The sequence below is a fragment of the Amblyomma maculatum genome, chromosome 10 (genome assembly GCF_055883805.1).
Source record: "Amblyomma maculatum isolate TAMU_Amacu chromosome 10, ASM5588380v1, whole genome shotgun sequence".
Taxonomy (NCBI): domain Eukaryota; kingdom Metazoa; phylum Arthropoda; class Arachnida; order Ixodida; family Ixodidae; genus Amblyomma; species Amblyomma maculatum.
In genome coordinates, this window is record NC_139353.1 from 28,863,244 (window position 1) to 28,924,263 (window position 61,020).

Sequence of the window (61,020 nt, forward strand, 5' to 3'; positions counted from 1 at the left end):
GTATGTAGGTTTACACGCGGAAAGCTGAAGGCCAATCGAAGAAGCGTAATCAGAGGTAATCAACTGCGTTACCAGTGAGGCGTATTGCAAATGTTCTTCCGTCCAACAATGATGCCGCAAAACTGCGTACTCTCAAATGGAGGTGGAGCATGTCAATGGCGTTCAGGACTTCAGCATGACTGTTGTATGCTTTTTCAACATCCATTGGCAATATGATACGCACATTGCGGCTGCGGGTAGATGACAGAACTGCTGATGCCACTATCGCCTACCTGTCCTCTGTACCCATGCATGAACGAAATTGAATTTGAGTGGGGTGATAAAAACCGCGCTGTTACAGCCACAAAGAAAGTCGTGTAGCCAGAATTTTCTCTGCAAGCTTGCACAGCGTTGATGTTAAGGATATTGGTCGCAAGTTGGCGAGGTCTGTTGGGGGATTTCCTGGTTTGGGAATAGGAATCACGACAGCGAATGTCTAGCTCTATGACACGACATCATGCAGCCATACATTGGTTATTGTGTTTAGTAGTTGAGGGCATGCAACGGCACTCATGTTCTTGTAAACCGAATACTGAATTTTGTCCGGATCGGGCGCTGTTTTTCGTTTCGCCTCATCAATTGCATCCAGTAGCTCAGGCATAGAAAAGGGACTCGCAATTCCGTCGGTGTCAGCAGCATATGGTACTGTGTATGCATCTGCATGGATATCTGCCATATTAAGAGAACCAGCTAAAGGAGGCAATGCATCACACTTTGGGAAAACTTTTCGGGCTCCTTCTTTGGCGAAGTCATCCGGCGACAAATTAGCTACAAAGAATGCAGTTTCTGCTGCGTCAGTAGAACGGCGACCTTGTACATTGCATGAAACGTTCGCCAGAGTGAGACATTCGACGATTTAGCAAAACATTGTTCACATCATGCATGCCACTGGCGTCGCGAGAGATCGCGTTCATATCTTCGATCTTTAGCAGTAAAACAATGCAGTCGTGTACGTGTTTGCGCCAAAGTAGGGTCTTGCCTTGCAGCCAGTTTGGCTTGACGGCGGGCAGCCCACAAGTTAAGCAGGCCGAGATCTGGTGCCGGTCGACCAACATCAATCTAGGTAGTAGTCGTAGCGCTGTTTATTGTACTTTGTATGCACTCAACAAGGAGTGAAGATGATTCTGAAGACAGATTATCAAGAAGTGAGCGATAGTTGTCCCAGTTGATCACAGAACATTTGCGGCGTAAAAGGTGGAGACGTGAGGGATGGAGACTGATGATGATAGGGTAGTGATCACTTCCCCAGCAGTCTGGCTCCATGCGTCACGAAGGAATTCCCGCGCCCGACCACCAAGTCAAGTCCGGAGCATAGGCAGCATACGTATCTGGCGCACAGGCCACGTTGCTGTCCCAGGGTGATAAAGCAGTACAAACAGGGCATCAGTGAAGGCGTCCCACACACGCCTACCACGAGGGCTTGTAGTGCGATACCCTCAATCCGGGTGAGGGGCGTTGAAGTCGCCTCCGACTAAAATCAGACACCCAGGGTATTGCCGACGAACACTTAATAACCAGCCAAGATTAATACGAAAAGGGGCGCCTCCAGCTGTTTTAACGTAATATGAAACAATCACAATGGTTTTTTTTTTCGGAAATTTCACAGCAACTGCTACAACCTCTTCGTATGAAGTGCACCAGGTTTCGAGAGAAAGGCGTACATGAGGGAACTGCAAATCAACATATACCGCCGCTTTTCCCGGAGGAGCACGAGTCTGAATGCGACGGTCGGTCATCGAAGGAGACACGTAGCCACAGAAGCCCGGAATTCTTGGTAAGGCGTTTGTTTCCTGTAGTAACATAGCCCATACCCGCACCTTGTTAATTCGTAGTTGTGTCTTGAGCTCGCCCACCTTCGTGTAAATGCCTCTACGGTTCCACAGTAGCACACCAGGACGACGGGTATTCGCCATTTTCGGGTACTAGTCCAAGTGTTGCAGTATTACGGATGTCAGGTTGAACAACTGGTCGACCATATAGCGGAGCAACGATGTTGCAGAGTTATCCGTGGGCATTGTGGTACACTGGGAAGAGGCAGAAAATGACACAGTTGCGCGGGAAGAAGACGACGATTCTGCGCCATTGATAGTATTGGGGGTTAATTCCGCAGCTCATCGACGTCATGCTTGGAGACCTCTGCTAAGAGATGAGTGATTTGCTGATCCACTGCAGCCACATTGTTCTCCGGTATTTCAGTGCGCTTCTGTATTGACTGTTGTCGACGGCGTTCCTTGAGCACCGCATCGCTAGACTTCGTCTTACTTGGGGTGCATTCAAAGCGGGAGGTCAGGAAGCTCTTGTCACTCTTCGTCAACCCACTGGAGTGCAGCGAAGCGATTGGATGTCTGTAATGGTGTCGTGTCTTGTATTGGCCAACGCTTAGTGTTCCGAAGACGAGCCCTCTGTGTTGCCTTTTGCTTTGTCGGACAACGTGGAAATGTTATCTCGTGTTCGTTCGATTTGCATGGGCCGCATCGGTACGTAACCTTTCCTTCAGACGCACCTTCATCGCATTAGCGAAAGGGCAAGATTTGCGCATATGCCCAGCCCGTAAACAGTTGTAACGATAAACCACACTCGGTTTATATGGCCGAGGTCTTAAAATGCAGCCGTAGTAGTACAGACAGGCTAGAATTGTCGGAGAGCCTTGCAAGGTGATCACGCAGGAATGCCCTCTTCCCATATATTAAGCCTGGATGACGTGGTGCGTGGGACAGTACAGCTCAAGTTGAAGTGTGGCGTCATCCTCGTTTATGTCCACGTTGTAAACGACGCAACGCTGCAAGTAGAAGGCTTCAACTGGATACACCTGGACAGGCACCAAGATCTCACTTGTGATGGAAATACACCTAAGATTTTGCATACGTTCCTCCGCAGTGAGTGTCGGAAGCCACACAGCTATAGTGTTTGGCTTCTTCCTGGCCGTGAAGCCCCGAAAACCTCTGGTTCCGAGACACGCGTCCAAGTTAGCCTGGAGATTCCTGTTCGGCATATCCGCCAGGCTTTTGTTGGCTAGAGATTTAATCCACTTTATAAGATGTCGGTCCGGGTGTTGGCGCAAGCTGGTTCTCGATCGTCAAACAAGAGCGCTTTCCTTAACAGGCACCACTTGCCGAATGCGAATTCGGTTGATGGTCTACCGAAGGACGTTTGTGAGAGGCACGGGGCTTCTTGACACGGATGATTGTGCCGATAAGTCCATTGAAGAACACGTCTCCTCCTGTCGCACTGTTGGATGCCCATCTCGGCGTGTTGACTGGGTGGTCATTATCGTGCTCCGCCCACAGGACAGATCACTTACTTGCTGTTGGGTATTTTGTGAAGGCGGGATCGGCGTTGTTGCTGATAAACCGGGAGCACCAAGTTGGACTTGTGGCCGAGGTTCAGGTTGAGATGTCGATTGCGGGGCAGATGTTGCCACGTGCGACGCCGGTGAAGCTGCCTCTTCCAGCGTGGCAGCGGAGGCGCTAGGCCTAGCCTCAGTGCCCAGCTCAGCTGCAATTATGCATGGATGCCATGCTCTGGAGGCCTCAAAACCTGACGGCGAGAGGATGTTTGAAGCTTCATCGGAAGGCGAGGATCCACGTCTCTGGAGAGAGTGCACGTATTTACGTAGATGGCGAGGTTTTTTTGAGGAACGATGCGAAGCCACCTTAGCAGGAACATACTTCTTCCTTCCAAAACTGTATTTATTATCGTATTCATTAACTACATTTTTTTTCTCGCTCCCATTTTATATGAAGCTGGTAGTAGGATTTGTGCTCATGTGGTAATGACTGAGCTTTGCAATGAGTGCTTTTATTGGGTGAGAAGGGCATGCCACAGACAAACTTGAAAAATTTGTAGGGTTCAAACGCAGACTCGGTCATGAGCACACTGGCGTTGGTTGACGAAAGAAGAGGGGAAAGAGGACAAACACTTTGTGTGAATAGCAGCCGTTCGTGTCTTCTCTTTGCTCTTTATATAAAGAAATTAAAACGTGTACGCTGTAACTTTGCCAGCGAAAGTTGGAATGCGAACATTAATTTTTTGCATCACTGAGGAGGATAACGCGGCTCGAACAACGATGGTGACTGCCTTTTCCTTTTCCGTGCCGGCCTTTTCTTCTTCACACATCGAAAGATGCTGGCTCTGTAACTTGGGCTGATGGATTCTTCCGATTTCCAATTGCCAATAAAATAACGACTAAAGACGTTTGAGTGCGGCTTGCGCTCCGAGTCTTTCGTACCGTCTCTCCAGAAGAACAGAAGGCACAAAGCTTTCGGCTGCAACAAGATTTTAAAATGTTCCTCCCTTCCCCAATCACGCAGTAACCAAATCAGTAGATACGGGCCACTGTCTGTAAACGAACCGTGTTCAGGTCACCCGACTCTCATGCTTGTGTGGAAACCGGTAGAAATGAATCGACTTAGAAGTGAACGATGTTGCATAGCTGCTAGTGCAGGCAAACGAAGTGACACGTTTGCCCATTTTTCATTTCACTGGACATATTCACGTACAACAGCACCTAAAAATTAGGATCATCGAGTGAATCTCACACAAAAAAAAAAACGGCAGACAGCGCACTCCAGTGCATGCATGGGCTGGCGTCAGTGCATCCCAGCTGCGAGCGGAGCGACGAATGGTGGCGCCACCTGTCCAGCTGTCCTGTCCATATAGACAGCCATTACAGAAAGCGAAATGCGCATTTGAAGGAACAGAAACTTTTACAGCAATGCTAGCGTGCTGGCTGGGATGCGAACGAGCCATCTGTAAAAATATTGGAAAATATGTCCAGAAGCTTCATAGTTACACTCCTTATAAAAACGAATAATGCTTTCATTAAATCTCTGTTATGCTTACATCAACACAAAGCTGGAATGTAGGCGCATTGCAAGGCAATGATGAAATCTGCTTGCTGGAGAGAGTAAAAAACCGGCTATTAGTAGCGATATATTTGTGGGCTCTTTTCGCTATGCCATTTGTAAGCGCCTACGTCGCAGCAGCGATTACGCAGCGTTTGCGACATTGAAGCCTTATTCTCTCTAAGACCAATATATATATATATATATATATATATATATATATATATATATATATATATATATATATATATATATATATTATTATCAGCCTGACTATACCCACTGCAAGGCGAAGGCCTCTCCCATATTTATCCAATTATATTTTACTTACTATCAAATATGCGTCATATGGTTCCGGTGTCGAAGGCCTGGAAAGCAAAGAGGACGCTGTACCTTTGGCAGAGACATAAGTATAAAAATAATATGCACGCTGAGAGCGAACCAGATGCAAGAAAGAATCACATGTCGAGGGAAAAGATTTGCAGGCAATGAGAACCTCCTACACTTATGTGTACTTGCAGATGTCTGCCAATCAGGCAGAAAAAGGTTGCGTCAGAATTTGAGTACAAAAGTGGACATATCTGACCTCAATGGTGGCACGGTAGTAAAGCCGTAACGTTAATGGCATCCCAGAGGCGATAACTGGGATGATCACTGGCACAGGAGTATATCCTGTGTGCGCCCGATTCGGTCCCTCGACAACAGGTGGCGTCATGGTTACTATAAAGATGATTGCATCGTGATAGGTCGATACAACTAGATATGACGGGCATTGATGGATGAGGATGGATTGTTTTGACAGCTTTTAGCCCAGGTGATCCTTCAGAAGCTTGCTGAAAAATAATTTCAAATGAAAATGAATTGAGATGATGTGGACGATATAGCGTTTTGCAATAAAAACGGCCCAGAAAGTCCTGGATGAATGAAACTACCCCGTTTAAGCCTGTCTATAAGTTGATTTATCACACGATTTCAAACGGCAGCCCGGTCCTTATCGCCACATTTAACATATTGGCTAATATGCCAAGAACGTAAAGTAATTTGTGGGATTTAGGTACTTAATGAAATTTGGGGCTTACGCACATTATTGATGTCCTGTACATTGCGTACCTGCACAGCATAGCTTTGTCTTCGGCATGGAAGTTTGGTCAGTAAAACTTAATTGAAGTGTTAGAGGAAATCTAATATCGGCACAAAAAGTGTAGGTTTTGTTTTTATTTGACAGAGAATACTGAAACTTCTTGAAACCATAATATTGGTGGGGTTGTAGTAGGGGAATAGATGCGTTTTCCCGCTTATCCGCGGCTGGCGGTCCAAACCGCCAACACACCGTGATCGCGTGCGCTACCGAGCACATGTCGACCATGGTGGGCCGTGCTCTTGGTTACAAAGGAACAACACGTGCTCATAGCAGGCATATATTTCTGTACTAGTATCAGACTATAATACAGCAAGCTAATGAATATAGGCCGTCCGAATTTCCAGCAATATTAAAGCAAATGTTAGCCCACACTTGAGTAGGGGTTATTTCCGAGGCCACATAGGACGAGCAAGCGATACAAGTTCTCTTGAGAATGCGTTCCTGCGAACCGAGTACCCCATTCCGAATACCTTTCACCTCTCGTGTGCGCCGTGATAAAGCCGCAGGTGGCGCTCATGCTGCCGTGACTGAGGTGCCATCTCTCGATAGTTAACGTTAACTACCGAAGCTGGCGGCATCTCGTGGTAGCTAAAGTAACCACCGTGGGGAGAAATCCCACTTTACAAGGTACGATGGGAAAACCGTTCCCCACATATAATGGCACGCTTTTTTTCCACCTAAGAGCAGTTCATCAGAAGGCGAAGACCCAATAGAATGATGCACGTCCCTTTGAATCTGTCTGGGAAATTTTATGTTGCACTTGACATAAAAAGCCGACTTGACTGGTCTGAACTTGAAACTTGCTCGTTTCGTAGGACAGTCCAAGAAACTACCTGTGCTTACGGTTAAAAGGTGGCATGCATTCACCGAGGCAGCTTTTAATAATAATCACGTTTATGTGATAACAGTATTAGACCCTCACGAGAATGCAGAAACATATGGCAGTGCGAGAGACATCAGAGTGTAACGAAGGGCAAGTCAGTCAAATGTGGTCGCTAAAAATACAATATTTTGTGATTCCTGGAGTCAATCGGAATGGCGCCGAGATGTGATGAAAAGTAGAGAGAGAGAGAGAGACAACTTTATTTGCCCCAGATGTTGTGAATCGTTTTACGCGGCTTCAAGTGGTGCCCATTATCTAAACTTGCTTTTTTGCGGCCTGCGAGAGCACGAAATGCAGGGGTGGAAATCTGTTATGTTAAACGTCAAGCAATATCAAGAGTGCGTGCTCTGCACTAGCTGAAGAGAATGGGTAAAAACGAGTTATTTTGCCAACAAACGAACCATAAAAAGTAATTTGCGAAACAGTTTACCCTCCTTGTGGCATGCACGAGTTGCTCGGTCGTAATTTATTCTTTGGGTGCGCCAGGAGGCTGACGTACTTCTTCCATCCAAAATATTGGCCTGCAGTATTTTGAAATAAATAAATAGATAAATACCATACATGCCTTCGAATTTATGCCTAATATAAGTTTGTCTAAAACTGCTGTCAAACTTTCGTTAACAGTTTAAAATGCATTTTTGCTTGCTAGCTATATTTTATGAATATATATTTTGCCCTATATCTAATTCTTGACTTATGTCTAAATGCGTATACAAAAGTACCTGCTCCGCTTTACAGTGTATATATTTTATTTGCCTTCTCCAACTTCTGAGCAAGACATCAAACATTACTCACTGGTCTCTTGAATAGAACCGCTAGACAATGCTTATATACCTGCCCGACGTTCTAGTGCTAAACTTTCGAAAGTTCAGTTACCAGTTGAAGCATGGGCAGCTACAAAGATTCTATGTCCGAAAACACTCCTTATTTAGTGGTGAATAAAAAAAAATCACGACTGCATCTAAAACTGCAACCTTTTATATTTGATAATGCCCCTGACAGGTGCTATGGCCGAGCTCTGATCATTGATAGTTTTCGTAACGTTCACCAGCGATATTTCGTGGCCAAATAGCCAGCCGCTCAAACTCTGGCTTCGTCACTTAAATCGAAGGATGAGGAGAGGATCCAACCTTCCGGGACAATTGGAACATTATTTTGATGCGCTGCACCTTGGCTTCGCAGGCGCGATCGTAAGGCCTGGTTGAAGAAGGGATTTATATCTATGTCTAGTTGTCTGTCACATAATATGGTGTCTGTCGACTGTATGCTAATGAGTATGAGTGGGATAACAGATGCACAAAAAAACAGTGATTATGCGGGTATCAAAATCGCTTCTATTTGAATATGGGTCTCTAAACGGAGCAAGCTAACGCCCACCGTTAACTCTGTCGCGCCGTACCCTTAAAGGTGGAGCTTAACTAGCTCTTCTTCTTGAAATATTTGCATCATCCGCTTGCACAGCGTTGTTGCCTTAGTTAGGTTCACCATCGCCGTTTGAACTCGGTGCTGATAATGTTATATGCGTTGATAGAAGAGTTTGGAGCTAAATATAATCTAAAAGATATCAAATCTGGTTTCATGATGTTCTGACTGCGTAGCCTGCACGTGGAAATGTGCCTTCCATAACATCTGGTGAAAGGGGTTTGCGAGCCGAAGTACGCTAACCAATGTTTAATCATATGTACTTTTCTGTGTCCAAGACGAAGAGAGCTGTACATGTTGAAAGTTCCCTAGCATATTGCGTATCCTTCTTCAATAATGTTCGGTATATCTTGATTCATTGTACCTGCCTTCTACTTCTCGTTCTACCTGGACATTTGCAGAAATGTTGAGATTTTTGTACCAAATGTCGTCACTGAAAATCTTCACTGAAAGATATACTTATAAACAATTGAAACATATTCCAAATAAATCCTTGGTGTAGGCTCTTACTGTTGTGTGTTTAGGTTGAGAAGTTTGGATAGGTCAGCTCATTTCCACTGGCAGAGGCTTTGCGCCATGTAGTGCAAGTTCTAGAGGAGGCTCTGCTGGTTTTCTGATTGCTACCACTTTGAGTGGAGCAAAAAAGAGCATTCGCTTCTTTTTGATAAACATCCGGCACAATAACAGCCTAATTCCCTGCGTTTTCTACTCTTTTATGCATGAGCCATAGCTTCTCATTTGTAACAAAATTTTGGATAGCGATGCTCATCTCTTATCTAGTGGACATAATTTCAGCGTCGGGAATGCAGTATTAGTTTTTCGCTCTTTGTCGCGCATTATGCCTAACTCGGAGGTAGCGTATGTAATAGTTGGTCGTGCCTTAAAGGTTCAGTTGGCGGTTTTGAAGAAAAAGATTATGTAAAAGCCGATTCAGATATGAAACATATAGAAGTTTATATCTCAGTGTTAGTCATTACTTATTAATGGTTTTATGTTTCTTGCAGAAAACTGCCAGAGGCTGTTTCTTGTAATATTTCTTATAATACGTACCTGATTTGAAGAGGATGACCGTAAATATGGCGCACTTGTATGCCTTGCTTTTATACTCTACTGCTTCTATCCCCACTACTTTACCATCTGTTCGAAAAAGAAGGATCCATTTATTGTCAGACTAAGTAGACCAACCCGTCAGCAGACATTTCATTTGCTGGACGAAACAATTGAAAACTCTTTTCTGTTACACTACTTTGGCATGCCCACAACTGTTCCGAGTTCGGCACACCAGCCACTTGTTTCAAAAGCCTCAACCCACTGCGCATCCTATCCAGATAACCGTGATGCCAAAATCATTTTTGATATTCTCACGTTCAATAAAAGAATACCAATTGCAAATGAACCGCGATCAAAACGTACATACTTTGTGACAGTGCATGAAGAGTAACACTGAGCTACGGGTAAATAACGGAAACCTAAGTCGTCAAACTGATAAGCCTGGCGCTGTTACATATTGAAAAGAAAAGGGAATGCCGAAATGCAGATTTCTTGTCAACCAACAATTCGGTCACATATTTCTGATGATGTGTTATGCCTACAGCCCCCCCCCCCCCCCCCCCCCCCCCCCACATCACTGTAGATCCCAGACACCCCATAATTGTTTACAAACATGACGCGTGCACATAGTTCGAACGACTTATATTCAAGGATATGCAGAAGGATGCCCTAGTGTCATGATCCTCGCCAGTGGCTCTACGCTCGTTGCATAAGACGACTGTCATGTACAATTTAGGGCGTCCAAATTAACTGATGTCCTCGATAAAAATTTCAGCAGATTGTGTTTATAATCTTTTTTGTGAAATAGGGATGAATAGAAAGCGTTCTTTATTTGATTAAATATTACATCTTTTGAGACGTTCACTGTTATGGGACCATAGTTGGTATGAGGCACAGTCTCGTATGGGTAAGGAGGGACCTCAACGGTTGCCAACCGCGAGCTGTGTGCTGCTGGCTGTTCGGGTTCTTCGAGAAGGATAACTAGTTCGTTGGATTGAGGTACTTGGCGTAGGCCCTTTTTGGATTTTTCATGCAGGCAGAAATGAATGGAGTGACTTATTTGTTTGTTTTTATGTGTGGAATGATAAGGGATGTCTCGTGCGGTATCGAGTAGCGTTGGAGTGATGGAGCTAGTTTAAAAGAGAAATGTCAATATTGTCATTGAGTGATATGAGCTTTTTGCTGTGTGGTGTCTCGCAGTGTCAGCCCAAGTACGAACGGAGGCCGGTAATGTCACCGAGGACGAGATTAGGTTCATTTTCGTTGGAACGTGTGAGGGAGTTTGGATGTTTCGGTGCTAAATATGTGCTAAGAAAGTTTGGGTTTGCAGTTTCCAGTAGTTGTATGAATGAGGACGTTCTGCAATGTTGGTGAATCTGGTGGGATAGAATAATTTTGTGCACAGGGTACATCTTTCCTGGTGTCAGAAGCAGTGGCTGTTTTATTTAGTATCAAAGTGCTTTTGGCGAATTAATAATGAAGCCTACCGACTGTAACCGCTGAAGGAAAATTTTTTGTTTCCTGCAGAAAAATAATGGTGGGCTGCGTTTCAAATGATAACAGCAGCTGATGAATCCTGCTAAGCATTTAAAAGCAGTGCATAAATATCTTTCTAACTTTAGTGCGTAGAACTACTAGCCGTAATCATGAATTTTGCCTATATGTGTACGAAGCCACGCTCTCTCTCCGCCACTCTATCTGTAAATTTGAAGCTCGAATGAGAAGATTATGAGGTGTGTATCAGACACGTAGTATGTTATGAGGAGGCGGAGTGCCCGCACAGCTGCATCCAATAAAACGAGCGCGTATGACATTTGCAGCCGTCGCGGCCGTCACGAGGCAGTGTTGCAAAAGCGCGTGTTACTCCGTAGTAGGCATTTGCGTGTCGCTCGTGCGTTCTCAACTTCGGCCTCTCTCCCCTCGCGTCACTCACCCCTTAGCCCTCAAGGACACTGAGGTATACGCGCGAGGCTCCCTGGATATTGGCTCCGCGTCGCTCGCCGCATAGTGAAGCTGCTTGTGCTCATTTCAGCGCCATAACTGACGTTGGCCTTCAAGCGCACTTTGTCGTTAATTGATTTTATTCGCTTGTGTTTCGCTCTAGTAGATGGGATAACAAGAACACGGGTAGGCAGTGCTAGCACTTATACATCGCCTTTGATTAAATGTGTCACAAGGCAGTAATGGTTAATGGCAAATCCTGCTGTTAGGCCGGTATGTATATTTTAAATAATTTTGCACATGGCTGTTTTACACTCCTTTCTCGCACTGACTTGATGGCTGTGTAGAAGTTATGAATCAGCCGAACACTTCTTCATAGGCTATAAATGCTGTAATGGAAATGTGGGCTAAACGCCAGTATGGGACGCTTGAGATTTACGCATTGCCCTGTGACTTTAATGATGGGTGTTACTCAGTTCCCTCCAGAGTAACATTTAGGCCAGCGTACCTGGTCGTCTATTCGAACTAATATTCAAACTCTTGAAATTTTTTTAAAGTCAACATAGCGAAGAGCCTTGCAGATATAAATATTAAGCTAACAAATGGTTAATTGGGTGTTATTTCAACTTTATTCAGCACTCAGTATTTCCTGGTCATTGCGGCTTTGCGTTTGATGGTTGGCGCGTTTTTCAATCTAGGCGTCAATATCAACGTTATTGGCCATTTTGTTGGTAGCATAATAAGCTAATGCATAATACTACTGCCTGCGTCATTATTATTGTAATATAGTTAAATTCCCGCTTTTCAGGAAACTCTGATAGCGACGTTTTGAGAGAGAAATCATGGACATTGCTCTGGCAGCTGGTAGTTGGCAGGTGACATGATCGGACATTAACTGGCTGTCAGGTTATGTGGCGTCACGAAATCACGTGATATGAAACATCTGGCAGGTGCTGCTTACACGAACTTCGCCTTAGGAACGGGAGCATGAGATTGGAATGCGGCCTTCTGAAACTGTTTGTATCTTAAACGGACGTACACATGCAACCGGTAGGCCAATTAATGACCACACAGGTTCATTAGTACAGCAGGGTTTGAGAGACGTTTCATGACACCATCTGATGATTGTGATGCAATGTGGCAATATATGACTGTACATTACTGTGCTGGAGCGCGTCTATAGCGGAATAAAACTTAAGGTTAGGAATTTAGTGAGTAGCGATTTCGTTGTAAGCGAGCGAAGACTTGCAAGGCAGGGCAGTAGGGATCCAAGGACGAGAGCCATAACTGCTGTCACGGCATGCTCTAAAAGCGGATATTAGGTGGTCTCCATCTCAATTTTTGCGTGATTTTTGTATCTGGTTTTTTATTTCTGGTAGCGTGGAACTATATTTCATCGACATTTCGCAATTAGATCCCATTTTTATGCATATATATATATATATATATATATATATATATATATATATATATATATATATATATATATATATATATATATATATATATATATATATATATAATGAAGCAAACAGTCGGCGAGCCCAAGGAAAGCATTGGGGATTGAAATTTGTCTTTTTTTTAATTTTTACTTCTATAATTACATAAATCAGTACTGTAATCTGTTCAGGGAAAAGATAATAAAACGCAAAGTAGAAGAAAAACAACGTGCCGATGGTGGGAACCGAACCCACGACCTCCGAACAGCGCGTCCGGTGCTCTTCCAACTCAGCTACATCGGCCGCTGTCCCCCCTGCTACTTTTTTGGGTATTAATGTTGTTTGTACCTTCAGAATGTTCACCAGCGCCATCCTCAACCATAGCGGCGGACGTGGAACGTCCTGTGTTACCGCCAGCGTCACGTAGAACGTGATCACGAGCGAGGGCGAAAGCTGTGCTAGAACCCTCATACACTACCTATAGCTTCAAGACTGCCAGAACCGAGACCCCCGTAAGCTACAAGCAGATCAATTAAGGGGAAATGAGGGTGCTCGTTATAATACATGAAGGAAAGAAGCCAACAGTCGGCGAGGCCAAGGAAAGCATTGGGGATTTTACTTTGTCTTGTTTTTAATTTTTACTTCGATAATCACATAAATCAGTAATGTAATCTGTTCAGGGGAAAGATAACTAAACACAAAGTAGCAAAAAAAAAACAACTTGCCGATGGTGGGAACCAAACCCACGACCTCCGAATATCACGTCCGGTGGTCTTCCAACTGAGCTACATCGGCCGCTGTCTGCCCAGCTACTTTCTTCGGTATTAATGTTGTCTGAATACGAACCTTGAGAGTGTTCAGTACGTATAATTCGGCTAATGATGATGGTGATGACAAAAAAATGGGCATTGGTATCTTGCAATGCTCAGCCCATATATTAGATACAGTGTGCATTCATTGTGTAATTTATATATATATATATATATATATATATATGCTTAAGGTTTTACTGACGGAATTAGTCAGGACAATATAGAGATGGGCAGTATTGAAAAGCAGGCAGACGTTCCGCTAGTGACGAAAGACGAGGTTAAGAAATCTTTAGAAACTATGAAAAGGTGGAGAGCGGCAGAAAAGAGGGAAATCAGGGAAAGCTAGCACAGGACTGTGTTAGTTGGAGGAATATGGGAGACGCCTTCGCCCTGCAGTGCGTATAATCCGGCTAATGATGATGGTGATGATAAAAAAATGAGCATTGGTATCTTGCAATGTTTAGCACATAATAGATACACTGTGCATTCATTGTGTAATTTGCGCAACTCCTGTTTGAACATAGCAGCTCGGAAACCATGGTGCTTTTTCAGGCGTCCCGTTTTTCTCGATCTTTTACAAAAACGTATTTCAAAATTTAGTGTAGAAATAGGGATGTAAAAATATTGTTCCCATGGTATTAAAACCTTTGACTCGAGTAGCAGACCGACAGTGTAGAAGTGCCGCACAAGGGGCTGCATTAAACAAGGTTATATTTTGGGTTTTTAACGCGTGAGATTTAAGGGTCCTGGGTCACAGAAAAATTTGTGCCAGCGTTGCCGTGGTTGTAACAAAAAAGTTAGCACGAATCAAAGATACAGCATATATTTCACTTCTCTCACAGCTCATCAATACAGGACGAACGAAGAAAAATGAAAGACAAACAGCGTCTTTCATCCTGTATCGGTGCGCTGTGAGTGAAATCAATATGTACCAACTCGCCCTAATTCCCGCTTTATTCAACATGTATTTCCCACTCTCGCAAAAAACAAAGGAACTTGGGTCCTTATGCTTGCGAGGTAAGCAAGAAACTACTCGGCCAAAGAACAGCGTCGTCTCTAGAAATAAAGGTCGGTGAATCCAGTCTATGCATGTCTCACTACTGTCAGCTAATTATTACGTGCATCATCCACAGAAAATTTTATAGTGTATAAATGGGGATTTTTTATAGGTACCGGAGCTGTAAAAATAGCGTCGGGAACCGTGCGTATACAGGCAGGTCAAGAATCCACAGCGATAGCTATCTCACGGAAGGTAGCACTTAGAATCTTCTTCATCCCCTTAACCTCTTCATCTTTACAATACAAAATAAAACAGTTCCGAATGTAGCGAAGTGCATTTCCGTTGGTATTCTGCTGTGCTTAACTGCGACTTGAGTGCCAGCAGTTTGAGACTGGCAACCAAATCATCATCGCTGTATATAAGGAAGCGAAATAGACGCGCTTGTGGGATTCTGGTACGCGTGTGCAATGGTTGCGGTGCCGTCTTCCAGTGCGCAGCGCTCGTATGAGTCGTTCTTTTCTGCGAATGCTGATGCTGTACCAGCATCTTCTGCTGCTTTAGGATGTAAGACTGAAATCGAGATAGCAGTGGTTAATATTGTTACGCTACTGACGACGATGAAGGATTGTGATGGTGTGGCAGAAGAGGAGGACGAAGCGTTGGTTTCTGGGCGCTAGTAGGCTTCATCTTGTGCCGCTACATCAGCACTGTAAATAAACACCCCTTCTTATTACACCGTAACAACTTGGTGGAAGATGCTCCGTACGATCCCTACCTACAGCGCTGCAAGACCAACTGGAGCTTCGACGTAGTCGCCGCATCGCTGGACTGCCACCGCTCACGACCATTATGGACCACACCGACTCCAACCATGCAAGCCGCGATGCTGCAAGCCAGGCTGGCGGCTTGACTGCCCACAGCAACTCTACTCCGTCCCAGATTTACCGCGAACCACGACCTTTTGCTGGAGAATAAGGCGATGACGTTGAGAAGTGGCTACTTGATTATCAACGAGTTAGTCGGTACAACCAGTGGGACTGTCTTACCATGCTAACAAATGTCGTTTTCTTTCTCACTCACACGGCTATGACCTGGTTTGAGAATAACGATGACAACTTGACGACTTGGGAACGGTTCGCCACCGAGTTAAAACTGCGTTTTGGCAACTCTGTTTCCAGCCAAAAGCGGGCTGAGCAGACCCTTGCTAAAAGAGCTCAATTGTCCAATAAAACTTGTACAACTTACACAGAAGAGATCCTCAAGTTATGCAAATGTGTCAATTCCAACATGCCCGAGGAAGACAGACTCGGTCACATTTTGAAGGGTATCGCGGCGGACGCGTACAACTTCTTAATCGCCAAAGACAACCTTGACACTGTCTCCGATGTCATTAGACACATCCGCGCGTTTCAAGCTTTGAAAACACGTCGTATTGCGCCATAATTTGGGCGGCTGGCCAACGTGCCTACCGTGGCCAGTCTTGATGACCATGCCCAACTAGATCTTCCGTCAACTATCCGGCAAATCGTGCTCGAAGAACTTGTACGGATCAACACGCTTCCCCTGCATGAATCTGCTGAGGTTTCTGTCCAGCTTCACCACCACAAGCGATTCAAGCGCAGCCTTTCTCCCAAGCTCCTGAAATTGCAGCTTCTATTGACTACCCGCCAATGCATTTTGCCAACCCGACTGCGTCGATGCTTGAATCCCCAAGGTATGACGTCACCTCAAGTGCACCTAGATCATCTATTTGATCTACCAGGATTCTTGTGCAGTATGAGCATTCAGCCAGACCTACGCCTCGCCCTGCTGTGCCTGGTTCTCATCCACAACAGGATATTCTACCTCCCCCCCCCCCACTCATCGTCTTACCCCACTCTACGCATGAAATCATTTTAGGAATGGAGTTTTTGAAGTCTTGTGGCGCTACCGTGGACTGCCGAAGTCAAGAGGTTCATTTTGATGGCTCGCATCTGCCGACACTTTTTGAAAGCGGCCGTAATGAAGAAACAGTTTTTAGTATTACCGAAGACACAATAGTTTCACCCTTGTCTGCCATGTTCGTCCCCGTGTCCATTCCACTTCTTGAGCAGGTTTCATTCCAGGCCGTGGTGCACCCAGTTCACTCAGCATGCCTGAAGAAAAATGTTATTATTCCTCATTGTATGATCTCCGTGCATCACGGGAATGCCTCGTTATGGACAATCAATCCATCGTCCGAGCCCGCAGTTTTACCCACCGGATTGAAGCTTGCCTCCTGTGGATCCGATGCGCCCCACGTTGTTTTTGCTTTGGCCACAGATGCTACGAGTGCCACCGTACCTCAGCCTACTGATGAAACTTCGATCTTCCGCATGATCAGCGCCGATCTCAGCTCACCTCAACGCCGTGCTCTTGTGGATATTCTTCTAGCCTTTTCGCCTATGTTTGACTTTTCTCAAACAGGTGGACCAACCTCTTTCCCTGCACCTCGGACACATCATACCATCGACACTGGTTCAGCTCGTCCCATCCGTCAGAAGCCATATCGCGTGTCCCCTTCTGAGCGCAAAGTCATATATGAGCAAGTGGAGGACATGCTACGGAAGAAGGTGATACAGGAGTCATCTAGCCCTTGGGCAGCCCCTGTTATTCTTGTACGCAAGAACTACGGTTCGTGGCGATTCTGCATCGATTACCGGCGTCTAAATTCTGTTACGAAAAAGGATGTCTATCCTCTTCCTCGCATAGACGACGCCCTACACTGCCTCTCTGGTGCGTCTTATTTTTCTTGTCTTGATCTCAGATCTGGCTACTGGCAAATTCCAATGGATCCTGCGGATAAGAAAAAAACAGCATTCGTAACGCCAGACGGCCTTTATGAGTTTAATGTTATGCCATTAGGGCTGTGCAATGCGCCTGCCACACTTGAACGATTTATGGACACAGTTTTGCGTGGCTTAAAATGGGACATTTGTCTTAGCTATCTGAACGATTTCGTCATATTTGGGAAGTCCTTCCAAGAACACAATGACCGCCTAGTACGTGTCTTGAATTGTCTGCACAATGCCGCCCTAATTCTAAACTCGAAAAAGTGCCGCTTTGGAGAGCGCCAAGCGCTTGTGCTAGGACACCTTGTCAATGGCGATGGTGTAATGCCGGATTCCCAGAAAACTGCCGCTGTTGAGTCTTTTAAACCCCCGTAGACAATGAAGGAGTTGCGCAGTCTTCTAGGGTTGTGTTCGTATTTTAGACGCTTTGTACATCGCTTTGCTGACGTTGCTTACCCATTGACGTGCCTTCTCCATAAAAACTCTACTTTTGACTGGACACCAGACTAGGACGCGTCATTCCGTCAGCTGAAGTTTCTTTTAATATCGAAACCCATCCTACGTCACTTCGATCCTACTGCAATGACAGAAGTACACACGGACGTTAGTGGAATCGGTCTCGGTGCAGTCATTGTCCAACGGCACGATGGACGAGAGCATGTTATCGCGTACGCAAGTCGTACCCTGAGCAAACCGGAGCGAAACTACACAGTCACCGAACAAGAATGCCTGGCTGTCGTTTTCGCTGTGCAGCGTTTCCGTTCATATTTATACGGACGCTCCTTTACTATCGTAACTGACCATCATTCACTCTGTTGGCTGCGGAACCTTAGATACCCATGTGGTCGCCTCGCACGCTGGGCCCTCCGGTTACAGGAATATGACTTTGCCGTGGTGCACAAAAGCGGTAGGCGTCATGCAGACGCAGATTGCCTTTCTAGGATGCCAATGGCCACGACCGGATCTGACAGCGACGATTTCGATAATTACATATCGACCTCCGAGGCAGCGTTTCCCGACACGAATGTTTTCAAAATAGAACAGCAAAGGGATAGCAGTCTGCAGCCTCTCTTTGCCGCCTCCCAAGACAGCGCAGCTACAAGCCGTTTTTGTGTGCGTGATGGCCTCCTGTGGAAAAAGAGTTATTCGCCTGTCGGCCAGCGATACCTACTCGTAGTTCCCAAGACGCTTTCCCAAGAGAATGTGGAAGCAACTTCTTTTCGTGCAGCGTCTTCAGTTCAGTTCAGTCGTTCAGTCGCGTCCGACTCTTCGGGACCCTATGGACCATGTCACGCCACGCTTTCCGGACTCTCACTATCTTCCTAGCATCACATAACGTCATCTGGAGCGCCTCGAGGATGCCATCTAACCATCGCGTTCGCTGCCTACCCCTTCTCCGGCGATCCTCAACCTTTCCCAACATCAAATCTTTCTCCAGCGACTCCTCTCTTCTCCTCAGATGACCGAAGTAGCTGAGCTTTAACTTTATAATTTCACCTTCCATTGAGAAGTCAGGGTTTACGGTCGACAATATCGACTGAATGCCTCAGTAGCATTCGCTTATTTTCGTTTTTGTCCCAAATATACAAGTCGTCATTGATATTCAGTTTATTGAAGATTAGGGCCACCTTATCACCGTCGTCGCAATTTATCTTGGTTGATTGCTACTGCTTCTCATGCACTTCGCTAACTGGTGCAGGATAGTCCTCAGCAATTGTCCGTTTGCTAATTTTTATTTTTAAATGGTGTTGTGATTTTGTATATTACGAATTCTTTAGATGACCTGTGTAACCATAAATAATCACCAAATGCAGTGAAGAGTTGTTAATATCTTCTACAACGTTATTGCCTTTTGTTTACAGCAGCGCCTTTGTTAGGAGCGTCGTTCGTGTCGGCGAATAATGAGATTTTGTGGTGGTTTTGAGATGTTCAAGTAAAATGTTGAATGTTTCCTAGCATTTTCGAAACACATCGTGTTTTTCTAGAGCAGTACCATTCAGCTGAAGTTCTTGTTTCCATACTGTTTTTTTTTAGCATGAAATAGAAAGAAAAAGGCGAAAGTGCAAACGCTCATCTGGTGTCATCTGTCGTCATACTGCTGCCGAGACAGTGGCAGCAGTGGAAAACGAAAAGCGTCAAGGAAAACCTGAACTTTTGGATTGAGATGGAAAAACTATTCAGTGTGCCATATGATGCCGATTGTTTTTGCTCCATTAAGAAAGAAGTCGACCGCAATTTTGCCACCTATGATAATTGTAAGCAGCGACATACTTACCAATTCCCAAGTGAGTATATTGTTAGGAAAAGTACATGGAGGTAACCTCAACAGGTAACAGTATAAGACACACCGCTAGACCTAACCCGCCCTAGCTTCACGGTTGTTCACCACACCGGCCAGCCTTCATCGTCTCAACACTACATACCGTTACATTACCCCCCTCCCCTTCCTGAGCAGGAGAAGCACAGTCCCGGGTGCGTACTATCAAAGTGAACTCGAATGATACGTTTTCAGACGGACTACATTATACGATTTATGGGTAAGGGGTTGCGGAAGGTTACTTGCGGTGCAGAGGCTTGATCACGTCGGTATGTTGTCGCACGACGTGGTAAGGGTCCACGCAGCGAGGCAATTTTTTCTCATACATGCCCACATTGCGAGCCGTGAGCCAAACTAGTGCGAGATAGCCTGGAGAGTGTAGACTTCATTGTGATGAATGCCGTAACGGCGCTTTTGAGAGCGCTGAGACGCGCCACACCGGTCTTGTGCAACATGGAGGTAGTCATCAGCGCGATCGATGGCATCATAAGCATAGATTCAGGATGAGTGTCAAGAAGCAGAAAGGTGTTTAAGGGAAGTAAAGGGTTCCTACCGAAAGTAAATAGAAAGGAATATTAGGAAGTATCATGCCGTGAGGAGTTATAGCCGAATGTTATGAAAGGTAAAAAGACGTTCCAGTAACGATGGCGATCGAAAGCACACTGACAGCATAACGTTTAATGCGCAATTAAGGTGCTCAGTAAGACCACTCGTTTGTGGATGGTAGGCCATTCTGAAGTAGTGCCGAGTAGCCCGTGAGCGGTGAAGGTCATGAATTACTTGAGAAAGGAAGCAGCGGACGTGATCCTTGACCAGTTGACGGGAAGCACCATGAATCTAGGTAACATCATGGAGGAGTAAGTCGGCAGTTACGAAGGCGAAGGTAGTGCCGGTAGCTGTGGCTATAGCATACAGGTTGGTGTAATCAGTCGCCACAGCAGTCTATTCCGTGTAGTCGACGTCAGAAAAGCCCCCACAGGGGCTAGAGCCAACAAGGAAAAACGACTCAGTCAGCACTGTGATTGGTTGAAGTGGCCAAAAAATGCCTTCCGGAGTTCACACAGCTCACATGCGGCGATGTAGAGACGGCCAGAATGGTAAAGATTAGGCTAAAAATATAACCGTGTTCCGCCCATAGATTCCTCGGTGTTCCGCTTTTGGGGCGTCATGAAGTGGGGCGAGGACAGTGGTGCGTAGATGAGCTGCTACGACGAGAAAAAACTCCGCGCCATCTGGTCCGACTGCGTAATGCTTCGTTATGCAGCACCAACATGCTTAAGGAAGGATCGAAGTGGTCGTAACGCGCCTAGTCAAATATAGGTCGCTTTGCAGGATCACGACACTGTTCGGTACCGATGAGGATAAAGTTCGAGAAGGACAAAATGTAGTAGTCGGGAGCTAGGCCAGACAAATCAGGAAGATCTACAGGATGGCGGGACAAGCAATCAGTGTCTGGATGTAATCCGTCTGACTTCTGAACTACAGTAAATGTGTAATCTTGTATCTGCAAGGGCCAGTGACGTAAGCAGCCAGTGGTATCTTTAAATGAGGAAGGCCAACCTAAAGCCTGTTGGTCTGTCAATGCGCCGAAAGACCTCCCAAACTGATGAGGGTGATTATTATTCAACGCCCAAACACGTGAAAAGCATTCCTACTGGATAATTGAATAATTGCACCCAGGAAGAGGTAGAAGGCGCCTGGCCCTGGCATTTACATTGGAGTGGCCATGCTGGTGCTGGATAAGAATGGAGCCAAAACTGGTCTGTGGCGTCGGTACGCAGTTGTGTAGTGGCAGAAGGGTCGAATTGCGCCAGGACAGGCGGAGTGGTGAGGACGGAAGTAAGCGTTGTGAAGGCACCCGCTTGGTCATGGCCCCATTTGCAATGTACGTTCTTCTGGAGAAGAGAAGTAAGGGGACGAGTGATCTCGGCAAAGTACCGAATGAAGCGGCGGCAATTTGAGAAAAGCCCGAGAAAGTTCGTATGTCCTTTGAGTTACGCAAGGTAGGAAATTTATGCACGGCTGGAACTTTGTCAGAGTCTGGCTTCAAACAGGTCGCACCAAAGACGTGACCCAGGACTTTGGTGCTGGCCGAAGCTGCATTTCTTGGCGTTCAGTTGAGGGCCGATGCGGCGGAAACCTTAGGATGGTAGAAGTCAGTGGAGGTGTATTGCGAATGTAGGGATAAAAAGCAAATCGTCATTTAAATAGCATACACATTATAACGAGCTTTATTGTAAGGCGAGCTCGTTTGCTAGGGCTAGGTCTAGGCTTCCAGGTAGGGTAGGCGCTGGCTCGCAAAACTGGTGCTCGCGTCTCACGCCGGCGCGCTGGAGCCAGGTCATCCTCTTCTTTACAATCACCCCCCGGGAGAACAGGGAGTCATCCTGGCGACTTAAGGGGACAACAATACGTCTGAGTCGTAGTAGGGTTCTAGCCTAAAAACATGGACGGTCTCACGATCACGTCGTCGAAGGTCTGGCGAAGGCGTGACGGGCTCAACAATGTAATTGCTCAAGGACACGGTAGGGTCCTCGGTATCTTGGCAGTAGCTTGGAGGAGAGGCCAGATGATGTACAAGGGACACGTAGCCAAACACGGGCTTACGGAAGAAAGCTATCGGCGGCGTGAGTCGAGTCAAACGATTTTTCTGTCAGCCCTGGTCAGAAGATGTGAGTGAACGGGCAAGCTCCTACACTCTTCAGCGTATCTTGAGGCTTCAGACGTGGTGGTGGCTTCAGAAGAATTGGGCCGGTAAGGAAGAATGGCATCGAGTGGTGAAGATGGTTCCACGAGACGTCGAAGTAGGCGAAAGGACCGAAAGGAAAGGGCAAGAGAGGCGATTCATGGATCTCTGGGCTGTTCGACGGCCTTGTTGGTCAAAAAAACTGCTGTCGGTGAGGGAATCGGAAACACTTTCAGGGAATAGCGGAGAGCGAGGCAGTGCGTCGGCGTCGTTATGCTTCCTTCCAGATTGATACACAACACTAATATCATATTCTTGAAGCCGCAACGCCCAGCGAGCGAGGCGGCCACTGGGATCCTTAAGGGAGGACAGCCAACACAGAGAATGATGGTCTGTAACAACTTCGAAGGATCCGTCGTACTCATAAGGGCGGAATTATCCTATCGCCCAAACTATGGCTAGGCACTCCTTCTCTGTAACTGAGTAGTTTAGCTCCAGCTTCGTCAAGGTGAGGCTCGCGTAGGCGACAACATAGTCAGCACACCCGGGTTTGCGTTGCGCTAGAATATCACCGATACCTTTGTCGATTGCATCAGTGTGAATCTCAGTAGGAGTATCAGGGTCAAAATGCCGAAATATGGGTGGCGAGGTAAGCACTCGGCGCCGTGTGAAACGCTTTGTCATAGGCAGAACACCAGCCGGAGAGGTGGTTGCTTCCACGAAGGAGGGTTGTCAATGGCGCGATGATGGAAGCAAAATTGCGGATGAAGCGTCGGAAATAAGAGCAGAGGCTTATGAAACTTCGGAGTTCCTTCATCGAGGATGGTTTTGGGAACGCAGTGACAGCACGAAGTTTAGCTGGGTCGGGGAGCACACCGTCCTTTGAAATAACATGGTCCAAAACTGTCAATTGGCATGCGGCAAAGTGACATTTCTTTAAATTAAGTTGGAGGCCAGCTGCAGTAATGCATTCCAAAACATGTACCTATCTAGCGAGATGCGTCAGAACATCCGGCGAGAAACAACAATGTCATCCAAATAGCACAAGCAGGTCTTCCAATTGAGGCCTCGCATTATGCTGTGCTCGAGTTCATCATGCGCTTGAATGTCGCATGAGCGTCACAGAGGCCAAATAGCATCGCCTTGAATGGAAATAGTCTATCGAGAGGAAGAATGAGGTTTTCGCGCGATCCCGTTTGTCGGCAGCAATTTGCTAGTAGCCGGAACGCATGCCCATGGAAGAAAAATAGCTTGCACGGTGCAAGCAGTCTAGTGCGTCGTTAATACTTGAAGTGCGTAAACGTCCTTTTGTTATCTGATTAAAGTGGTGATAGTCGAAACAAAATCTCCAACTTTGGTCTTATTTTTATTCCACCATGGAGTGCAGGAAGGCTCAATATGTCGTTCGACAGTATGTTGATCTCCTCTGAATAACGTGCCACTCATCATGGGAAACATAAGGCCTTCGGTGAATGGTGCTGGCTTCACCCATATTGATGCAATAGGTCCCGATGGATGTTTCACCCAAATTTCGGTCCCCGTATTAAAATACAGGGTCTTTCCAGGACGTGATGAGAGACTAGTCGTGGCGCTGCGCACACATTAGCGCAATTGAGAAACCGGTTACGGAGTATGGTGGGGGAATAGGCGAAGAGAGGGGAGGCTTGAGCGTGCACCTCTGTTTCTTTGCTGTGTCTAGCAAAGTCGAGTGAACATTAGAACAGCGATAGGCGGTGAATTTGGTAATAAACTGCGGATTTTGCCCGCTTAGGAACTCGCCATAATCAAAGAAACACTTTTATGTGGTGACTGCGGCTGTTGAAATGGAAGAAAGCACTTGTAAATGTGAAAAACGTCCAGCCCAGCAACGCTCCAGGCGCCCGTCGATGGCGGCTCCGGAACTCGACAATGATTGTATGCGTGGTTTGCTGAAAATTAGACGACGTTTAAGTGTACATATTATTACAGAAAAGATAGATTTTCGACAAACATGAGGACACTTAAAGGAGCTCAGTTTTCAGTAAAGTACTCACACAATCGTTATCGGTGTCCGTCGCCGTCGTCGACGGGCGCCCAGACAGCTGCTGGGCTGGACGTCTTCACGGCAGTCTGTAAATATTTTGTGCCATTTAACAGTGGCAGTCTGTACATCGTATAATTGCCTTGATATTGACGAAAGCGTAAGTAGACCACTTCCTCAGTTTATTGCTAATCTTAACCACATATTGCTGTTCCAATTCTTGTTCCAGTTTCCTCGATGTAGCTAAGAAACAGGGGTACACGCTAAAGCCCGTCCATGCCGTTCGCTAGTTCGAAGCAAAATAACTCACCAAGTACTGAAGCTGAAGGTTCGCCGAACATTCGCCGAAACCGGTTTCCCAATAAAGGTATTTTCTGCACGGCTTCAAGACTAGTCGCCTTACTTTCAGGATAGACACTGCATATCGCTGCACGAATGCAAAAATTTGGAGAAAGATCTAGCTTGATCAGCTGGAAAATATGCTTCTATCGTGTCAGAAAGAGGGTCGAATAAGAAGAGCCGATACAGGCAGCCCAGACAGAGGCGCGGCCGTGAAGGCAGTACATTCGCAATCAGCCAAAATAAACTAGTCAATATTGCCAGAGGGCGCTCGTGACAATATATGCTATGCAGCTGTGTAAAACGTGGGTCGAGTAGCTGAAGTTAAGGATGGAAATATAGCTGCGGTTACCGATCACAGTCACGTCTGTATGAGGAGAAAAAGCATCTGTGATTGGGCAAGTGACGTATGTACCGTCAGCGATGAAAGTGATTTGGACAGAAGCAACATAGATGGCAATTTCAGGGGGCAGACAAACAAACTCGATGGATTGGTGGCGGGGTTTGATATCGGTGTTTTCGGAGAAGGAAAGCAGGTGTAAGCGATGAATTCCAGTCGAGCAATCAATGAGGACAGCGTGGCCCGTGCAAAGGTCGATGCCTTTTACTTTTTTGTTGCTTTTTTTTTATTGCGCAAGTATAGCCTTCGGCATAAGGGTCTAAAGATATCCTGTGACCTAAATGAATGCCAACAACTCCCGGTGGTGTGGGCCATGTGTCCATACTCCTGCGTCAGGCGGTTTGGTAAGGTGGAAAGAGTGGCTTCTAAGGTGTGCCTCGCGGGTTACGCGAAGACCAGGACACGTTGTTAAGAAGTGGTCTAGTGTGGCCTCCGTAGCAGGCGCTGGGCAGAAAGGGTATTTCAGGGGAGCAGACTGGGTGCTCTAGGAAGACTTTACAGTAGGCGTTAACGCAGCATCCTCGCAGATTCTTCTCAGCGCCACCTCCTCACGGCGAGTTGAACCACCGGGAAGGTTTGATTCACACGGTGGAATTAAAGCACGTGTGGAGCGACGAAGAAATTCTTTTGCAAGCACTACGGCATCTCCTGTGGACAACTTTAATATAGGAAGAGGATGTGTCACTTTCTGGGAACAGGACGCATCATCGGTTTCCGTGAGACGGAGCGTAGTGTGCGGAGTCCACACCACACGCACAGGGCAAGGAAATGTTTGCACAATACTGTAGATATTGTTGCTGATGTCAAAGGTACGAGCTATACTCCGTATCGCTCGGAATGCTTGGCTGGATTCTGTATGTAAGATCAAAATGGTCGGCGGTGCAGCATATAGGCTGCCTGCTAATGTAGAGAAACCGTCGCAAATGTAACGAGCTCTGGTATTAGAGAAGGAAGGTGAATTGCTTCTGTTCTATATGAGCATATTTAGCGTATTTTGAGGCAGCATTGTAAAAATGAGGGTAGTATGTAAATTCTCATAGTCAGTGCTTTCATTTACATAAGCTTGAAGCGCCCCTGTAGTGTGTGTAATGATCGTGCTCTGCTTCTACCACCGAATGTTGAACTCGGCGTTTTTCTCGTAGCGGATGGTTTTTTGTCATCTGTGACAGCTTCCATAGAGGTCCCGAAGGCGTTGCTTCAAGCAGCGTATCAAACGCAGCGCATCAAGACGAATCAAAATAATGCGCTAATGTAGATGCTGCAGGAATAGCGTGACGCTTCGGGTAGCGCTCTGCACGATGCTGCTCGACGAGCTCATCAAAAGTGTTCAGCTGGGCCTCCGCTTGGAGAATGGTAATGGATGTCAGGCGATGGAGGCCTGACATCCATTAATCTCTTAATGCGAAAAGTTTAAATTGAACTTGATAGACAAGCGCAAGCATTTCCGTGATATTCCAGTGTTTTCCTGTATTTCTTAGTGATATACCTAGGTTGTTCGTGACATCCGCCGAGCATTCACGCTGTTACCTCTTCACCGAATCGCTTAGTTCTTTAGCGCAAGACCTGTGAAGAGTTTATTCTAATGAATTTAAAGTCTTCTCGTTTGTGCATATGGCCTTGTCACTACCACATGACAATATACAAAAAATATGTTTTGGTCGCAGCTTGGCTCGGTATTCTAAGTATTTTTAGCACCAAGCTTGCATCCCATCAGCTTGTTCAATAGATCCCGGAGGTTCTCTATGCACATAACCCAAAGTGTCAGGTCTTCTTCGTGCGTGTAAACCATACGCGTGCCGTACGCGCCAAGTAAAGAACGACATTCGCAAGCTTGAGGGTCGTCGCGTCCCAAAGAATGTGCTTGCTGACGCACTCGTACATTGTGAGCCAGTCTTCATCGTTGGCGTGATCAGTGCCGTAAAATGTAGTCAAGGAACTTTGGAGCTCTGAAGTGCGGTAAGGTGAGAGTCTGTTTCCAACGCCGCCGATTCCTGCTTTACTGTATGTCAAAGCGTCAGAACAAGTGTTTGAATGTTAATGAAGTCATTAGATTTTATATTCATATTTTTATTAATGTCAAAGAATTCTAGCCGCTTTTATATAGCGTTCGAAGGCTATGACTGACAATAAGAAAAATAGGCCTGTCTCCAGGGTTTTTTGGTAACGTTGACAATGATATCAAACTTCTCCGAGCAGTTAGGAGATGGGCCTGCTCCTACAACGGAGTTGGTCAAGCGGAGATCCGTCCAACCGACTGGTTTGCCTGGAGGAATAAGAACAGAACAACAGTGTTTAGTGTAAGTAGGGTATGTAAAACTGCTGTTGCGCATTATACGGCAATAAATGAATTATGTATTGTTAGGCGTAGTAAACACTGTGAATACGATGATGCCGAACACATCTGATGTCAATTTCGTTGGTCCAGGTGCACATAGTTTACTTACGGAGCGAATGATTGTAATGTGGGAAGGCTAATCGCTCATCCCAGGAACAATGTTCGTAAAAGTTTCGGGGCATGTCCTGGTGTTCTTTTATCAGTTTCTATTTCGGGCTGTTCGGCGCACTTGGAGCGTTCTGTTGCCTCAGTGCTCGGCCTATGGCAGCATTACCATATGACAATTCAGGCATCGCTGAAGCAGTCTATCACCTGATTGCGTGTTTGCCGAAATTGTTGATGCACGGTAGAATTTTCCTCAAAGCTTCTCATCGTTTCATTACTGGAGGAGATATTTATTAATCATCTGAAAACTACATTTCATGGTTGCATCACTTTGAAAAACAGTAACACGATACCTAAAATTTTTTTAACATGAAGCGGATATTAACGCTCTCACTTTTAAGTACAGAACCTCAACCGCTTAGTGAGAAAAAGGAAGACGTTAGAAGGGAAATGAAAAGACAGAAGAAGAGGGGCCTAATCAAATGCTCCGGAATTGGTTAACCAAATGTGATTGGTGAGAGAGGGTGGCGCCAGTCAGAGTTCAGACCAATACTTTTCATCTAGGTGCTGTAAACAGTACGTTCTCTACCTCAGGGATGAGGAGAACGGCAATTTTGACAATAATCTTCATTCTTGGTTCTCTCTCCGCGTAATAAGTAACACCGTATGCCTTCAGGAACAAGCACATAAAAATTCCCTATGATCATTCGACAGTTCGCGTTATTTGTTTGTACTCAAAGCGCATGCCACATGGTTTTGGAAGTCAATCAGTAGGGATTTCACCAGATTTGTCCTGAATGCAGCTGCGTGTACATTGGACTAGGTTGTTCCATAGGGTAGCAGGTGATATTTGCGCCTATATAGGAGCGCTAATTTGTGTTAGAAATAGCTAAAAGTGGCATTGATTCAGTTCTTCGATGACGGCTAAGAAAGTTAGTTTTTTTTTTTGCCGGTATCTTGTATTTCGATTATGGGTAAGCAAGTCACTAAAAAAAAGTTTATTTCAGTAGTATCTTACTATGCTGGTCTTTTACCGCACTGTATAAAAACGTGACATAAAGCTTGTGAGCACGTTTAATCAGTATTGGCTGCCGTTGTCTACGCATTGAAAGGGGGTTACAATGCTTTCTCTGCATCATTAAAGGTAAGTTCTCTAATGAAATGGAAGAGGAGAATGAAGTCGTAGAGCTCTAAGAACCAACGGTCGATATTTTCCTTTCTGAACCAACTACACCTATCTGATAAAAATTTCACCATGCTTAGCTTTGTACAGTCGTCAGAACGTCTGCCTAGAGCGGTCGAAAATCGCGCTGTTCCTCCAAGAAAGGGAATTGTTTGAACAGAAGCGCGTTGTTCAGACAAGTGATGATGTTAGGATGAATGCACGTAGGCATACTATTTTTACTGCCAGGTACACTGTGGTAATTATGCCATCGACGCTCCAAAATTTCGCTATGTCTGCTCCGCTGTACACCACTTCAGAACTGTATGCAGCCATGCTGACGACTGTGCCTAGGTATTAGCCAAAAACATGCCCTGTTTAAGGGTGGCGCATATACTTTAGGCCGCTATGCAAAAAACTAAGAGCAGAGCGAAATAAATTTGGCTTTTAGGAAAGATTACTAGAACACATGTATAGCACCAATAGCCGATTACAAGCTGTCCCGGCTTAAGAAACCTGGGTTAAGTTCCGAGGCTCGGATTAGTCTAGCCGCTGTAGTAAAAATGCTTAATAGTGACATCTAAGATCATGTGCGTAGGCACGGTCGCCGAAGTTCAGCAAACACTATCCTATTGTATTTCTTATGATACGCGGCTTATGGCTCAAGCAGGTTATCATAGGTCAGAACGGGGGACTGATGAATAGTACTAAGACATATAAGTGTTTTCCTGTAATTATCGCAAACGTAGCGGCCATTCATTCTTCGACATCTTCAGTGGCAATACATTTCACTGCGTATACATCATGGTAGGGTATACCTGTACAAGAATACACTATTAAGTTATTTATTAGTCATATACACTACCATTGGATATAAAACCGTATTGCACCATCAATTCGAGCGGTTTTTGGGTTTCACTCCTATGAGATAAAAAAAAAGCATTTGTCACAAGGTGCGACTGTTCGCAAGATCAATTGGCGTTGCTTTTGAGACGAATTTTGATTTTTTTTTTCAATTAGGCGAAGGTTAGCCGTTCTTGCAGGATTTTGTGATAAATATACGCTATTGACAACTTGTTTCCGAAAAGGTATGAATATTGCAATTCACTGGCGCTAAATGTGTTTTAATCATGCTGTAACCATATATGCCAGTGCCAAGCGATGAAGTAGAGGGGTGGGGAGAATATATCAGAAGTCTTATAATGGTATCGAGAGAAATGGCAGTCAGTGGCCTCGAGAGACGTATCCAGTATGCACAATACCCCCACGAATAAAAAAAGGCCAGAAAATATATAAGGCAAGTAAACATCACAAAAAAATGCACTAGAAGGCTTATAAAGTAAGGATAAAATACCCAAGCAAGTAGCAGGGGGGACAGCGGCCGATGTAGCTCAGTTGGAAGAGCACCGGACGCGATATTCGGAGGTCGTGGGTTCAGATCCCACCATCGGCACGTTGTTTTTTCTTCTACTTTGTATTTATTTATCTTTCCCCTAAACAAGATTACATTACTAATTTCTGTGATTATCCAAGCATATATTAAAAAAAAAAAGACAAAGTAACATCCCCTACGCTTCCCTTGGCCTCGTCGACTGTTGGCTTCTCTCCTTCATGTATTATAACGAGCACCCTCATTTCCCCTTAATTGATCTGCTTGTAGCTTACGGGGGTCTCGGTTCTGGCAGCCTTGAAGCCATAGGTAGCGTAAGAGGGTTCTAGCACAGCTTTCGCCCTCGCTCTTGATCACGTTCTACGTGACGCTGGCGGTAACAAAGGGACGTTCTACGTCCGCCGCTATGGTTGAGGGTGGCGCTGGTGAACACTCTCAAGGTTCGTATACAGACAACATAAATACCCAAGAAAGTAGCAGGGGGGATAGCGGCCGATATAGCTCAGTTGGAAGAGCACCGGACGCGATATTCGGAGGTCGTGGGTTCGGATCCCACCATCGGCACGTTGTTTTTTCTTCTACTTTGTATTTATTTATCTTTCCCCTAAACAAGATTACATTACTAATTTCTGTGATTATACAAGCATATATTAAAAAAAAAAGAAAAAGTAACATCCCCTACGCTTTCCTTGGCCTCGTCGACTGTTGGCTTCTCTCCTTCATGTATTATAACGAGCACCCTCATTTCCCCTTTATATATATATATATATATATATATATATACACACATATTGCGGGCAGGCATACATCAAACGGCTGTCTGTGGCACTTCCCCTCCAGACTACGCTGCGGCGGAGAGGGAGAACCCGGCCTCTCCTCTCCAGATCACGTGGCAGCCCCCATCCCCCTCTCTCCTGATTGCAGTGGCGAGGGGGCACGCGCTATGTGTGCTGGCTGGGTGTGATTTTGGGCAGACGGAAGTGAGTGTGTGGGTGCACGTGTGCGTGCACCGAGGAGCAGTGCGAACCGGACGGGCCAGGAGAACGGACGTGTCCACTAGGCTCGGTCCACGAAGCAACACGGACTGCGCAGGTAAATTGTGCCGTTGCTTGATTGCGCGCGGAACCGAGGAAGACCAATAAACGGTTAACCCTTTGTTGTTCGTGTTGTTAATTGGGACCACCACTCTGGTCTGAGCTAGCGGAGCTGCGCTTGGCTCCGAGAGCGGAGCCGCAGCCCCGTAGAGAATTCCACATTTTTGGCGCCCAGGACAAAATTGGGTAGTCCCGTATCGTGAGCGGCGTCAAGTCACAGCCATTATTTACAAAATTGAATCTGCCTTCCAAAATTGCATTTCCCGTACTGCACACTCCGATATCATCCGCACCTCGCCACTTACTCCCTACAACTTCCCAAGTGCTGGCCCTCGCTAAGCCGCACTGCGACGGCGCTTCTGCGCCCGTGGGCCATGATACGAGTCAAGTAAAAGATGAGGGAGACGAAGTGTGTGTGCGTCTAGTGTGTTCTTGGGGCCTGAAACCTTCGCAGCTATCTGTGATTCTACGCCCGGTGCCCCCGGTGTGTGTGTCTTGCGTACTGAGTGTGGATCAGTATATTATGTGCAGTGGATGCTTCCGGCAAGTAGCAATACTATAAAAAAATCTAAAAGGAGAAAGCACGTGCGCCGAGAACGCAGTATGAGGCAAATAACTGTTGGATCATGGAGGAAACAGACGGGATTTCAAGGAAAAACAAGCGTTGAATATCGGGTATAAAGTGGAGGAAGGAACAAATTATGTGCATGAAATGCGGCCAAAATTGGCACTGCAGCAGGTCGACCGGATGAGTATCAAAGACGCCTGCACACAGAAGATAGTGTTAGGCTGATGAATTTGGTGATACACCTATTCTTAACATCTTATTGTCGTCACATATTATGGTTGTCACGAAATCGGCGCCCATTTTCATCAAGCCGCTCCGGCGCGAGGCCCGCACGGCGTCGCGTGGAAGGCATGGAGAGAAAAGTCCCCTTCCCCGCGCGGGAGAGCGCGTAGCTTTGTACGCGTTGCCGTGACCCTCTTTCCCATTGCCCGGGGAGGACGGTGGTTCATCGGACTGGAATCAGCCAGAAATTTCCAGCATGTTCTATGGGACCTGGCCAATGGCGACGCGCGGCTCGACGGGAGGAAGAGAGAGCGCTATAACCAGCGAAGCTAAGTGTGTGTGCGCGCTAGCTTTGACGCGTGCTAACAAACAGACGCGGCGCGCCCTATTTAAAGAGACCGCGCCGTTTGATGAGTCAGTCAGTCAGCCAGTCAGACAGTTCGTCAGTGTTTGCGACGTGTTCGCCTGTGCTTCGGCTGGACTCCCGGGGATCACCCGCTGCTGGCAAGCCCACGGACCTTCAAGGGAGCGGCGCTCGTCTCGTATGGCGGCCACATCGTGACTCTTGAGGCGTCGGACTGCAACAGTGCCCGGTGAACAATTTGGTGTTTGTTTATGTAACTCTCTCGTGTTTGATCTGTTGTAAAGTCTGTGTTATTGAATCATTCTGTAGTTGCATGCTTAGCGTTTGTATTCTGTGAACCTCTCGTCTATGTATTTCAAGTGATATTGTGTATTCCTCTGTATCGTCTCTTGCTGTGCATAAATTGTGTTTTGTTTGTTACTTCTGACTCCGATCCTTTCTCTGGTTTGAACCGGCGACCGCTGGGCACCAAACGACCACCCCCTTCTGTCACCACAAGGTAGTTGAATTCCGGCTGAGCTTGCCACGCAGGTCGAGGGCATCTCCTTTGCGACCGGAACAGCTACCCCCACTCACTGAAAGGGTGTCTGGGAGTGTGCGCACCGTTAAGGGCGCATCGTTAATAATACCTCATATTTATTAACGGGTGACAATGGTGGGTTCTAATTTTTCAAATCTTTTAATTTCCATGCGCACCAGCTGCCAGAGAAATACACCTACATTATACGGCTGCCTAAACGATTGTTGTTTCTTTTAGACATCTCGATCATTATCTGCGCCTTCCTGGTGAGTATTTGGGCTCCTAACGTATCGATTTTGTAACGTGATAGCGTGAAAATCTCCGTTCACCGGAAATCAAGCCTCGGAAGCGGCGTTAGCGTTGGGATAGAAAAAGTACTGGAATGGCAGTGGTACCTGAACTGGGCATGCATTGGGGGATCGTAGGGTTACCTGACATTATGTTTAGCAGGACTTTGCGACTTGATCCTATCATATTGTTAGGGGTGGAAACTACACAGTAGTGTGTAATATATCAGAATCAGCCTACCAGGAGATGAATTCACGTTACCACTACGCCACGTAGACCCATTTGTACGGCTTGGTTTTAAAGCAGGGCGGGCGGCCTACACCAATGTTTCTGAAACGGCGTCTGTGAAGGTCATGCCAACAATGAAGAAAGGTCGCTCGATAGCTCCTGCCTGGTTAGACATAGTTTTCAGAGTTCAAAGCATCAAAGCACTGGAGATGAACACCAACTATAGTGTCCCAAAACGAAAGAAACGTGACAGAAGTTCGGAGACTGATAGCGCGTGGTAGAGGCAGGGAGAGATATCGTGTGCAGTGTTTGCCAATGCTTGCACCAGTAGAACTTCGAGTTCTGGCTGCAGTGCTGGATGGGGTTACACTATAGTTTATCTTGAATCCGTGACGAGCAAGCGGCACGGTTTCGGGAGGGGTCAAACTCTTTCTAATTGGATGCATACCTGCACCAAAGGATCGCCTCTTCCACAGTCCTCAGCAGACCGCGGCGCACTGGCCTATTCAGCGCGAATTTTTCAGAGACCAGTTAGCCTTCACGCAATCCCAGTTATGCGACGGGCTATCGAAAACGCGAGCAGTACACACGACAAAGGGGGTACGAAAGAGAGATATATATATATAGTTTAATGACAACAGGAGATGTCTGCCTGGTGGCGAGTCTATCATGCTACTCCTAATGTTGGTTGAGGGATGAAGGTGACAAAGAGTGGGAGGGGAAAAACGAATGAAAATAAAGAATTGGTGTCACACACTTTCATATACACATAGTCACACACATATGAGTTTTAAAAGGTCTGGATCAACCCGGTGTCATTGAAAAAGTTACCAAGGCCTTTGTAGGTCGCAAAGCCGAAGACCCGTCGCACCAAGGACCGAGGAAATGTTCAAGGTGCAAGGTTGTGTGTTTAACTAAGCCTAAATCAGTGTCCTGCGATGTGCAGTACACCTTTCACAGGAGATTATCAAATTTTCGAAATCTTCCCTCACATCACATGTAGAGCACAAAGGGCTGCTGACTGTACCTATTTTATATAAGAAGTAATTTATGTATGACACATTCAAGCGGATTAGGTGTACACAGTTATGATGGCATCTGTTCCAATTATGAGCAATTTAAAAGACGCAAGTGGGATCTATTCCGTGTAGAGGTTGGAATTGATGGTTCGCGTCACACCACAGAGAACGCTGCAATCTCCATGATTCAGTGTCTACAATTCTTGATGCATCTCTTCGTGAGAATGGAATTGGAATTGTCTTTGACGAGCCTTCGCGTAGTACTTTTGCAGTGGCGTCGGCGTAATCTTTGCCCATGATGCCGCAGTCTGCAGGTAACCACTGTAGCGCAATGCGGTGATTCAATTCATGGGCCTCAGTGTGCAGCTTATTTAAGTCAATGACTAGCTGTTCCTTAATTCTTGATGACTTAAGCGATTGTAGTGCAGCGCGACAATCACTGAAGATAACCATGCTGCAGGGAGAATTTCGCGGAAGCCTATCTAAATACTCCAAGGTGTAACCTTTTACTTATTTCTAATGAAGTGTGGTCTCCAATTATTCGATGATTAAAGCCACTGCGAAAATGTTAGAAAAAACGTGCGTATTGAGCTCTGAAGCGAGAAAAGGATATGGGGGACACAATGTTCACGTTTAAAGGTCCGACGTTACGGCGCAATGACTCCATCTCTTGCGTGCCTCGGGGATCCTTGTTCATGTACAGTCACTTTACTAGTGACGCAACCAGTAATATTTTATATTCGTGTCACTAGTTTCGCGTATATTATTACCATATCGCCGCAAGTTACCAGGTAATGCAGAGATTTACCCTAGAGACATATAAAGCAGCAATATAATAAGTCGTACGAGGTGATGCTTACCTTGTGGTAATGTTTTTGACTGGGGATGCATGGGTGCCACTGCGTTAAATTCCCATTCCCCCCTGCCTCAAATCTTAACGCAGTTGCCCTATATGGCAGCTCCTGTCGACTTATCTATGTCTTGTTGTCTTATGATATCTTACAATCTGCCGTCCAATCTTAGCCTAGACATGTTATATGCCTATCATAAATATCAGAGCTAAGTTGGCGATGTTTCCCTCCGAACGTCCGCGCCATGGCTGATGCTGATGAGCAAAAGGCAGCAGCGTTTTTTTTTTTCACAGTGGGGCTTCAAACATCGCGTTGCTAAAATCTATAGTTATACAGCGCCGCAAGAGGCAAAATATCCAACAGTATTTCGTTTTTATGATGTCAAAGCACAATCCACATTCCACATATCCATTCTTGTACTTACCTCCAATAAAGTCAGAAATTATCATCACAGTTACTACGGCGCACGTCCCGTCGTCACTTATGTACTGTAATATCTCTTCACTTTTGAGATCTGAAAAATAATATTGACTTAACTCCCGAAGATTTTAACGTTGGCAGTGACATTGAGCGGTTTTTATTGCCTGATTAATTTGGAGAGCATTGAAAATATCATCCTTGCAAGCTAATTTTCTATTATATATCCCATAAGGCAAAATCGCGTCTTTTCTGAGCAAGTTCGCTTATTTTTCACAATAATTAGTAAAATAATGTTAGCAATGAAGCTCTTCTACTCATCTAAATATGAAATATCACTGTGTACTTTGAAACCAGATACACCGTAAATACACTTCGTAATTTGCGCTTTAAAATAAAAATAAGCCAAGATCGGGAAGCTCAGTGACGCAGAAAGCATTTAAATGCACCATTTTAGGCTTTTTCTCGACACCTCTTTCTGCCCTATTCTTGTACCCTGTTTGAAAACTTAGACAATGATATTGCATACGATTCGCGAAATGCTCAAACATTCGCAAAAAAGTCGTTCTTGTATCAATACGCTAACATGCATACGCAGCCTTCTTCGGCCTACAGTCTTCAGTTGGACTGTACTGCAGTTTGCATTTCCGGCGCCTCTCATGGTTTCCAGGCTTAGGGGCATACTCCCACAGATCTATAGTCTGCTGGAGCGATTGTCACCATGGCATCACATTAGAGTGATACAGCATTCATATGGTCGTCAGAGCTGTAAAAAATTACGCAGACGTAGCCATTGGTTAAAGATTTCCAGGTGGTCGTATGTGTTCCGTAGAGTTGCACTATGGCCCCCCTCTCCAGCTGTTTCTTTTATCACTCCAACCTTCCTGTCTTCTCTCATGGTGCTGTTGGGATTTGCACTTAAACAGTGCACCTCTTGTTTCTACAAAACCAAACATTCATTTCGATGAAACCCTATCTTGCCAACTTTTGTTTCAGTCATTCAATGCTGAACTGCCACGTCCAACACAGCCGAAAAGTGCTGTCGCACATGGTAATCATTTTTGGGCCGAGTTTTAATGCGACTAATTTTTTTTCATGATCATGGACAAGGTCACAGTGAAGCGTGTGGTGAGTACTGGCTGACCTGCCGCTTCTAAAGCACCCTGAACACAGACAGCTGTCTAGAAATGTTTCGACAATCTCTCCTCGTCACATCGTTTTCATAACGAAAGCCTAAGGCAACGAGTAGAAAAACCGCCACCAGCTTTTAGCTTTTCCCAGGCATCGCAAGCTTCGAGACTGTGCAAGCTTCGAAGCATCGAGACTGTGCTTTTCTTCTTCTTCTTCTTCTTTTTCTTTTTCTTTTTCTTTTTCTTTTTCTTTTTCTTTTTCTTTTTCTTTTCCTTTTCCTTTTCCTTTTCCTTTTCCTTTTCCTTTTTCCTTTTTCCTTTTTCCTTTTTCCTTTTTCCTTTTTCCTTTTTCTTTTTCTTTTTCTTTTTCTTTTTCTTTTTCTTTTTCTTTTTCTTTTTCTTTTTCTGTTTCTGTTTCTTTTTCTTTTTCTCTTTCTTTTTCTCTTTCTTTTTCTTTTTCTTTTTCTTTTTCTTTTTCTTTCTCTTTTTCTTTCTCTTTCTCTTTCTCTTTCTCTTTTTCTTTTTCTTTTTCTTTTTCTTTTTCTTTTTCTTTTTCTTTTTCTTTTTCTTTTTCTTTTCCTTTTTCTTTTTCTTTTTCTTTTTCTTTTTCTTTTTCTTTTCCTTTTCCTTTTCCTTTTCCTTTTCCTTTTTCTTTTTCTTTTTCTTTTTCTTTTTCTTTTTCTTTTTCTTTTTCTTCTTTTTCCTTTTCCTTTTCCTTTTCCTTTTCCTTTTCCTTTTCTTTTTCTTTTTCTTTTTCTTTTTCTTTTTCTTTTTCTTTTTCTTTTTCTTTTTCTTTTTCTTTTTCTTTTCCTTTTCCTTTTTCTTTTTCTTTTTCTTTTTCTTTTTCTTTTTCTTCTTCTTCTTCTTCTTCTTCTTCTTCTTCTTCTTCTTCTTCTTCTTCTTCTTCTTCTTCTTCTTCTTCTTCTTCTTCTTCTTCTTCTTCTTCTTCTTCTTCTTCTTCCTTGATATTTGGCACATACCCACGAAGGGGCATTGGCCAGGGTTCAGGGTGGACTGCAAATGTACTACACAAACTGAATTAGTGCATTAAAGTAATTGACAACTAAACAAAAACATAAGATTTAAGATCACAAAAGTTATGTGCTTTTCGCGCCTGGGCTAATGTTAAATATATGCCTTTGCAGAAGGTAGAAGACGACGATAAACCACAGAAACAGAAGACAAAATGGTAGCAATAGCTGGTGCTAAGAGACGTTGGCGCTTGCCGGTACAATTACGCAAGTCATCAGCTGTTGTGTTTCTTGAACTACCCTTGCCACGGATCATTTTAAACACAAGTAAGAGGAACTTATTAGGTTCTCATTGTGTTAAGTTATTAGAGTCCTGTCGTTGGCATTACTAACAATAAAATAGGCAGCCAGTTTTCACACAGACTTTTCTTTTGCGTATATTCTTACAAACCCCAGTCGGAAAAACTACAGAACCATGCCGAAAATACGACAACATATTCTGTAGTTTTGTCGTAAACGTCAGATTTTTCTGTAGTTCTTCTGTAGTATATTTCTGTTGTCTGTAGTTCTGTACCACTTTTCTGTTGTAACTACAGAAATTTCTGATGTTACTACAGAACGTTCTGTTGTCACAACAAACTTCCCGTCAAAAACCGCACAGAAATTCTGTCGTAACAACAGAAAATTTTCTATAGCTTTTTCTGACTGGGAAAGATCAATATAACATAGTTCCGACTAAACGATCGTACGCAATAAAATAAATTAGCCCCTAAAAGGCGTCAAAACAAGTCTTGGAATCCTAATGAGTTTATTAGATTTTATATGCACATTTTTAATAATGCCAAACAATTCTAGGCGCTTTTGTATACCGTTCGAAGGCTATCACTGCGAAAGCGTCAGCTCTATGCCAAAACTTCTGCTCTTCCTAGTGACAAGCTTTAGAAGCCGCGAAGTCCTTCGTACATGGAGTCACGCTGTGGCATAGCACACTTGATGTTCTGATTGCTGTTCTGATCTGTTTCATTGCTGGGCTGCTGCAGTCATTCATGGCTCACAGATATAACGGCAAACACCAAGCGACAAGCTACAATTCAGCGACGAATGGACCTAAAGGCTAAATCGTGGGGTCTCCGTGGCATGATCTCAAAAAATTTGCGAGACGACTGCAGAACCTGAGCTGGAAATACGCGTAATCCAGAGCGTTGCTGTGTTGTCCTCGAGATGTGTCGGCGGTATTCCGCGAGTGACAGCTGGGACTTTCCTTTCCTGTACACCGCTTAATTGGCTCTAATAATTACTAATAAACAACATCTATTATTTTGTCACTAGCACACATTTCTTCGACGCTCTATCCGGTACCATTTTTTTTCCGAAATATCAACTATAGTTAATCTTCTTCGACTGACAGATGCTTGGCTTTATCGTTCCTGTAAATCATTTAATTTGCTCTATATTATTACCTGAATTACACATCAACCATTTGTCACTTGCATACATTTCTTTGATGCTCTCCTGAAAGGTGTCTTTGGTTTTTTATATACCAACTAGTTCCTCTATTAGGGCTTCAACAAGGTAATGCCGAGGCAAAACACGAGTACGTAGCCTTACAGTGCTTACAAAACTTGGCACAAAGTACTTTCTTATGGGAGATTCGCCTGCTTATGGTCTTACAAGAAGCAGTACATATGTGCACGTTTCATTTTTTTTTTTTTTTACGGCCGGGAAGAGATGCTGCAGCGTTTGAACGACCCAAGCCATCGTACTGACATCGAAAACTTCCTCGAACGCGCAGAAGCGGCTAGTAAACTGGGAAAGGTGAGCATTCGGGATCAACAGCTCCAGGAAGCTGACCGGTACAGTGGCCGCCGTCATGACATCAATGCGCTCCCGGCGATCATGTGTTCGGTGACGCAGACAAGCGAAAAATCCTCCGTGGCTACGGACCGTACTGAATGTTCGGACCATTGGGCGACCTGAACGACAAAGTCAATGCCGATGAAATTCAGTGGTCCCGTCGGTCTGCGAGCCTCATATGGTTCACGCGCTACTTCATCAAAAATTATCAGGAGCGTTAGAATGCCTTTGTCTTTCTGTTCAGTACTGCCCGCCACTTCCCGCTTTGCGATCATCGAGGCGGTGCTTCACATATTATGACGGGGGATAATACGGATAGTCCATTAATCGTCACCGTTCTCTTGGAACCTCGACAGCGTCTCGTTCGTGGGATGTTTACTCAAAAAAAGGAAGTATCTTACGAACGGATGCTCTTGCTTTCAGGCTGCTATCTACCTCCGCTGTCACTTCCCGGTGGCTTTCCTCCTCGGGCCTGCTAAACCACGCCTGACGTACTGATCCACGCGTGAAAATATTTGCCAGTTACTTGTTATTTTTTACTCCGAGGTTAACTCAGAAGCGTGCATCAGCTCTAATATTGCTGTCACGCTCAGTAGTTGTCAAAAGGGAACAATAGAATTTTCGTCTATAGTCATTGTAGAGATCATAGGTGATAACGAAATACCATCAGAAAACATTTTGCAGCAACCGCCCAACTTAATTTGGATAGTTTAGGCGTTTAAGATAGCTCGTATTTGATACCCTACAAATAACCCGTATCGCGTGAGCATTGAAGCGGCAATTATTACTATCTAGCTCAAAAGTTTTCTGCTAGAGCTATGGCAGTCCTAAACAGATATCCATACCAGAGTTTTAGTTGACACGTTAGCAAGAACAGAATTGCCAAGAAATAATTTGAAGGCAATTAGTTCAGCTTGACTAAGCCTGAATGAAAGTTTAATTCAAAATATCTGGGAATGCTTCATTCTGGAAGATCATTATCAATTGACTCAATATGTTGCGTTCTACACCTATGAGTGCAGATTTGGTGCCAGGGCATAGGAAACTGAAAATTGTGGCTAGCAATACTTGTAGTATAGTTTCTTTTTAATCTAAGGCCGCTGTGCTATGGTGTCTTGAATTTTTAGGATGTTCGCTTTTAGCAGAAATACTTTGCTTGTTACTGTTCAAAGACGGCAATATATTGTTTTGCATGTGCTTTGTTGTGTATATGCATTGAAGGCACCAAAATAAGGATGACATACATTCAACTCACCATTTCCGTTATATATTGATATCGCATCATAAGGTGTGTAGTTATTGTCTTCCCAATGCACCCAATTGAATAATTCCCCCCTGAGGCTTTCCTGCAATTTATGACCGTAGAAAACGTTTCTGTTAAGAAAAAAAAAACCTAAATTGATTTGTAAAGGGACTTACGTTCCGTTCCGAAAATATCTGTGGAAGGATACATTCCCTTGATTCACATCACTTATGTTGTCTTTTCTGCATGGGATGTTTTCCGGTTCAGTCGTATTGTAAACCCAAATAACGTTGTTCTTTTGCAGAATCTGCAACAAAGAAATTACTTAGCCTAATCATACTAATCAAAAGCACGGATTAGTCGTCTTAGGTGACAGGAAATGAGACATGCTCTATAGTGTTTTACTATTGAAAGACGACAAGATACTGCTTTGTATGAGTTTTTTGTACACTTAACGCTGATTATAACATCAGTAGTACGGTTGCAAGGCATTACATATACTACGCTAAACACCTCTGCCTCTGCTTTTGCATATACCTGGCACTGATGTATGAATGTCTAATGCTCAGATCGTCACATTACAGAGTGTCACCTATTTCCAGAAATATGCTTAGTTTCTTTCTCATCTGAAATCAGAATATACGCAAAAACTATTCTACTTGATCTTCTTTATTTGGGTGTAGATGCTTATTCTCACATAATTGGACTGAGCATAAAATAAGGGCGAATGACCCATACAAAACACTCAGTTGCGCACGATAATTTTCCTTGCTCACAGAGGCTCGATAAATATATTTGCAGCCTTAAAGGCATTTAATAGAAGGGCGTTAAAGATCTGACTTACATAAAGCACATTACAGCGTATGAATGTCCCGTTTTCTCAGATTATTTATATTTTAGGGAAATGTGGAATATACTAGTTTTTGTTGCGCGTACGTTGATGGGAATTGGAGCAACGGAAAATTCGATCTGTTTAAAACATTTATAGTGGTAACTTATTCGAAAGCACGGTCTACTTGGAGCGAAAAAATATCAGCCACTGTGCGGTAGGTGGTCAGTTATGGCTGCCGGTGGACTGCGCGACTCTCTTGTAGCTTCCTGCGTGCAAACGTACGGGGCGCAAAAGGTGGGGTCAAAGGCGCTCTCTGTGCAAAGGGTCTACTTAGAGGATTTCTTTTGATCAGTTTTGAAGTGACTCATAATATTCGGTGTGTCCCGGGCCTAATTTAGGAGCCCAACATCGAACTGGGCACTAGAAATTATGCCTAGATTTCAATGTATGTTTAAATTTCCCCCAGGTCTATTTCCGTTTTGCCTAACGTCGGTCGAGACATGCTCTAATTTACAGATTTTCAAGCTTTTAGTTCCAAAATGGTAAGTATTTTCAAAGCTTCATTGTTTGCACCCCTCTCACATGCGCATTAAAGCTCTATGGCGCCCTACGCGGAGGACCTTCCAAGTCCGTCTATGTTTGAGTGCCTTTGCTGCTATATTCAACCCCCTCGGCGCAATGACGTTTTAAAATAAGCTACCGTGACCAAACTAGGAGTGGACGACCTTGCACATGTCCATCAAGTTTGGTCTATTTATGCCGAGGGTGACTTTCGTGTAACCCGGAAAGGCTTTTTTGGGGAGTGGGGAAGTGGGCGTGTGAACTTTGTAGGCAATTAACCGTCGAACTGGGCGGTTCATTTTTTTGATCACCCCTTAATGCCTGACTTAACATTCGAGCCCTATGGAATCGCAAAACTTATTCAATCGCTGAAACTTACTTCATCTGCTAGTGTGGACGGAATTAATGCAAAAATACTAATGAACACAAAGTGCGCTTCAAGTGTAATATTATGTCATATATTTCAGCAGTCCCTTTCATCAGGCATGGTTCCGCAAGATTGGAAGGTAGGCAAGGTCATTCCAGTCCCCAAAAAAGGCCCATCACAGTCACCCAGTAACTATCGCCCTATATCTCTCACTTGTGTTTGCTCTAAATTAATGGAACATATAATCCACTCGCATGTAGTAAACTTTCGAATCTCTGGTAATTTTTTTCATCCCAACCAACATAGGTTTCGCAAAGGCCGCTCGTGTGAGACACAGTTAGCATTATTCATCAATGACCTTAGTTGTAGCTTAGATAATACCGTCCCCGTTGAGGCCCTATTTTTAGAATTCGAAAAAGCTTTTGACAAAGTTCCTCACAAACGGTTATTTTTAAAAATTTCATCCCTTAATCTCCATCCACACGTGTATGACTGGATTTGTGACTTTTTACCTAATAGACAGCAATTTGTGTATGCTAATAATAACGCTTCTCCCAGGTCTCCCGCCCTCTCAGGTGTGCCTCCGGCACAGTACTTGGTCCACTACTCTTAATTACATTAATTACATTAATTACATTACATTAATAACATACCAACAAATATTTCATCTACCATTCGCCTATTCGCGGACGATTGTGTTATCTATCGCCCAATTAACAATAACAACGATGTATGTGCCCTCCAAACTGACCTTTAACGAATTGAATCTTGGTGCAAAACGTGGCTAATGTCATTAAATGTTAGCAAAACTTCGTTAATATCTTTCCATCGGCGACACTCATACATAACGCCTGACTATGTACTCTGCGGCTTCGTTCTTTCTTCCACATCAGCATGTACTTAGGCGTTCACATATCTCATGATCTCTCTTGGTCCACCCATATTACAACAATTGCTAACGAAGCTAATCGTGTCCTGTCTTACTTACGACGTACTTTGCCATCAGCTCCTTCTTCTGTCAAGTCTCTGGCCTACGTAACACTAGTTCTTCCAAAGCGTGAGTATGCATGCACAGTATGGGACCCTCATATTTCTTATTTGACTAAAACCCTCGAATCTGTCCGAAATCGCGCAGTTAGATTCATTTTTTTTTCGATTACTCTTATCGTTTCAGTGTGACTACTATGAAATCTGAAGCTAACCTGCCTAACCTCGAGACACGACGCAAAATCAACAGACTTAGCCTCTTTCACAAATTCTAACATTTGTCACCTACTAATCTAGAACCAGCTCATCGCACCTCCTTTCGAACGAGTCACGCAAAAGCCGTTTATCCGCCTCGCGCACGTACCTCTGCACATCTGCATTCCTTCTTTGTCCAGACTGCAGTCGACTGGAAGGGCCTTCCTGCCGATGCCGCACTCCACACCAGCACCGCGAATTTTAAAAAAAGCGTTCGAAGATCTTTTTATTATTTCTTTGTAATTACTTCTGATTTTCTGTGTTGCCATGTATTCCCCTCATTTAATACCCCGTGCTGGGGCATTTGAGGTGTACAATAAATAAATAAATAAATAAATAAATAAATAAATAAATAAATAAATAAATAAATAAATAAATAAGTATATATATATATATATATATATATATATATATATATATATATATATATAGAGTGCTTCTGACGAAACGTCAACTGCAAATAAACTGGGATCAGTATGAACTTTTTTTTCACTTGTGATATATATATATATATATATATATATATATATATATATATATATATATATATATATATATATATATATATATATAGTGCTGGGACTCTGAAGTGAACAGCAGCGTCTTCGAAGTTCGTCCCGCGTCAATTGATACCTCGCTCGTAATATCTTGGTGAGAGATGTTCACCAGAAACCATGAAGACGGATTCTCAGCTTGAACCACACCGAAGTTGCCGTCTTGCTGGTCTGCCGTCATCTGCGCCTACGATGTCAGTTGACAGCGACGCTCCGAGGTTCGTGCCTAGCAGCTCATGGCAGCATAAGCGGTAAGCCGCGTTCGTTCAAGGGCTCATCCAGCGAAGACGTGGATGAGTGGCACACTCACTACAAGCGGGTGAGCCATTACCATAAGTGGAACTCTTCCGCCCATCACGAGGACACTTTCACCACCTGAGACTGCTTTGTAGAAGAGATAAAAAAGTGGTTTGGAGATTGTGACGCGAAGAAGCGAACTGAACAAGCACTCTCTCAAAGAGCTCAGCTTCCTGGGGAAACAGGCCCAAAATATATTGAGGATGTATTGAAGCTGAAAAGGCGTCGGACGCTGAAAAGGCGTCCGATAACACCAAAGTGCGGACGTTTGGTTGAAGTCACGTTGGCGGCCGCTGTTGACGCTGCTGAAGTAACATCGTCTGGCGATCTGCACTGCACGATCCGTCAGATCGTTCGCGAAGAAGTGAGCCGGTCGCTAGAACTAGTTTGGGGCTCCTCAACGCTGTCCCCGTCGCATCCGCCGCGTCCGCTTCCTACGACCGCCTTTAATGCAGCGGACTTCGATAAATACTGGGGACCGCAGCAAATTTGTAAAAGCCATCAGGTGTAATAAATGCAGTTTTCTCATTGTTGGCTGGATGCATTAGAATTTGCCAATAACCAGATCTCTACGGAAGAGAAATAGGACGCAGTAGAAAGGCAGCCGATGGCATCGTCTATACGCGGAAGATGATATACGTCTTTCCGAGTGACCTCATTTAGACGACGATAGTCAACACAAAAACGCCATGGGCCGTCCTTCTTCCGGACAAGAATAACTGGTGCAGCCCAACGACTAGAACACTCTTGAATAACGCCCTTCGTTAACGTCTGCTGAACTTGTTCGTTAATCCCTTTTCTTTCAGCTGGTGACACTCGGTAGTGCTTTTGTCGGATTGGATGAGGCACTGGTGTCGATGCAGGCTCTGATAAGAACGAATTAAAGGAGAAATTTCAAACAAGGATAAGTGTCGCCCTAGAATAGCCAACAGGGCACGGCACTCCATAGTTGAGAGCGAGGGGTCAATCATGCCAAATAATCGCGAGTCATCGGGGAACTCGGTCACGATGGTGCCAGCAAAAAAGGCTACAGATACAGGCGGGTTGGCGCTATAGGATGCAAATTTCAAGACTTTGGGCAAATCAAAAAGCTCGACGGCGTAGTTCAAACCCAGAGTGCAGTGCGATCTATCACCCGTTAATATATTATGAGTTATTAACGACGCGCCACTAATGGTGCACATACTCCCAGACACTCTTAGAGTGAAGGGGAGGGGTAGCTGTCCCGGTCTCAGGGGAGATGCCTTCGACATGCGTGGCAAGCTCAGCCTTGTAGTGACAAAAGGGGGTGGCCGTTTGGTGTCCAGCTTCGCCGGTTCAACCCAGAGTAATGGCCAGAGTCAGAAGCAACAAATAAAAACAGACTTTATGCACATCAAGAGACCATACCGAGAAATTCCCCCAAACACCTAAAATGCACAGACGAGAGGTTCCCAGAAAAGCAATGCTAAGCATGCAACTAAACAAGCATTCAATAACACAGAGGCTTTACAAACACTAAGCAATCACCAAGTTGTTCACTGTTGTGTCTCACCGCTCAAATTTAAGGTTTCGCAAGCTCGAGTAGCTGCGAGCACGCCTTTTGCAGTTTTTTGGTAGTTGGTGGGTGTCGTGAGCAGCGACAGGTCGCCGGTGCAATCGCACGCTGGCACTTATTTCCTTCATTTATGGATGTTTTCGGGCGTGTGATTGGTCGACGGGTTGTGTGATGTTACAATAAGAGACGACACGTTGATGCTGGAAGAGCTCCGACCTCGTGGAGCTGCTTTTCTACCGAAGAATGATATGGGGTTCAACACACGGGACCTCAGTACTCCCCATTTGGAGCCTACAGTTGCCTTGAAAAATTGCCAGCATTTCTTTTGGAGGTGGTACGGATGTTAGGAGGTGGCACGGAATTCCGTTTTTCACAGAGCGTTGATAATATATTTGAGTTGCGAACCTTCAATTAAAAGAAATATAGATGGCTGCACGGCATCCCTTGCGGTCTACGTTGCGCAAACAAAATCTCCACAACACAATTATTGACTCAAAAAAGAACAATAATTTCTCCGTTGTTTTCCCGATTAGGTGATAACATAAGCATGCAGCACAAAACACGATTCCGAAAATACTCTAAATATCTCTTTCATTATCTTACATGGACGGTAATCTGTACTATGCTCTGGAGCAGTAAGGCCGCATGAATCTCAAAGATGGTGTGGTCTTTTCGTTTCAGATAATAACGCACTATTGCAAGCTAGAAGCCCATAATGGATCTTTTACTATAAAGAAATGGTCGGACTCTATTAAATATCAGGTATACGCAGTGCCGCAGACTGCGGACCCATCTATTTCTCATCTTCGCAACCAGAGAGAAAGGCTGGTATGATTGAGACCGACACACCGCCCAAATGTATAAATTTGAATCTTTTATTGTTTAGCGCCACAAAAATTTTATGATTCACGCCTTCCTTAAAAATATCTACCCACAAAAGTCATTTTTTCCGACTTTGTTGCTAGGTTGAATGCTGTGGGTGTCTATCACGGAGGGTTCAGTGATGGCATTCATACATAAAACAACAACAAGCAGTGACATCTTGTCTAAGTGCACAAAGATTGTTTAGAATGCAAGCTTGCCTTCTCAGGCGAAAGCCTTTCTAGGCTCACGGAACGACATTTTGTGCACGAATGTTGTGCACGGCATTTGTACCCGAGATCTGAGAACGCCTCCATGGAGGCGTTGCATCTGTACACGAGATTCTGCGAGATGGGTACTCCTTGTCTAGCGTCCCTGCCATCTGCAATCCCACACTTTATTGCTCACCAAGGAACGCCACGCGACAGGAGCGATGGTATTCCATTCAAATGGACACTTTCCGGAGAAAGTGAGACAGATACTCCGCCTTTCTGTAAACCAAATATAATTATATGTAGTACAGCAATGAACGCTGATAGGAGGCAAACAATCAGAGACAAATGATAGGAGAAGAAAGGTACGCTTTCGCCATTAAGAAACAGCTCAGGTAAGTAGTGTTAATCCATTGCGCAACTGCCTGATGGCAAACTCCTCGAATAAAATAAAAAGAAACAGCTAAGAGATTTTGCTTTTCTTTCTTCTCTATTTTCTCTCCTGTTCGCACGAGGCAGCGGAGGTGGCTCAGCTACAGAGCCAGTAGCAGCCCCGTGCATTTTCTTTTCCTTCTTCCTTCAGTCGCAACAATTGTTATGAGACCTAGTTTATTTACTTCAAGTACCCTCAGGGCCGTTGGCATTAGAGAGGGGAGTGGTTACAGGCATAAATAGAAATTAGATAAACAAAAATGGACCAATTGTCGAAAGTTTACAGATGTGGTTAATCATACAATGTTAGCTAAGGCGTCCTTGAAAAGCTGATGATCTTTGATGGTTGCTGTTGGTGCCGGAAGGTGATTCCACTCTGCTGCAGTGCGAGGTAAAAAGGACTGAAAGAAAGCGTTAGTTCTGCAAAATGGTACACCGACTTTGTAGGCGTGATCTAATCTTGATGATACGTGATGCGGGGGAGGGATAAGTTCAGTACGTAAGTGCGGATGATGAAACATTTTATGGAACAGACAGATACGAAACATTTTACGACGTGTAGCTAAGGGTGGCAGATTAAGGCTTGATTTCATTGAAGATATGCTGGCGCTCCTGTTATAATTTGAAAGAATGAAACGGGCAGCGTTATGTTGGACCATTTCTAGCGAATGAATTAGATTCTCGTGATGAGGGTCCCAGATAGGTGCGGCGTATTCTATCTTTGGACGTACTAACATTTTGTACAACAAAAGTTTGAGCGAGGAAGGCGCTCTAGCGAAATTGCGGCGGATGTAACCCAGCATACGATTAGCGTTGTTAATTATGTGTGTGATATGTAAAGACCAAGTAAGAGTGGAAGTGATGTGTACACCAAGGTACTTATATGAGTGTACCGATTCTAACGGAAGATGGTTTAGAAAATAAGTGGGAGTACTGTCGCAAGTTCTGGATACGCGAAGGGATTTACATTTATTGATGTTGAGTTCCATTAGCCATGTTTTGCACCAAGAAGTTATAGCGTTCAGGTCTGATTGAAGCGTGGTTACATCGTCACTGCATGTTATTGCTCGAAAAATGACACAGTCGTCAGCAAATAAGTGAATATGTGAGGAAACGGAAGAAGGCAAGTCGTTAATGTAAATTAGAAAAAGAAGAGGGCCAAGTACGGAGCCTTGTGGAACGCCGGAATTAACAGGGTTGAAGTGAGAGTTATGATTATTGGCTGACACGTACTGTGAACGGTTAGTAAGAAAATATTCGATCCAAGTAAGAAGCTTCCGATCCAAGTTCATTAGTTGTAGTTTGTAAAGTAACAGTTTATGACACACTTTGTCGAAAGCTTTGGAAAAGTCGAGAAAAATACAGTCTGCCATTAAACGATTGGCAAGGTTTACCACATTGACAAGACTTTTTGTTTGGTGATAACTGGCGGTAATGCTGTTTTTCAGCGACATATACATGTGTCGGTGGAGCAAAATGTCATGTAGAAAGTGTCTCCTGCATCTTTGCTGACTTGCTCAACCGGCTTAAAGGTATCGAGCAGATATTTAGCGCAATGGGTTTTTCTTAGCCTCCCTGGTCCACTCACAGGCTATAAAAGAATATAAGGGCAGAAATGAAGGGGCTAGCTTTCGCACAGGAACCTTGGCTTCCATTTCCACAAAATGGGATGTAAGGGGTTACGCTATTCTAGTTCCTTTATGTGCACGATGTACGAAGTTTGTAATAAATTACTAAGGCATAGATTAGTTTTACTAAATTATGGATACTAGAGGAAATTAATGAGTAAGAACACCTTGCAGAATAAACGTGCGGAATATTATAAACCTCTCATTTTTACTAAAAATACAGCCTATATTAGTTAAAACCCTTTCTAAAGAGAAACTGCGACTATGCGCTACAGAAAAATTAAAATAACTTTGCATTTCTGTGGCTTATCCGTACTCCTTTTTTCTCCCTATTTCACATTGTAACGCGTTTAGCGCAAGGAAAGAAATTTGTGTTAAATCAGAATCGGTGTGGCGCGTAGTGTTAGGATACGAGAGTCTGCTGCGTTACTCATTCCCCTCTCCTGTCATCCGTATTGCTCAGGGCGTCATGTGGAAGAATATAAAAAAAACGTAAGGCGTAACCCAGCAATTCAGAGTTTTATTGACAAGTGCTTGCGTAATGAGATGTTATTTGCTTCCCAAGCTTCGGCACTTTTTCGAGTTCAGTCAGAAGATTTTTGAACTTGTTTAAACATACTTCTTCAGGTGTTCTGTTTATCAGCTCATCCGAAACTCGAAGTTCGTAATGAACTGAAAGGTCCCCTATATTTGGTATTGATACAGACAAAATAATAAGACAATGAGGAATCAATTTAAGGCTTTCTGTGGGTACGACATTGCGGCAAATACATTTGTTCTGCGATCAGTTCAAGATAATATATCACAATTTAAAACCGTTTTTTCTGAACCTCAGCAAGTATGAGCTGAGAAACACAAATTGCATGCAGAGACGCCTTTTAATGCAAGATAGACATATACCAACATTCTGATCTGATTCGCCTCCAAAAACTGTCTTTGGAGTTGTAGAGAACTGGCAGCGAATCGTGTTCAGTGCGCAAGCTTTCTTCGATCCGAAGAGCGTTCGAACCTTTGACTCACTGCCTAGACGAAGCATTTTATTTTTTGTGCACTGAAAGTAAGATCAATGACATACGGTAGGAGTTAAATTCTTCCAGCTTGGCAGAATCGAAAACATCCAGAAGGTATGCTCATAACAGCAAAATAGACGGTAGCCATAATAAAACTCCTATGTGTTATACAGGTTTCGGTATAGCAGTTTAATACAAAAATGAACCTGGGGGACCTGCTGGAGTTCTCATACTGAGTGGGCCGTTATGATTTTGCAGCACTTGTTTATGGGAAAAGAAAGGCGATCTGGGCTGGAGAAACGGTCGCAAATCGCGAGACGGCAACTTTTAAAAAACGGAAGGCAGCAACAAAGCGTCTCTGCAACAAGATTCGAGCGACCAACTTTTGTTGGCTAGCCTTACTTCGCTAATAACTACCCCACGCTGGCAACCGCTACATATATTCATATTACTCCATAAGCAACCCTACTCCGCTGCTTCCCACTTGGTACCTTTCTCTCAAGTGTTGAAATTGCGGTCAAAGCCAACTGCCATCTAAACATTCTGGAACTCTTGCCATTAGAAGATGCCATCAATATCCCGTATCCTTATTAATCATCCATATTTCTCAAACACGTATCTTAGAATACCCTAACGGAAGATGGTTGGCTATCTTTTCTGTGTTTTGCCATTGTCTTACAACATTTCTTTTAAAATGCTGCGGTGCACAGAAATGTATTACGCAATAATACGCGTCGCATTGACCCATTTAGCGTCACATGGGGGCAGAGTACGACCGATACCAATAATTAACTTCCTACTAAGCCTTTTGCAGCTATTAAGACTTCTCTCAACAAACAGCATTTCATCCGAAGCGGCAGTGCGAAGTCATGTAACCGCACATGACGTCATAAGTAAAAATAAATGCTCGTAATCGGGTATAAAATGCATGAGGGTGTGGCATGCCGTAACGACCCCTAATATAGACCGGATATCCTGTAGTGCCTCGCTGTTCGTCCGTCTACAATGTGACTTCGTACGAGGGCTCCCCACCCCCTCCCCACCGATCGCCTTCGCTGCGTCACTTGCTCGTAAACATAAGTAACGGGCCTGCATGTGACGCCAGCTTTAACCCCTTTCGTATAAACCTGTGACGCAGCTGTTCATCTCAGTTTTCGCCATAACGCCATTCCCTTTATCTGTCCAATCAGCATGCGTTTGCTAGTCCATTTTGTGATAAAATTGGAACAGACATATGTGCTTCCAAATATTGTATGCACTAATCACCTTACTACACCTGGTGAATAAGAAAAGCGGGTGTTTTTAAAGGAGGAGGAGGAATAGAGTGGTCGCTGTTAGAACGAAAAACACCAGCAATTGCGCTGGACATAACCAGGACGTCGCCAATAAGCCAGTCCGTAGTTTTAAATGATGCATCGATGGTGAGGCACGGTTTATACCTTCTCTGCAGACTACAGGGAGAAATTTCTAATTTTCTAAGGAATGGGATACCTACAAGGCAGGGAACGTTCGTAGATATAGGCTTCTTGACGTTAAAAAAGAACCGAAGCGCAGCAAAGTAGCCCTATTACGTGAAAATGTATCTGTGTGGCGACAAACGTAAGTACCACTACAAAGAGCATGACAGCCGTCATCCACAACAGCAAATGCCCTGTGGCAATGCTTCTTCCGGAAACTCCTTCAAACAGTTATATATACCATTGGTATGCGCATCTTAACAAGTAATAATGAAATGAATATTCTACATATCACATGGCGAAAAAATGTAAACTTTAAAACCGCAAAAATAGAAAATGTAATGAGTAAAGATGTTTTGTATTGTAATCGAACACTGTGGCAAACGCTCAAAGCGCACGCTCAGACGTGAATTTCTTATTCTTCATCCTTCCCATTAATAATCACTCATTTTGCCCTGCACTTGTCCAGCTATATAAACCCAGCGTTCGGAGCAATTAAACGGTGGGTATGGTCACTTGAGCAGTCGTGAGACGTGTAGGAGTGAACAGCAAACGTATGTTTAGCTGCTTTCTGTCTAGAAGACTATATCTCGTCTTTTTTCTGCTAGGTTGTGCTCGGGACCGGCTTTATCCTCGCCTGCCAACAAAGGATAACTTCCTCCGGACCTGGAGGTCCTGGGCCCGTTTTGTACACCATCCCTTCTGCAGTGGAAGGTAGCCGACAATATAATCCTTGTTACTATCCCTGCCATCTGCGTCCCTCTGTAGCTTTCTGTCGGTGGGCGGAGTTACTGGTCCGTCCAGGACATTTTAATGCGGGGCTACCCTCCTGGGCAGTAAAAAAGGTCGGGAGAGAAAACGGGCAGCTAACAGGCTTCTATACCATTACTCGATAAGTATCAGCAACTAAACGAAAAGTAGCATTACGCTCGCATTGTTGTACTTCGAACCTTGATAGATAACTGCAATTTATCACTGGGAGGCCTACGCAAAGGGGAAAGTCATATACAGTACTGTAGCTTTTCTTTAATGACATATGGCATGTGTGTATGCCCTGGATTTATTCTGCAAGGGAACTATAATGATGAATGCATTCGCGCACAGTGGCTTTGTAACGTGTACTGCAGAGAATAGGCACAAGTCCACTGGGTTTAGGCTCTCAGCAGTGTTCAATTTTTCGCGCACATCCGAAGATATTTTTTTGGTGAATATGTTCTTCCATTTTCACATCACTCAGCTATGGCTGCTGCAGTGATGGTGTTGTGCATAACACCGTAAATTTTCTCCGTGGGTGACTCGGGAAATGTAGTAGGTTCTCTTAAGAGAGAAGTAAGCTAACTAATAAATGGTCACATTTTGACTGACGAGGATAACTATTCTAGCAGCTTCCAGACTCTGCAACAGCTTTGGTCGCTGTAAAAAAAGGGAAGGATGGCTGGCACTGCGTTCAAGCCTAGCATCTACTAACGGTTAAGGCCCATTGTCAAGAATATTGGTCAGAGCATAGCCTTGAGGACACCAAAATATCTTGAAGTAACTTCCCCTTAGCGGTCAGATGTCGGCTCCATTCTCTCTCCCTCTGAAAATTTTTTCAGCTTCTTTAGCACTTAAACACTGGCTCGTGCACGTTTTCCTGAATATTATGTTCCTCACGCGAAATAATATAATAAAGTAGAAATTCTTACAAACCTCTTTTATAGACCATAACGGTAAATACACCGCAAGTCTTGTTATTGTTTGAAAAGTCCAGTATTTCAGCTCCGACTAAGTCATCATCTGCATGACAAGCAAAAGAAATGTATCAGGCCGTTAATACTCACTAGAAAAAACGGTATGCAACATATTGATGTCCGGCTAGTTGAAAAATTTGCAGGGCTTTTTTTCTTACGTGATTGAGGTCTGAACAAGTATTTGAGTGTCTGATGAACGCAGCTGAAATTACACTTCGGCACTCGGGCGTTTTCATTTATGATCCAACTCTAGACTTTAGCCTGGACAAGATGCTTCATGGTTTAGTGACGAAAGAACAACGCGAAAAAAAAAAAACGAGAACGACGAAAGACACGCAGACATAAAGGGGGCTGTACTGCGTTTACGTTCCTCGTATTTTAGCGGTCTCTTTTCATTACACATCAGCCTGTCGTGGCACTCCCGCTCTCAGGTAATCCAATAATTACAACATAATCGACTTAAACACTCGGCGTTTCAGGTTTTGTGCGGTGCAAAAGATTCATTCTGTTTTATCAGGCCGATGTGGGATAACGCTATGCAGCCGCGAAAAGTACAAACAACATGCATTACTACAGTATATTGCGAAAAAATGTTCAATAGTAGTTCTTCAGAATTGATTTATGTAATGGGTTTGTTCGTTTGATTGAAGGTCTGTCAGTTATGATGTTGATTTAGCCTACTTGGGTTGAGGTTCTGTGCACTTCCTGGAACAGGCAAAAGCGAAAATAAAGTTGCAGTTAAGGCTGCGGGTGTTTAATGCAGCTGCCAGCTAAACTAGCCTGGCCAACCTTGCCAGGGGTTCGTGTCCCTCTCGCGAGTTTGGCGTTTATTCCTTTCACTTCGATCGGTCAAAGCATATGTTTTCAGAAGCGGCCCCTGACAAAAGGTCGTGTTTTTTACTCTGATGGGGCTTCTATTTCGAAGGCCATTTTAGCACCGCCTCCTGTAAGCACTAATTGGTCGCCTGAGGTTCTCAGCGGGGTAATAAAAGTAAGTCATCCTGACCACTACTTTCGGGATATATAATGCCAGTGTACCTTAATTGTGAACAGACAGAAAAGTAGCCTCAAATGAGACAATTTGTGTTTGAATAAATGGGGTATCGGTCGTCGTGGAAGGGGGAGAGCGGCTAAGCCATGGAGAGCGGTTCATATGTTGAATACATAACCGCCTTTAAATAATAAGTTTTATTGAAGAAATGAGGCCCTATTTGTGAGTGTAGGCAATTCTGCAGGTCTGTATAACGCCCAGATTACGCATAGGAACTCGAACGGCTTTCAAATGATCGCTGAGCGCCTAAATCACTTTTGAATCCCGATCGTGAAAAGCAGAATTAAAATTATAATAATATTGTGTTATAATAACCAAGTACCGTCCGAACAAAATGCTGTTGCAAGGTACCGAGCTGGCCAGAACAGAGAAATGTTTTTTCTTCCATGCTCTGTCCCTCCTCTTTAGGGTCTAGATGAATGCAGCATTGCTGCCTGGACACGCAGTCACTCGCAGCTACGACGCGCGATTTAGTTTTACTTGGTTACTATCGCTGGGCCGCTAATCGCATAGTCATCCTTTTTTTGCACTCATGATGCACATTTCAATACATATATTTTCAAAGATTAGCATAGAAACATAATGGGATTTTCCAGTGTGACCTGCATCTCTTACGACTTGAGGGGCGCTCCAGGGAACACCAGTCAAACACTGACGCCTAGGTTGAAGTCACTAAAGGGTCATTTCCTGTCTGTCGCCTGCACAACGGATTAATGCATTTGTACAACCAATGATCGGGTTGGCGAATTTCTGGTATTGCGCTTCAAGGCACTGCAGCCACTCAGGCACCGTAACAGTGCGACCTCACGAACTATTTGAAGGACACAGCCAAATAAAACATAAGAATAGCATACGCTAGCGAACGTCATCTGAACCGAAGGCGAAACGCGCAGGTGCATTTTTCTGGCGACTGCATTAGGGAATTAACCAGTTGCTTCAGCCTGCCATTACGTGTTCTAAAAGAGCCAGCTTCTCTCACTGTGTGTCGACATCTTTATTAAAAACCATTTGTGCGCAGACAATTTGAAAGTAACACAAAGCAAGCACTTGCGCACGCAAGCCAAAGTTTTGACCCATGGCCGCAAATTAGGGTACATCCCCAAGTTGCAACAGATTTGTATAAAAGAAATAATTACTCGTTACTATCCACACAATGGCAGCAACATGTCTACAAGAGAGGCTTCGCGGATTTATCAACTATTAAATTTCTGATAAAGCTTCTGAGCTTTCTGTTATTTGTTGAGCCCTTAACCCGATCCGCTTGAGCAGCTATGTGTCGTGCCGCAGGTGCTAAGGGCTTCTCGGGCTGCTCTACTCCGTTGCTGTGGGAAAAAGTAGGTATGGAGAGAAAAGCTTAAAGCCTAAACTCCGGGCCTAGATTTGGTGCTTGTATCTTTCAGCACCTTTTTTTTTTTTTTTTTTTTGTGTGTGGGAAATGCGACTCAGCTCATGCTGATTTATGAAATAATCCCCGCGGCATATGTCTGCCAATTGTTTTTTATCCCTCTCTTCTTCCAAATTTTCACTGCAGTTCGAGGATTATTGTTTGTTTGCAAATATGTTTCAGTCGGTTTACGGCTTCTTTATATTAAATTTCGCACTCCCTTTGGGTCAACTGTCTGTATTGGACTCTTTTTTTTTTTTGTTTTGACGTGGTAGCATTATATGCCCCGCACATCCGAAACTCTACAGTCGGTATTGTCGGCATAGGCGTTTTGTAAGCGAAAGTTCGCGACCATGGCTCTGGCAAGGGTTAGCTGGCAACCGACATGGCCGAGCTCAGATTGGTCGTGGAGGTGTGCAATGTCACACGACCACGTGACATGGCCAATTTGCTAGGAGTCGCAACTCATGGCGTCTTAAATCAAGCTGGAGGTTGACGATAACCGGACCCTGGGGGCCTTTGAATTGTCTTGCCACCCATAGGCCACATTCATTCGAAATGCTTTAAGCGAGACTTCATACCTTTGTCAGATTTTCTTTCACATATTATGGTAGCTTACGATTGTGTACTAAAAGCTTTTTCCGAAACATTAGAGGCAAAAATTAATAGATTGGGGATTAAGGTAGCGGCAAAGCGCATGTACGGAAGCGAGAATCAGCAAGTTTAGCCAAGGCCGGAAGCCGCTAAAGCTTCCGCAATTAAGGGCGCAGCCTAATTGTTAGATTTTTTTCTTTTCATAATCTTTTTAGTATGACGAAAGCGGTCACGAACCTTCTTTCTGCAGTATCCTTAGGTAATTCTTGTATCTCTTGTTTTTGCAAGCGAAAACATTGCGAAGAAAACATGGATATTTACGCGTGACACGTAAAGGAGAAAATACCTGTGCTAACATACCTTTATTGTAAATATACATAGAGTCATTGGGCTTGTTAGGAAATTCGTTCCAGTTCATGAAATGGCCTTTAAATACTTCTGGTGAACTGCAAAAGTAAAATAGAACGTGTGTGGAAAGCATAAGCTTATGATAAATAAATGTAACAAAATATATTTAAATTATCTAAACACCTGTAGTAAGCTCACCTTTTGTTATTATGTCTTTGGAAATAAATAGTTTCTTCGCTGATATTGGTCTTGACGTCATGTCTGCAAATTGTTTTTCCTGGTATGTTTCTCTCCGTCGTGTTGTATACCCATAGGTCACTGTTTTTTTTCCAGAACTGAAATTTTAAGAAGCGAAAATATGGGTTTAGTTGTGGTGCTTCTGCGCAGTTTCAAATTTGAAGAAATATAAAAGCAGGGCAAACATGAACCATGTTTTTATGGAATGCTGTTTTCTTTCTTCACAAAACTACTGCAGCCCCCTCCTGTCATCCGCTTTCTACATCGTGCGTTCTTTTGCATAGTTTACAGTATGCAAAATGTTTCAACCTTCATGGCGCGTCTTATACGTATAGTAAGTCATAAGCGAAAGCTTTATTATCTTTCACCAACGACAAAATTATGCTATCATTTTTATATTTTTTATCTACTTCCGCTGCGATGAGATCGTGCGGCTATCTCCTTGCATTGAACAGCAACAACATCATCATTATCATCATCATCATCGCGGCAGTAAGTAAAAATGATAAAACTATACAACAATATAAAAATGCTGTTCCCCTGTATTACTAACGAGTGGCAACGAAAGTACTTCGAAATGTGCGCATGCAAAACTGTAAAGAAAACAATAAATGTCCCGTTAGACAAACGCGTGGTGCCACCTAGATGGGATAGCAGAAAACACCAAAGCACGGCAGTCTTGTGTGCCTCTCGTCTGGGAATCGCAAATCAGTCTCGAATACTGAATTAGTTTTGACGGGATCGTATCGTAGGCTGCGCATTTCTATTTGAAAGTACGAAACTCCTCAGCTGCCCCGTGCCCTGCTTTCCTTCCCTTGGAATCAAATTTGTTAGCTGAGTGATCATTGGTTACCCAGTCTTCGCATTACACGCTCTGCTCTCGCCCATTTTTTCTAGTAAGCGCGAATAAATCGTGTTTTGGGAAGGATAGCAGCGTGTAGCTAATATGCAGTTTTCAAATTATTTGAGCTGTGCTTGCGATATAGGGAAAGCATTGTTGAAAAGTGCATTGCGAAAATTTGTGCTGATATAACATGTGCATTTCAACGACAGTGACAAACCTCTGGTAGAGAAGGCTTGAAATGATTTTAATGCGGTTTTAAAATATCGGTCATCACAATGTCTTTCAGAATATTATATTGCCAAAAGTATTACTCAGATCAGTAAATCGGCGTTAATGATAAAACAGGTTGATTATTCTTTGCTTCCTATCATATAAACATTGCTTTAAAACATTACATTTGAGAATTATGACATACAGGACACTTTAAAGGGCAACTCCGGTGATTTTCGTGCAGTACTGTGTTACCGACTTATTTATACTGATGGAGGCTTGGTCATCCAGTACCCGATTACATTTTGACAATAGCAAGCAATAATTTTAAATAAGCAAAAAACTTCGATCAAAATTGAAACTCCTGCGAGGAGCCCTGCTTTGTGTGACGGCACAGGATGACGACACAGGCGTGGAGAGGAGCCGCTCGCTCACCCGCTGCCGTTCTGTCGATGCGCGCGAACGTCAACGAGCGAGCGGTCTTAAATGCGGCCTCGTATGAAACAATAATTTATTTTACTTATTTCAAAGTTTTTATGCACTCACAAACCCCGGCGAAAGTGGCCACCATATACGAGGGCGACAGGTTGTAGCGGTGCAAACATTTACTGCCCAAAAAAAGCTATCATTATCACAAATTCTCATTTGTTCTTTTGATATATACCAAACCCAAATCCGCCTCTCTGCAATTGAGATTATTGTCCATACAGGAATGTCCCTGCCACATGGACAACTTAATGTCATTCGCACCGAATGGGATTTGTTCAATTTATTATCATTTTTGTTCTACGCGCAGCTACACGACCAGAACTACTGCCTTTTGCAAATAGTCGCAATTGCGATCGATAACAGTTGGGGCGTGCGCAACATTTTGTATGCTTTCGATATGTTCCGACAGTGATTGCGCTCTGAGCAAAAGCAGCTGTCAAATTTATGTTGCCTTACTTTCCATGCCCAACCAACCTGCTGATCATGACTATTCGTTACGGTCAGCAACGGAGTTATGGTTTGTTTACGGAAGAGTGCGAATTCTACGGAAGGCGCGCTGAGTCCGGGTTCAAAATTTTAAAGCGCACGGGCTGTCCATCTAGTTTCAACTACGCCCACTTCGCACGCTAAAGCAAGTTTCAAGAGCAACAAGTCATACAGGAATTGAGTAGTGTACCGTCAGACGGATGCAACGTTGGAGAGTACGCACCCGACGGCGCAGCATGTATAGCCCCGTTCCGTCCTCGCACGATCGTTTGCTCGGCGTAATATAAGCTAAGCAATATATATAAATATGACCGATCTCAGCCTCTCAAGAACGTAGACGACAAATTCGCAATACTTGCGGACAACCTAGTCGTTGCTAGGTTTAAACTGTTTCGCACCGAAGTCGCAGCGGAAGGCGCTTCGGAATTTAATATAGAAGTGCTCTGTTCGTGGAACAGCCTTATTGTCAACCGAGCTGTCTCAGAGTAAAAGAAAGATGTAATTTCCGCGACGCTTTAGCAGCGAGTTCGAGATCGGTTGAGCTGAGTCACATACAGGCAGCTGGGGGCCTGCGACCAGAAATTCGCTTGTACCGCAGTTATCCCCAGAACGTCATTGTAGATCAGATATCCTCAGTAAGGGTTCTTTACATTAATTTATCCTATCGCGTATTATTTAAGAGATCAACCGATTTTTGCATGTTTTTTTTTCTGACGGTGGCTGACAAACAATCCGCCGCCGTGTCGGCATTGGGGGTCTGGGGCAGGTGTTTAGCTTATGTCGTCTGCGGAAATACTGTCGACACTGCATCTGATTTCAACCATCGCCTAGTACTCACGAGGGCAAGCTCCTCTAAAAGAACCTTCCTGTGCTCGTAGCAGACCCACGTGAAATGTTCCGCGCATGCATGCGTTCTCAGATACAAGGGGGGGGGGGGGGGGGGAGCCGGATCGCAGGATTCATTTCTCGCAAAGCTCTTTTTTCTCAAGAAATCAGCGGTAAATAAATGTGTTGTCCTCCATAGAATAACTCATGCAGCCAACAACGCAACACTAGCTATCACCTATCGCTGCTAATAAATGCATTAAAGTGCGAGTTGAAACTACAAGACGGTGATTACACGACCTATGCTGTTTGCAAGCAAGCTGTCACCGGATCTGCGTCGTGCCAGGCTATTACTGAGTAGCGTCGCCGTCACCCTGCCTTGTGCCAGTAGCACCTCATACGGTCGAACAGGCGACGCCACACCGTATAAGCCACACACAGTAAGGCCGCTGCATTGTCGGCGTCATCTGCTTGACAACCCCTGCACGCCTGTGCCGTCATCAAGTAAAGTGTTGGCAGTAAACATTTCCTGTCTAGAAGCACGAGTTGTGGGTCCCGGAGCGCTATATTTAAGATTACTGTGCGGGAAAACTCGAGCGTCCACAATTGTGCTTTTTGAAATACGCATTCTTGACGTTGAGAACGTCTGATGTAAATTTCACTGATATGTGTGAGCGTCAAAAAATCGCCGGAGTTGCCCTTTAAAGCAATTATGCCACGGCTTGGCTCTCCCTTGGTCGGCAATAACTCATCGCGGCGGTCCCCAATCCGCATTTTTGGTGTGTACGTACATCATCAAGACGTGCCTTAAGTCTATACACAAACCGAAAAAAGGTGTTTTGAACACATACTGCTTTAAAAAGTACCCTAACTAACAGGAAGCTTTACCTCGTATAGGTCCTCGGAAGCATTAGTATCCTCGCTTGCG

General features: G+C 44.4%; 1 long non-coding RNA gene across 1 annotated transcript; it reads right to left on the minus strand.

The window, feature by feature from the left end:
• Positions 1 to 27,307: 27,307 nt before the first annotated feature.
• On the minus strand, positions 27,308 to 41,039 carry LOC146175998 (uncharacterized). The gene is made up of 3 exons (XR_014701160.1): positions 40,917 to 41,039; positions 35,714 to 35,803; positions 27,308 to 27,406 (listed from the first exon to the last, which is right to left on the minus strand). It is a non-coding gene; the product is annotated as an uncharacterized LOC146175998 (long non-coding RNA).
• Between the last annotated feature and the right edge of the window lie 19,981 nt (positions 41,040 to 61,020).